General features: G+C 44.5%; 1 protein-coding gene across 1 annotated transcript; it reads right to left on the reverse strand.

Moving 5' to 3' along the window:
* Positions 1 to 22,558: 22,558 nt before the first annotated feature.
* On the reverse strand, positions 22,559 to 48,351 carry LOC130102373 (nuclear GTPase SLIP-GC-like). The gene is made up of 15 exons (XM_056268389.1): positions 48,002 to 48,351; positions 46,867 to 47,079; positions 46,561 to 46,755; positions 46,258 to 46,448; positions 46,080 to 46,116; positions 45,786 to 45,869; positions 44,269 to 44,362; positions 43,976 to 44,112; positions 43,721 to 43,894; positions 43,480 to 43,637; positions 26,189 to 26,312; positions 24,264 to 24,372; positions 23,317 to 23,450; positions 23,158 to 23,242; positions 22,559 to 23,009 (listed from the first exon to the last, which is right to left on the reverse strand). The coding sequence occupies exons 1-15, from the start codon at positions 48,299 to 48,301 to the stop codon at positions 22,951 to 22,953; spliced, it is 2,094 nt and encodes a 697-aa protein (XP_056124364.1). The 5' UTR covers positions 48,302 to 48,351; the 3' UTR covers positions 22,559 to 22,950.
* Between the last annotated feature and the right edge of the window lie 22,366 nt (positions 48,352 to 70,717).

The raw sequence follows: 70,717 nt of genomic DNA on the forward strand, positions 1-70,717 counted from the left end.
GTTAGTTTTGTAGCGCGGGTGCCCTTGCGTCGTGTATGCTTGTCCAGGCGGGGCGTCGCTAGTAGTGCAAATGATCCGGGGCAGGCTTTTTTAGCCCTGCATGTTGAATGTTTTATTTTAACGGGGGTCCGGGGGTTTCTCCCCCGGGAAATTTTGAAACTTGGGCTGTTTAAGATGCAGTTAGTTTGTTTGAGAAGAAAAGGAAGACCGCTTAGATACGTTTTTTCGTTGTTATTCTATGCGGATAATGCGGTCATTTTCAAGAGGTTCATAGGCCAAGGCCCAAGGGCGACATCTGTTGGTAAAACTGCAATTAGGAAAAAAAAAACCCACAATCTCAGTGTTTGTATATTTTCATATTCACAGAGTTGTCAAATTATTAGGGCTGGGAAAAGATTAATCGCATCCAAAATAAAAGTTTGTGTCTACATGTGTGTGTGTACTGTGTATAATTATTTTGTATATATAAATACACACACATATGCACGTATATATTTAAGAAATATTTGCATGTATATACTGTATATTTTTTATATAATTTATATTATATATAAATTTAAATATTTTATATATAAATAACAAATATTTCTTAAATACCACCAAGCATTTGTGCTTAGGGCACCCAAATGGCTAGCGCCGGCCCTGTAAGCACCCATGGGGAATGCAGAGCGGCGGCGCCAGGCTGCATGTACATGTATAGCAACCCATATTAGTGCAGCTCAACCAGGAGAGCTAACGTTGAGGTAGCCTGCGCAACAGTGATGTGGGCAGATCATACACACATTAGACTGATAGAAGTCTGGCCTGCAAGGCGGGAACCTCCAGATTGTAGAATCTCACAAATGTAGACGGGGAGGCCCAGCCCGCCGCCATACAGATGTCGTGAATGGAAATTCCACTGGACCATGCCCACGACGAGGCCATGCCTCTTGTGGAATGAGCCCTGATGCCCAGAGGGCATTGCAGACCTTTTGACGCGTAGGCAGCAGAAATCGCGTCCACTATCCATCTGGATAGGGACTGTTTCGAGGCGGCGAGACCTTTGGTGCGTCCGCCAAACGAAACGAAGAGCTGCTCGGAGCGTCTGAAGGGGGCGGAGCGCGTAACGTAAGCTCTCAGTGCCCTGACAGGGCAGAGGAGGCTGTCGCTGCTCACGCTGTCGGATGCTGGCAGAGCCGACAGAGAAATGACCTGCGCTCTGAAGGGAGTGCCAATCACCTTCGGGACATAGCCATGTCTCGGTTTGAGGATGACTTTAGAGTCATTCGGGCCAAACTCAAGGCACGCTGCGCTAACAGATAGCGCGTGTAAGTCCCCCACACGTTTAACTGATGACAGAGCCAAAAGAAAAACGGTTTTGAGCGAGAGGTATTTTAGATTCGTTGAATCTAATGGTTCGAAGGGATGCATCTTTAGGGCCTCTAGGACCATGGAGAGATCCCAAATAGGAACCGAAGGTGGGCGCGGAGGGTTCATCCTTCTGGCTCCTCTTAAGAAGCGGATGACCAGCTCCTTCCTTCCTAGCGACCGGCCTTGCTTAGACTCAGCGAAGGCTGCAACGGCCGCCACGTATACTTTGAGCGTGGATGGGGACCTACCCTTATCCAGCAGCTCTTGAAGGAAACCGAGCACCTGCGAAACCTCACCCGTTCTGGGATCCAGATTTTTGTCGGTGCACCATTTGGAGAACACAGACCATTTAGACGCATATAGCCGTCTCGTAGAGGGGGCTCTAGATTGTGTGATCGTGTTCATAACTCCTTCTGGCAGCATAACGGGTATCCGTTGATCAACCACACGTGCAGAGACCAGCGCTCTGGGTGGGGATGCCAGATCGAGGCGCAGGCTTGAGAGAGGAGGTCCCTCCTCACCGGAATCGGCCACGGGGCTGTGCGTGACAGCCGTGTTAGTTCCCAGGAACCAGGTTTGGTTCTCCCATCGCGGGGCTATGAGGAGCACCGGGCTGTGCGATTCCATGATTCTCTTGATTACCTGTGGTAACATAGAGATCGGAGGGAAGGCATATAGCGGGCGGCTGGGCCAGAGTTGGGCCAGCGCATCCTCGTTCTTTGAAAAGAACACTGGGCAATGAGCGTTGTCCTTTGACGCGAATAGGTCGACTTCCGCTCTGCCAAAGAGGCGCCATAACAGCTGGACTGTTTGGGGGTGTAAAGACCACTCCCCGGGGGGAATATTGTCCCTGGACAATCTGTCCGGTCCTTCGTTCAGGATCCCTGGCACGTGCGTCGCTCTTAGCGAGCGCAGGAAGCACTGGGTCCAAACGAGGAGGCGTTCTGCCAGATCGCAGAGGCTCCTGGATCTGACACCGCCCTGGCGGTTCACGTAGGACACAACCGACATGTTGTCCGAGCGGACTAGAACGTGTTGGTCCTGTATGAACGGGAGGAAGCGCTTCAGCGCATTCTCGACCGCCAGCATCTCCAGACAGTTTATGTGAAGGCGTTTCTCTCGGTCTGACCACAGGCCAAAGACCGGTCTGCCCTCGAAAAGGCCGCCCCAACCTGAGTTGGAGGCGTCTGTCGAGATGATTTTCCGATGGGAAATCGCTCCCATTGTCACCCCCTGCTGGTACCAATTGTCCGCTAACCAGGGCTGCAGAGCTGAAATGCAGCTCTGATATATCCTGATCCGCTTGTAGCCACGCGTCCACCCCTGACGGGGTACGCGGGCGTTCAACCAGCGTTGTAGCAGGCGTATGCGCAGTAAGCCCAGCTGAAGCACTGCTGCAGCTGAGGCCATACAGCCCAGCATCCTCTGAAATTTTTTCAGGGAGGCGGTTCTGCCCTTCTGGAAAGATGCGGCTAGGTGTCGAACACGGCGCGCGCACTCTGTTGACAGCTGAGCCTTCATAGCCACGGAGTCCAGTTCCATTCCTAAAAAGGAGATTGACTGGCTGGGCCGTAATGAGCTCTTGGTCCAGTTGACAGTGAGGCCCAATCTTTCCAAGTGACTGAGAAGCATAGTCTATCTATGACTGTGCTAGAATCAGCCAGTCGTCCAAGTAGTTCAGAATTCGCACACCCTGACATCTGAGGGGGGCGAGCGCCGCGTCCATGCACTTCGTAAATGTACGGGGTGCCAGGGACAGGCCGAACGGGAGGACGGTGTACTGATATACCTGGCCGTCGAAGGCGAATCTCAAGAATGGCCTGTGACGGGGTATAATCTGTATCTGAAAATACGCGTCTTTCGAATCGAGAGATATAAACCAGTCCTTCGGGCGAATTTGCGTGAGGATCTGCCTGGTTGTAATCATTTTGAACGGTCTCCTCATGAGAGCTTTGTTCAAAAATCTCAGATCTAATATAGGCCTCAGGCCTCCGTCCTTCTTCGGTACGAGAAAAAAACGGCTGTTAAAGCCTCACTCGCTCAGAGAAGGCGGCACCGGTTCTATAGCTCCTTTGCACAGCAGTTTGGCTATTTCTGCGCGAAGTAGATGTGCTACTTTCGCGCTCACTGTCGACTCGGTCCGAGCGTGAAAACGCAGGGGATTGCGAGCGAACTGTAGTGCATAGCCCTGTCTTATTGTGCTTAGCACCCACTCTGAAACCCCTGGAATGGCTTCCCATGCTTGTGCATGCGTGGCCAGGGGGAGAATGGCCTCCGGGTTCCGGTCGCCGCACACTGTGGGCTTCGGGAACTGAAACGGAGATGTGGGCGCGGCGCGCGCGCCCTCGGTGCTTGGATGAAGCGGCTCGCTGACAGCCGCTTTGGGCTGGTTCGCACGTAACGACCCGATTACATTGAATGGGGTGCGTCTTACAATGGCTTTCTGAAGCGCGAGCGGCGCTTGAGGCGGAGCGACTGATAGTACATGCGAGCGCTCGTGAGCGAGCTCGTCTGTCTGACCGGTATGAGTGCTTAAACACGGCGGCTCGCTGACAGCGATGGCACGCTGTTTCATATGTGACGTCCCGGTTACTTTGAACGGGGAACGTTTTCTGAGAGCTTTGTAGCGAGTGAGCGGCGCCGGAGGCGAGGCGTTTATTAGTAAGCGCGCTGGGGCGGGCACGTGACTTACAATCGCAGCCTGACTCATATGGGTGTCTATATGCGGCAGCTCGCTGACAGCAACAGCTGGCTGTTTTAAATGAGGCGACCCGGTTACTGTGAACGGGGAGCGTGCCATGAACATTCTATGATGCGCGAGCAGCGCCGGAGACAGTGTGTCTGTTAGTAAGAGTGAGCGCTTGTGAGCGGGCACGTGACTTACACTCATAACCTGACTTACTTGAGGTTGAAATGGCCGTGTGACAGAGCGGGCATGAGATGGACGCGAGCGCGAGTTCATGGGCGCGATGTCTACATCTAACACTCGAGCGGCATTTGCCAGCTTTATGAGAGTGGGCTCTGAGGGCCTGAGGGACACATGTTTTTGAGTGCTTGTGTGTTGGGGTGAACACTGGGACGTGGGCACATTTTCTACACGTAAAACACCATCGGCGTGAGCCGGATAAACAGAAAATACACTCTTTATGAGATTTTTGTAAAAACGGCGTATGTGTGCAGGTGAGAGGGCATTATAGCCGGCTCGTTGGCTGCTAAATAATCTCCTGCAGTAGCCCTCTGTGGGGGCACTGACAAGGCGTGGCGTTTCAACGGTGGTCCGGCCGCAGCGGGACTTAACCGTCTCTTCTCCCTTGGTGTTAGGAGGGCTTCGCTTGCTCGGGTTTCAACACAATCCTCGGCCGGGGTCCCCGCGGGGGAGGCGGCCTGTGGCGGCTGTCCGAGCGCGATCTAGGGCGGCCGCCCTGTCGACGCTGCGAAGCGGCAGGCTTGGCTGGACGCTGAGTGGAGCTTCTAGCAGGCGGCTTGTCACGTGAGCGGCCTGTGGCTGAGCTAGAGCGTCGTGGCAGAAACAAATTCATGGCCTGCGAGGTCTTCTGTACTTCGTAGAAAGCGATCCACGATGCCGTTGACCGCTGGGCCGAAGAGACCGGTGGGGGAGAGCGGCGCGTTGAGGAAAGTGGCACGCTCAGACTTCCTCATGTCTGCGAGCGTCAACCAGAGGTGCCTCTCTGTGACGGTTCGCGCAGCCATGGATCTGCCGATGGCCTGAGCTGCGGTCTTTGTAGCGCGGAGGGAAAGGTCCGTCGCGCTCCTTAGATCAGCGATCGCAGCTGGATCCGAGCCCTTCTCGTCCCATTCGCGGAGGAGGTCGGCTTGCAAGATCTGCAGAATGGCCATAGAGTGCAGGGCGGAAGCAACCTCTCCTGCGGCGGAGAAGGCGCGGCCGACGAGAGCTGACGTGGTCCTGCAGGCTTTAGAGGGGAGTGCAGACTTTGAGCGCCAGAGGAGGAGGGCAGGAAAAGGTGCGCTGCTACCGCTTCTTCCACTTGGGGGATGGAGACATCCCCCCTCTCGGCGGCGCCGTCCACGTGGGAGAGCTTCGCGGAGATACTGGTGTGGAGCCTCGCGGAGAAAGGTGCATTCCACGATTTAGAGAGTTCGGCGTGGAGCTCCGGCAGAAAAGGAGCAGGCCTTGAAGCCGGTGGCTGATGGCGGCGCTGAAGAAAACAGCCGTCCAGGCGGTTAAGCGCGGGCTCCTTGGGCAGTGACCACTCGAGGCCGAGGCGGTCGACGGCCTTCACCAGGAGACGCATCAGCTCGGCATCCACACCCGAACGTGTCCGTCCGGACTCCTGGATGGAAGCAGAGGAGGAGTGGAGAGATCCAGGCCATTCCTCGCTATCCGAGGCCAGGATAGAACAGCTGTCACCCGCGGTGCCCCTGTCCGCCTCGTCCTCTGAACCAACGGCAGTGAGGGCGGAAGCCGGCATCTGCGCGTCGGTGAGGGGGGGTGGGGAAGGCGAGAGAGACACTCGAGGGAGCCGGTCCGGCGAGTGTTTGTCCTCCACGTCGGGCTCCGGCATCCTCTGAGCACGGCGCTTCTTTTTGCGCGGTGAAATGGAGGGCGGAGTGACAGCTTCAGCACTGAAGAGCTCCAGACGAGCCCGCAGGGTTGCCATAGACAGCTCTTCGCAGTGGATGCAGCCTCCCGACGAAAGTGCGAGGGCTGCGTGGTCCTGGCCCAGGCAGAGAGCGCAAATCACGTGGCGGTCTCCGGCGCTGAGAGAGGCTCGGCACGAGCCACAGGACGTGCGAGGCATTCTTAAAAGAACGCTTGCGCTCTTTTAGTAAAAGTGTGTGTCGCAGCGGCGAGCACACACAGACACAGTAAAAACAGTGACAAGAGCAGAAAAGGATATATATCGCCGGATAGCGTTGCTGGCACGGAAGGCTGAAGGCGGCGAGAAGTCGACCGGCTTCCTCAGGCGCTTTCCTCTGCTGGCAGTCGCTGGTTTCAACGGCGGCGGCTTCTCTCGGATCCAGCAGAAGAGCTTCGCTGAAGAGATGAAAATCAGGGAAGCAGCCTCTGAGCCCCGCTTTTATACGCTAAGCCACACCCCTTTGCGCGGGCCGTGACGCGTAGTGGGCCACCATTGGGCGTGACGTCACGCCAGGCTCACTGGTAGGCTGCTGCAGTTGCCGCAAGGCAGCCAATGAGCACGCTAGACAGCCTGCTCTAGGTCTGCAGCTGCTGCACTGCGTTGACTAACCCTATATACAAAATTAAGGATAATTTTGGCTTCAATATCTCGAGCAAGGATGAACTTTACCCGTAGCGTAAGCTAAACTTACGCAATACGAGAGAACCTCTCACAAGAGAACTCGCAAAATCTCTCGTGACTTCAGAATAAATATGGCGGATGATAGGCAGGAAGAAATTGCTATGTGTTTGGAATGCTTTTGACAGAACATTAAGTGAAAGCAAATAATGCTCTTTGTAGGCCTGTTTTCCCTAAAGTTGAGATAATCAAACTTGTTGAATGGACATAAAAGAGTTTGCATATTGTTTACATTTCTCCTTTGCGTGTTGTGTTTGCCCTTAGGTGAGATTGAATGCATGGCAATCAACAAACTGCATTTCTGTTTGCCAGCACCCTTTGTTATTAAATCACATGAAAATTAAGTCCAAAGTCCAAAATATAAAGCTGTGATAATATTTAACTAATGAATCTAAATATTTGTGAGACATGGCAGGCAAAAACAGGTTGTTTTTTTTTCACTGGTCAATTTTGAGATTTTGGGATATTTCCTTCAATACACATTTAGGTCTTTATTTTACTACACTGTTTGTGTAACAGATTAGAAGTCTGTTAATTTTAAATAAATCTAAGTTTAGATTCCCAGCCACACCAACACAGCGAGAAAGACACAAGAAATATATCAAAATAGTATTTTATTATTTTTAAAAGTTAAAGTTTCTAATAACCATATTAAAATAACATCTTCTCAAAAAAACGCAGGGAGACAATAAAACGTACTCGGTTACTAACGTAACCTCGGTTCTCTCTAGAGAGGGAACGAGTACTGCGTAATAGCTTTACGCTAGGGGAAAAACTCTTTTCCGCGAGATATTGAAGCCAAAAATTATCCTTTAATTTTTTATTAATGCAAAACGCTTTGCAGCAGCAAGCAAACATAGGCGAAACAGCTCGCGCGCCTATTGGTTGCTCTGCAGCAAATGCAGCAGCCTATCGAGAGAGACTCTGCGTGACGTAATGACCAATGGGGGCAATTCGCGCCCATATCGTCACGTCCCGCCAGAAGGGGCGTGGTCTCGCCCTATAAATATGCTCGTTAGGCTGATACAAGCTGGTTTTTATCGCTGAAGCGAACCAGAGCGTATTCCAAGCACGGCAAGATACGCAGTACTCGTTCCCTCTCTAGAGAGAACCGAGGTTACGTTAGTAACCAAGTACGTTCTCTTACGAGAGTATCTCTCGTACTGCGTAATAGCTTACGCTAGGGGAACACAATGCAACACGCCGTGCGTAAAGGGATCCAACACCAAAGTCCCAGGGGCCGAAGCCCAGGGCTCATGTAGTGCATAATCACCATAAACTCACATAGAGTAAAGGAAGAGAGGCTGGAAGCGTCATTCCCTATAAAAAAGCACCCAGCGGGGCTATTATATGACAATCAAACGCGCAGCCAGGGTGAAAGCATTCAGCCTGATCTGGGCGGCCATACGTGAGTCAACACTCATGGGGCTGCAGTAAACTCAGCATCTGGGCCGCAGAGCGGGGCAGATAGCACTGAATTTAGACCGCCAAAAGCTTAGCTTGTAAGGCGGGTACCTCCAGGTTATAGTATTTTATAAATGTAGACGGCGAGGCCCAGCCCGCGGCCGTACAGATATCTTGCAGGGAAACCCCGCTAGACCATGCCCACGAAGAGGCCACGCCTCTCGTGGAATGCGCCCTGACACCCAAGGGGCACTGTAAGCCCTTCGCAGAGTAAGCGAGCGCGATGGCATCCACTATCCATCTGGATAGGCTCTGTTTTGAGGCGGCGAGTCCCTTGGAACGCCCGCCGAACAAAACAAAAAGCTGCTCCGTCTGTCTGAAAACAGACGAGCGTGCCACATAAGCTCTCAATGCCCTGACGGGGCAAAGGAGACTTGCATCCTCCTCCTCACTGAGAACCGGAAGGGCAGACAGGGAAATGACCTGGGCCCTGAACGGCGTGTTGAGGGATTTCGGGACATACCCGTGTTTCGGTTTGAGAATGACCTTTGAGTCATTAGGCCCAAACTCCATACACGACGCGCTTACTGAAAGCGCCTGTAGGTCCCCTATGCGCTTCACTGAAGCGAGAGCCATGAGAAACACTGTCTTGAACGACAGGTGTTTCATGTCCACCAGCTGGATTGGCTCGAACGGGGCGCCTTTCATGGCCTCCAAGACCGTGGAAAGGTCCCACGTCGGGACTGAAGGGGGCCTTGGAGGGTTCAGCCTCCGAGCTCCCCTAAGGAAACGCACGACTAAGTCGTTTTTCCCAAGCGACTGGCCAGACACCGGTTTTGCAAACGTTGCTATGGCCGCCACATATACTTTGAGCGTGGATGGGGTCCTGCCCTTATCCAGTAGCTCTTGAAGGAAGGAAAGCACTTCCGCAACCCCACACTCCACAGGTGAAAGGCTCTGGGCCTGACACCATGTAGAGAAAACAGACCATTTCGAGGAGTAGAGCCGCCTGGTAGACGGAGCTCTAGCCTGCGCGATCGTGTTTAACACTCCCTCTGGGAGGCTAGCGGGTACCCGTTGATGGCCCATGCGTGCAGGGACCATAACTCCGGGCGAGGGTGCCAGATCGAGGGTGGGTGTCTCTCCTCAATGGTACCCTCTCAGACAGAGGGTGTCTCTCCTCAATGGTACAGGCCATGGGGCAGTGCTGGTCAGCTGCATCAGGGCAGGGAACCACGTCTGGTTCGTCCAGAGCGGGGCTACAAGCAGCACTGGGCATCCGTTTTCCCTGATTCGTTCCAACACCTGAGGCAGGAGCGAGACAGGAGGAAAAGCATACAGGGGGCAGCGGGGCCAAACATGAGCCAGCGCGTCCTTGCTTTTCGAGAAAAACTCTGGGCAATGAGCGTTTTCTTGGGACGCGAATAGGTCCACCTGAGCTCTGCCGAACGTTTTCCACAGCAGCTGGACCGTCTGCGGGTGCAGCGACCATTCCCCTGCTGGAACGTTGTTCCTGGACAGTCTGTCTGGTCCCACGTTCAGGTGACCAGGCACGTGCGCCGCTCTCAGTGAGAGCAGGTTGTGCTGAGCCCAAACCAGGAGGCGTTCCGTCAACCTGTAAAGGTTTCGTGACCTGACGCCGCCCTGGCGATTTATGTATGCCACCACCGACATGTTGTCCGACCGGACCAAGACGTGGTGGCCTGTTATCTGGGGACAAAAACGCCGTAGCGCTTTGTCGACTGCTATCATATCCAAGCAGTTTATGTGAAGGAGCTTTTCCCGTTCTGACCACAGGCCAGCTAGCGGTCTGCCCTCGAGCAGCGCTCCCCACCCCGAGGTGGAGGCGTCCGTAGACACCACCTTCACGCTCGAAGCGGTCCCCAGACTTACACCTGACTGATACCAGTCGGTTTCTCTCCAAGGTTTCAGAGCTGAAACGCACTGAAGGTCGACCCTGAGGCGAAACAGACCCGCTGTCCATGCCCTGGGTGGAACCCGCGTCTTCAGCCACATCTGCAGTGGGCGCATGCGGAGCAGGCCCAACTGGAGTACAGAGGCTGCTGAGGCCATCAGCCCCAGCATTTTCTGAAACCTTTTGAGCGGGACTATCGCGCCGTGGCGGAAGGATTTCACGCCGCGCTGAATATTTAGCACGCGCTCTGGTGACGGGCGTGCTGTCATGGACAGCGAGTCCAACACGGTTCCCAGAAAGGAAATTTTCTGACTGGGAGACAGTGAGCTCTTCGCCCAATTGACTGTGAGGCCCAGCTTCTCGAGGTGCTCGAGCAATGCGGCCCTGTGTTCTATGAGCTCCGATCGTGATCGAGCTAGAATCAGCCAATCGTCCAAGTAGTTCAGAACTCGCATGCCCTGAAGTCTCAGGGGCGCGAGCGCCGCGTCCATGCACTTCGTAAATGTACGAGGCGCTAGGGACAGGCCGAACGGCAGGACTGTGTATTGATATGCCTGGCCCTCGAAGGCGAATCTCAAAAATCGCCTGTGATGGGACGCTATTTGTATTTGGAAATAGGCGTCTTTCAGATCTATCGACATAAACCAGTCCCCGAAGCGCACCTGCGCGAGGATTTTCCTGGTCGTAAGCATTCTGAACTGGCGCTTCACAAGCACTCTGTTCAGCTGCCGCAGATCTAAAATGGGTCTGAGACCCCCATCCTTTTTCGGTACCAGAAAATATCTGCTGTATAGGCCCCCTTCGCTCTGAGCCTGAGATAAAGGTTCTATAGCCCCTTTGCTCAGTAGTTTCGCTATTTCGGCACGAAGTAGATGAGATACTTCGTTTTTCACCGTAGTTTCGACGCGCGCCGTATAACGGCGCGGGCGTCGAGCGAATTGTAGCGAATAGCCTCTCTTTATAGTGTTCAGCACCCATTCTGAAACCCCGGGAAGCTTTGACCACGCATCTGCGTGAATAGCTAGAGGCAGAATGAAATCCGGGCTCTGGCCGCGACAAAACGGCAGCTCGAGAGCCTGGGCATACTGGGAACACAACACCGTGTTTACAGCGTTCGAGGCGGGGGGCGCGCTGATCACAGCGGGCGACCTGGCCGCGCTCAGCTTTTTTATGGCAGATTGTGCAGAAAAAGCGAGCGGGGGAGATCCCGTGGGAATCGGCGTGTCTGTGAGAAAATGTGGGCGCGGGGCTGCGGGCACATTTAATACACTGAAAACACTGTCGTTCATGGCCGACTGAATGTGTGTTGGTTTCGTTTTTACAGAAACCATGGGACACGCAGCATGTAGTGTGAGCGGGCATGATGACATGGGCACTTGCACTACATTGTTTGCACAATCGACCGGAGTCGATTTTATTTGTGCTAGCCCTGCACCGTGGCGGGCTGTGTTTGTGTGTGGGAATGGGCACTGGGTGGGCATTCTTACAACACTCATAACACCTTCGGCCGTGGCCGGAACACCAGAAAATGCACTCTTTATTGGATTTATCTGGGTAGCCGTAAAAACGGCTTTTGTGCGCAGGCAAACGGGCTGTGACACCGGCTGACTCTCTGCGAAATACACTGGGACAGTCGCGATGTTTGGAACTGACCGAGCGAGAAGTTTTGGTGAAAAACCGGCCGCAGCGGGATCTGAACACCGTCGTTTTCCTAGAATGGCTAGGAAGATTTTGAGGCCTCGGGCTTGATCTCAATCCTCGGCCGGGGCCCGCGCTGAGGGGGGTGGCGTCCAGCAGAGCGAGAGCGCGGTCTTTGGTCTCGGGCGTGGCGGCGCTGTGAAGCGGCGGCGGCGGGCGGTGCAGGCTGCGGCTGAGAGCTGCGAGCAGGCGGCGGTTTAGAGCGACCTGCAGCGGAGCTCGAGCGCTTCGGGAGGAAGTGCTTCATGGCCTGCGAAGTCTTTTGCACCTCCATGAATCTATCCGCAAAGTCTGTGACGGCAGATCCGAAAAGGCCCGCTTGAGAAATGGGCGCGTCGAGGAACACAGAGCGCTCGGCTTCCGTCATCTCGGACAGCGTCAACCACAAATGTCTCTCAGCCACGGTGAGAGAGGCCATGTTTCGTCCTATGGCCTGTGCAGCGGCTTTAGTAGCGCGAAGAGCGAGGTCTGTAGCGCTTCTCAGGTCCGCGACGCAGATCGCTCCGGGTCCTTCCTCGTCCAGTTTAAGGAGAAGGTCGGCCTGGAAAATCTGCAGGATGGCCATAGTGTGCAGCGCTGAAACTGCTTGCCCGGCGGCGGTATAAGCGCGACCGTGCATGGATGACGTCACCCGGCAGGCTTTAGATGGAAGCGTCGTGTGCGTGCGCCGTCCAGCGGAGGGCGGGCAGAGATGAGACGCTACAGCTGGTTCCACAGGAGGAACAGAAAGGTATCCTCTTTCCTTCGCGCCATCCACAGAGGAGAAAGCAGCAGAAGCAGAGGTACGAAGCCTGGCGGAGAAGGGGGCGTTCCACGATTTCGTAACTTCGTCGTGAAGTTCCGGGAGGAAGGGCGCGGGCCGCGATTTCGACATCCGCCGTCAGCGAGCGCGATAGCCGCGTGATCCTCACCCAGACAGGAAACACAGATGACGTGTCGATCTCCATCGCTGAGCGGGGCGCGGCACGAGCCACAGGAAGGCATCTTTAAAAAGACGCTGCTCTTTTTGTGAGAGAAGTGTAAGTCGCGTCAAGTAAGCGAACAAACACTTCTCAACAGAGAAATACACACAGAGTATTTGAAAGGATATATAACGCCGGAAAGCGCAGCAGGTACGGCAGATGAAGGCGGCGAGGCCAGCGACTCCAGAGCTCGTCCCGCTGAAAGGCTTGCTTCGACGGCGCGGCTTCTCACTCCGCATCCAGCGATGCGTGTGCTTCGCTGAAGAGGTAAAAATCAGCTTGTATCAGCCTAACGAGCATATTTATAGGGCGAGACCACGCCCCTTCTGGCGGGACGTGACGATATGGGCGCGAATTGCCCCCATTGGTCATTACGTCACGCAGAGTCTCTCTCAATAGGCTGCTGCATTTGCTGCAGAGCAACCAATAGGCGCGCGAGCTGTTTCGCCTATGTTTGCTTGCTGCTGCAAAGCGTTTTGCATTAATAAAAAATTAAAGGATAATTTTTGGCTTCAATATCTCGCGGAAAAGAGTTTTTCCCCTAGCGTAAAGCTATTACGCAGTACGAGAGATACTCTCGTAAGAGAACCATGGATTGTCTAATGTTCTGTCCCAGGGTGAAACAATACTCAAGTCCAGTCCAGCCTGGAGCCAGCTCTTTTCCCCCTGTCGCCGGCAAAGAATATCTTGCGTCAGCGGGGCTTCGAATAGCCTATTCCAATCCACAAATCCAGAACCAGGAATTCCGCGGTACCGCTCCGCTTCTGTCAGTGGAGAAATCGTAAAATCAACGGACAGCCTGCACGTAACGTTAGTCGGCAACCTCAAAACAGTCTCGGGTGACTAGAGTGACAACTTTCCTTTCCTGTACTTCATGTGGGCTCATCAACAATACTGCCGTATCCGCTGCTCGGCCGTCGGCCGCTGGATCTGGCACCTTCACAGAAATGAACAACAACTAAACGACTCCTTTAGCTCGAATACCAAATTAACACACATCAGTGTGGGGAAAAAAAGGACCACTTCCCTTTAGTCGAAGTTTTGTGAGCGTTGACACTGCAGAGTCCGAGAGTCGGCTCCACCAAGGCACCGGAGATACAGTCAGCAGCAACACCGAGAGAAAAGGAGATTCGCACGCCAGTTTACCACAGGACACGGCACGTCCATTCGCCCCGAGCGTTCCTCCTCTCAGTAAGAGATCTAACCTCCTTTTATTGGGAGTGATCTGATCAGCTGGCAAATTAGATCGCTGATGTGAACGGGGTTCTACAGGTGTGTCAATTAGTGTTTGTTGTTGCAGTTTGTGAAAGAGGGAAACAGTACTATCAAATGTCCAGCAACATCACCACAAACAATATAAATTAATCCACAGCAAACCATAAGGAAAAACTCACAGCAAACAAATATAAAAGTTAAGGAAAACAATCACTATATCAATCAATAACAATTCCCAAAATAAAATAAGGTTAACCATCAATCACACTGCTCCACTTGTTTTATATTATGACATTTGCGTCTGTAGATTTCTCATAAATACATCAAAAGTTGGTGTTCTAAATCAACATCTGCACCCTGTCATCACATACACCGTTAGAAAGCTCTCTCTCTCTCTCTCTCTCTCTCTCTCTCTCTCTCTCTCTCTCTCTCTCTCTCTCCTGTACAATGCTGTCGGATCCAAATATGGTCATTTCCTTGTTATCAGCAACCAATCGTGAAAGTTAAAGGGGGGATGTAACTCTAAATGCGCAATCTCATTGGCTGATGCTAAATCTTTAAAGCCGGTTTTCTGAGATGGTCCTCACTGCAGAACACGAAATCCAGGGGGAGGAGTTGGATCCAGATCCAACTCCACCCACCTTACATATACCTAAACCTACCCATCTCCGCCCACTGATCCCTAACCCCACCCCTAAACCTACCCATCTCCGCCCCCTGATCCCTAACCCCACCCCTAATCCTACCCATCTCCACCCCCTGATCCCTAACCCCACCCCTAATCCTACCCATCCCCACCCCTTAGATTTGGATCCAACTCCGCCCCCTGGATCTTGTGTACTGCAATGAGGTGCTACTGGGTTTTCTCAAAATGACTTTTTTCTCATACCCCAAGTCCGAAATCTCCTCTTCAGTAGCACCTATATACACCAAACTTTCCAGTCTTGTCGCGGACGAAGGCGAGTCTCGATCTCAACACTGCGACAGTCATATTCCCGCAATGGGAACATGAACCGTCCACAAAAGCTGCTTCAGCGTGCTGTAAGTCCAGACACGTGATGCAACAATTGTGACCGTCAGAGAGGAAAAGGGAACGACCGCATCCAGAAACGCACAGGTGGAATGACATCTTTAAAAAGACGCAAACACACCAGTGTTGCTCTTTCAGGAAATAGGACCCATCACCAGTGCCGGAGCACACAGGGGAATGACCGCGGCAACACTGAACAGTGAACTGAAACAGTGAAGCACTCACTTTTCCGCCCTCTAACCAGCCGTCAACACACACAAACCTTTAGAACTTTGTTGCTGTTAAAACAGTAGTTGCGAGTTCAAAGCTCGCGATCACCGCTGTACTCACGCTGTAGAAACCACCAGCACTGGGAGAGTCTTCCAGAAGAACACCGACACACTCGCTCGTCGTAAACAGCAGCACGCTTCAGAGACATCAAACGATCGACTCCGAAGCAAAAGGCAACTAGTGCGTGCATCCACTTCCGTATTTATACCCGCGCCGCAGGGGCGGGGTGTGTGAGGTCATCACGCATGCCAATTCCCATTGGCTCGTTCAATAGTACTCGAAGATGATTGGCTCCCTGGCATGATCCCCATTCAGTCGACGTCGACTACGTCTGACGTTCTCGACTGAAAGGGAACTAAAACGGAGAACGTAACGGTACTGCTTCACTGGCTAGCGGCACTGAAAAAGAAGAACCACTGACCTATATAGAATGACTGGATAGCTCATGACGTCATAAGCAGTGAAGCCACTGCGTCGCCATATTGGTATTCCCTAGTGAGCTCACGCGTTCTATTGAATCAATAGGAAATTGTATGAATTGACTGAGAAAACATAACGAGACACCGTTTTTAAATCTAAAGTCTCCCTGAACAGTCTTACAACGCAAACATCCCAAGCATTTAAATGGGTATTTGTCAGAAATTATTCCTGCTTATTAAAAATTAAGTATAGGCCTATGTGTGTATTGTGTACTTAAGATAGCTCTTTCTGATTGTGTTTTACACATAGATCAGTAGTCTGTTCAAGTGTTTGATTAGTTAGCAAGAACATGTTCAGGAAATGCATAATACAAATTGTATGGGTTAATGTAGCCTACGCCTGTTTCACCTCTTATTTACCCCTTATACCCCCTATACCCCTTATTTACACGGCTACCGGAGCTGATCGCACCCACTCTAGTCAATGCATGTGTGAACCAGCCGCGACGTGGCGCATTGCTAAAGATAGGCGCTGAGTCTATTTTCGACGGACGCTGCGTCCAAGCCGCACCGTAAATACAAAATAAGTAAAAAAAAAACACTGTCAATTTCAAAATAAACACCCTGTGCAGACTCAATTGTTTTGCACAATATCCTTAGAAACCATTGACTAAGATAGAAACCCAAAAATCAAGAAAAACCACGTCGGACAGGCAAATCACGTGGAAATGCTCCTGGTGTGAGTTGACACCTAGTGAAGGACGGAATAAAACATTGTCGGAGCCGTAATGTGCCGCAGATGTGTGCAGTGTAAATAAGGGGTTACACAAAGGCCTACTCCATTTCCAGTGCATATTTTTTCCCGTACCCATGTTAACAGGTTAGAGCTTTCACTGCACGCAGATGCCCGTCAATACGTTCCAAGTGCGGTGCATATTCAGCAGTGCAGAGAATCGTTCCCGCACCGTGCTGCAGGCGCTGAATTAAAGTGATAGTGCATGGTTCGTGGTCAAACTGAACACGGATTGACATGAAAATATAGTAAATACATGCATTTAATTAAATTAGTAAGAAGTAATGCATTGAATAATAAATTGTTTAAGTTTATTGGGTTTAAACGTGAATATGTCTGTGAAAGAGTGCATACCTATCGGTATACAAATAGAATAGCAATGTTGAAACTTTTTTTATGTTATTTTTTAAAAGACGCTGATAATAAAAATAGTGATTTGAAATAAAAAATAGAGAATAAATGTTGTGTTTGTGGTACAGACATAGATCAGTTGCGCACTGCAAACGCAGCATATGTGGAAGCACAATGGTGCGTGCTGCTCCTGTATGGCGTTATATGTGTGCCTCAATCCTGAGCGAGTAATTACGTTTTGAGCACAGAGAACTATATTTTGCAAGCACACTGCATTATATTTTGAACAGAAATTAACAATCGCAAAAAAAAAATTAGTTTGAGCAAAGAATAATGATTCCGTGCTCAATAAACGTATTTGCTATTATCCATATTAACGTGCAATAATAACCCCTCTCACGCAGTTTAGGGGTGCTCTCTCACAAACTTATTCTCTGCGCTCCTGTCAAGTCCCCCTCTCTCTCTCTCAACCTCTTAATTCTGTGCGCGCTCAACTCTTGACACACACGCTCGCTCAACTTGCAACAGCGTTACAAGTGTGCCACAAAATCAACCTATCGGAAAATTAAAGGTCAATTGTGATTGGCTGTTAATTTCTGTTCAAAATATAATGCAATGTGCTTGCAAAATATAGTTCGCTGTGCTCAAAACTTACAATTACTCGCTCAGGATTGAGGCACACATATAACGCCATACTCCTGCACCACATATGCACTGCAGTAACAGTAAATGGACTCTGCACGAAGCTCTTTTGAAGCTGTCAAATGTGGTCGCTATTGGACACTTAATTGTAATTATTGCTGCTCTTAGGTTTCTTATAGGCTACTGTTGAATGTTTTATCGTTTTTTTTGGGGGGGGGGGGGGGGAGGGAGATGAAGAAGAAGAAGCATTACTGTGCGTTCACACCGGACGCGAATAGCGCACCAAATTCGCGTCTACCGCGTCTAGTTTGACGCTTGACCACTTTGTGTTAATTCGCGCGTCAAGAGTGAAACTGACGCGCGTAAAAACAAAAGTTTGAAGCGAAATTTACGCGCGTCAGAAGCGAAATCCGGAGGCGGCCATCTTTTTTAGATGTTTATTCGAGCATTAGCATTAGCATTAATCAAGAGAGTCACCGCTCGTATTTGCTCTGGAGAGCAGAAACAGCTGCGTAGGGGACATCGTCGCTGTACTCGGATCCACCAGACCCTCCGGAGGGTTTCAGGCAGCGCAGTCTCATCCCAAGACGTCATATAACTGACGTCTTGGGACGTCTTTTGACCATACGTCAATATCCGCCTTTTTAGGGTACCCTTAAACGTCGGTTAGATGACGTTATTGGATCCTAACTCTACCCCAGACCTAAACCTACCCCTAAACCTACCCCGTCACCTAACTGACGTTAAAGGTAAAGCGTCAGTTGTATGACGTCCCAGGATCGTCATAAACCGACGTTTAAGGGTACCCTAAAAAGGCGGATATTGACGTATGGTCAAAAGACGTCCCAAGACGTCAGTTATATGACTTCTTGGGATGAGACTGTGTTATTTCAGGAGTTTCACCATTTGTTCCAGGAGCTAGGTTTGGTGGACCTAACGGTGAGGACGCTGACGAGGACAGCGTAGGCCGTGTAAAGCCTCGGCCTCGAGTGGTCTATGCCTGTCGAGCCCGCGCTCTACAGCCCGGCGCGAGGTTCACCCTCGCCCGCACATTTATTTGATAATAAATGGAGCCAGCCTCCAAAAGTGAAACCTGTCCTGTGATTTTTATTTATTTATTATACACTAAGTGTTTGTTGTTTTTACATTAAAATAATAATGTTTCATATAATCTAAAATAGATATGGAATAAATAGCATTCAATACAAAATGATACTATCTCTCATATATTAAAATCGAGATTTTATGTGAAAGATTTGGTTTGTTGTGCATTAGAACCACACCAGACATTTTAGTAATATTACAAAATAATTTATTAAAATAACATAAACTTTCACTTCACCACGTGACAGCAGCAAGCAGGCTCCTGATTGGTTAACGCGGCGCGAATTGACGCAGAAGTTCAAATTTTTCAACTCGGGCGGCAGACGCGAATTCGCGTCAAACGCGTGAATGCACAAATAGCACTAACTAAATCATTCGCGCGTAACGCGCTTCCGCGCCAGACGCTTCAATTCGGGCCATTCGCGCGAACTTGACGCACGAATGAGGCGTATTCGTGTCTACCGCGCCGCGCTCTACGCCTCATTCGCGCCGCAGGAATTTTTTACGCGCGTAACGCGTCTTTGCATTGACTTAACATTGAAATCACTCGCGCCTGACGCGCTATTCGCGTCCGGTGTGAACGCACCATTAGGCTACTCTTGCCTCGGAGAAAACAATACGGAAATAGTGACAATTGTGCATATAAATGACTACTTATGGGCTTAAATTTCAACCTGTGGGCAGTTTTTCAAGATCCTTTTGTGAACTTCGTTTTACACTTGTATGCTGCACAGCAGGTCATCTTAAAAGTGCCATCGGAGCTACCAATCTCTTTATAACGGCCATTGGAGCCCTCTGCTGGTAGGGAATCGTAAGATTGCCACTCGAACACTTCCGGTGGCTTCACTGCCTGGTGGCAGTTTAGAACGTCATGATGACCTATTACGGGCTCAACAGTCCTTTCAAGTTTGTGAACAAACCCTCCATTTGAGAACAATGTGTTCAAACAATAAAGAAATACTTATATTAAGCTGGGCGTACACAGTGCAATTTTTTTTCGCTCTGATAAACGTACTATATCTATTTACCTGCAGGCAAGAAATTGTAGACAACCAACCCCGTGACGTCACGCGCTGTGGTATTGCAAGATGGCGGCGCCCTTGCTCCAAAAGCTATAACAAAACATCCCTTTTTCTTTAAAATGGTTACCGTAAAACTTCAAATGGTAGCCCGGGCTTTTATTTACCCAAATCGTCGAACTGCACCGGCTTGTATTTGAGACAGGCATCTATATGAGACAGGCCTTTATAATTTAGTGTTGAGATGTCGTTCATTGAGTGTATAGGCCTATCTCTAATCTCTAAAAATCTCCAAATGCTCTACGTGAAACTGCGGTCTTCCGACCTTTTACTATCGCGTCAATTGATTTTGATTAATATGCGCGAGGGAGAGAGAGCAAGACAGCGCTCGTTGTTTGAAGACGGGAGAGTGCGCGCGCGCGGTCGGGGCGCTCTCTCTCTCTCTCTCTCTCCTCGTAACGCGCCCTGTCAAGCGCAGCAGTCATTCTATTCTACATCACTCATCGATCAAAAAAAGGCTTTGGAGGGACAAAAATGTGCTTTGGCGGCCGCCAAAAAGCGGGCGATCTGGCGGTTTTAGAGGATTAAATACAACCCGAAACTAAAAAACAGACCCGGCCTCTATTTGAGACCGGCCTTTATTTACCCAAACCTGCAGCCACACCAGGCGTGTAAAAGAGACAGGCGTCTATTTGGGACTCGGCTATTATTTGAAGTTTTACGGTACATTAATCGTGGTTGTTATATATATTTTTTTTATTAGAGTGAAAGTCAGTTTTCTAAATAATGTAAACTTGACTGACTGCTTCATTTCCATTTTAAAGTGCATTCACGTCATGTCGTAATTACCGCAATTACACGATTTTAACTTGTAAAAAGCATTCACGTCATCGTAGAGCTCGTAATTACAGCTTGTGAGATGCATATTGTCTGAGAGCTCCTACTTGAACATGACTAATGTAGCACCTGACCGCTGCAGATTCATAGGTGTTGATATTGGTGTCATAGAAACACATACTGTAGGTGTTCGACTTGAACTGCGCTGACCGATCGGTGTATGAAATCAAAGTAACGCAAGAGCGATTTAAAAAACAAGCGATCTGCCCTCTAATCGAATAACGTCATGTGTTGTCATCTTGAGACTACGGTAATTACAAGATAGCGAGAATGCAGCATTAATAATCTTGAAGACATTGATTAGCTTGTTCAGGTGTGTTTGGTTAAGGTTGGAGCTAAAATGATTAAGGGAATGATTACCCCTAGTCCAGAACGTGTGAGCCCCCCGCAGACGGAGAGTTACCACTTGCTGCGGCGTGTCAGCCAGTGCCCTAAGATAAGAAATCAAATTGGACCCTCGCCCTGGAAGAGGAGCCCCCCAGTGAGTTGACCAGGGGTGAGATCCTACGACATCAGTGGCCGAAGGTATTTTGGTGGATTTTGAGACTGAGGACTGGCTGATTGACTTCAGCGTGGAGGTATCGTCTCCCACACTATCCCACCCTAATTTTAGACTTTTTCATCACTGTTCCAGCACCATGGACTGTATGAGCATAAACCTTTTACCGCCACTCACAGGACATATCATTTTGCAGAAATGTTGCTACAGGTAGGCCTATGTTTTTCCATTGAGCCTGGGCTGAATTCCCTTAATCATTTATCACAACGGGTAAAGGAAAACAATATAGTTCTGCTGTGCAGCAAAAAGATGTTGAGCTTCACAAAATAGAAAAAGTGGCTGTAAGAAAATAGCTAAAGAATTGAAAATTCCCATTTCCACCATCAGGGAGATAATTAAAAAGTTCAAATCTACTAAAGATGATACACATCTGCCTGGAAGATATATTGTCTTAATGCACGGCAAGGAGGAATGTTTGACCAAAGACTCTGATTCAAGGATCAGAGTTGCATGAAGGATTGTTGAAATTAGTTGAGTCTTGGTGTCAGAAAGCCTAAAAAAAAATCAGATAGCCCCTACATCACCACATGTTGTTTGGGAGGGTTTCAAGAAAAATCCTCTGCTCTCATCCAAAAACAAACTCCAGCATATTCCGTTGTCAGACTCTACTGGAGCTTCAACTGGGACCGGCTTCTATGGTCAGATGAAACTACAAAAAGAGCTTTTTGGCAGCAAACTCACAAGTTGGTTTTGATGTAAACAGGGATAAAACGTACCCCATGTGTATGATTAAATATACTGCTGGATCTTTAATGTTGTGGGCCTAATTTTCTGCAGGAGGTCCTGGACATCTTGTTTAGATACAAGGCATTGTGGATTCTATCAAATAAAAACTTGACAGCCTCTGCTAGAAATCTTATAATGGGCCATGGTTGGATCTTCCATTAGGACAATGATCCAAAAACCCCACCAAAATCCACACAAAAATGGGTCGCTGAGCACAATATGAAGCTTCTGCCATCCCAGTCCCCTGACCTGAACCAAGTCACCAACATAGAACTGGGAATCTGAAGGATCTGGAGAGATTCTGTATGGAGGAATGGTCTCTGATCTCTAGTCAGGTGTTCTCCAAACTACACAGGGATTATAGGTGAAGACTCAAGAGCTGCTATCTTGGCAAAATGAGGTTGCAAAAAGTATTGAATAAAAGGGTGTCATCAATTGTGGCCAATGTGCATTAGAGAGAAACAGTTTTTTTCCCACATATTTTTTATTATTTTTCTTCAATGTAAGTTTAGCAATGCAGATTTATTTAGTGTTCATATTTACCAAGGGTGCCAACAATGACTGATATATACTACCGTTCAAAAGTTTGGGATTGGGAATTTGTTTTTTAATGATTTTAAAATAAGTATCTTATGCTCACCAATGCTGTATTTATTTGATCAAAAATATATTAAAACAGGAATATTGTGAAATATTATTACAATTGAAAATAAATATTTTAAATTTGAACATATTTTGAAATGTAATTTATTCCTGTGATGCAAAGCTGAATTTTCAGCATCATTACTCCAGACATCAGTGTCAAATGATCCTTCGGAAATCATTCTAATATGCAGATTTGCTGTCATTATCCCTCACCTCGTATCCTTCATTGATCATTCTCCTTACTGCTATTGGGGGTGTTCCTTACTTAAAAGCCAAATCTACCTTGGCAAATACAGCCACCAGCTTTGAATGTGTGTTTTCCAGCTTGCTGTCCTAAATCTAATGAACACTTTTTAGGGGGTATATCTAAGCTTGGGTTGAAGCTGCTTCCTCGAGCACCTCCACTGCGACAGCAAGCTAAATACTTTAGCCTAAAGATTCGATGGGCAAAGGAACATGTGAAATAACAACTTCTCGAAAAACACATCTTCCAAACAAACATTTAGAAAAATATAGCAACACAGACAAATAAATGCGAGTAAAAAATAAATAAAAGATAAAAAGATAACATTTGTTGTAAAAACATGTATTAAAAGCGTGTTGCATTTTAATGTGTTTGTTTCCTTTGTTGATTGTGCCATTTCTCTTGGGCTACAGTCTCTTCAGTTGTCCTGACAGTCTCTCTAGTTGTTCGTTCTCTCTGGAAACATCTAGAAAAGCCATGATACAGGATGTTGTTCATTTTGTTCATTCATGTCTGAGTGCTTGAGATGATTAAGATGAGGTAGCGATTGGGAATAACAAGTCTATATTTCTTTACTTGTTTCTGTGTTGTAGTTGGATGATATTTTCTCTTACCCATCAATTTGATATTGCTGGTTTGTGACCGTGAGAGTTCCATTGATCCCTTTAGTCCGGATTCAAGTTTATCTTTTATGTACAGCTTCACAAAGAAGATTCAGTTTAGTCATTGTGAAAATTAATACATGCTTGTCTCAATAAATGTAAGATCCATACCTTTAAGTTATTGAACCTTTTAAGCATTTCCATTTTTGCTTTGTTAAACATGTCGTGTTTTATCTTATCGACTGTGGTTATTAGCATGTCTTGCCTTTTCTTCATGGACCCGATTCCTGTCATTGCTGCAGCTTCTAAAATAAACAACCCGTATTAATTAATTGTCGTTCTCATGTAGACACATCAGAAAGAAAAATTTTTGCAGTAGAACTTGTGAACATAGTTGTGAAAATAGTAGTGAAAATGATGGCAAGTACAATAAAAGCTACTGACTGAATCAGAAAAAAACACTGTTGATGAAAAGCAACTGGCTTTCTCTGAACAAAATGCATTAAAGTAACTTCTTTTTGCCTTCAAATACTTTATTTTGTGTCATGTAATTGATTGCATTCACAAAATGAGTCAGGTTACACTTGCTGTCACATTCAGTAATAGCAGGTCACACTTGAGTTGAATCTACCAGCAGGTCTTTAACAACTTATTAAAAAAATAGATCTTGACCTTGTCACAGATGGTTGCTGTAAAGAACGCATAAAGGAGCATAGCAACAAAAATAGTCTTTAATAAATCCATTTAGAATACAGGAAAACACAGGAGATAAACGAGAACACAACCACTAAACACTACCGGACAAAGGATCAGAATGAAACTCAGGGCTTAAATACATACAGTAGGGAGACATGATGAAAGAAATTAGTAAACAAGAAAAACTAACTACGAACACAGATGGGCAGGCAAACAGGGAAAACCAAAACTCAATGTCAATAAAACAGAACATTCACGTTACAGGCCCAAGTCACTGTACTGGTCACACAGATTTTTTCTGGGTTTGTGTTTCTTGTAGTGATTATTTTTATTACTCCTTTTTACTTAACATAAAGTTGTTTTCAAGAATTTTTTTTAAATAAATAGTTTGTGATTAATTAAAACTTTAAATGCTAACTTACGTTCATAGCAAGAAGCCATTTCATTCTTAATAGTTTCTTGGATTGATAAGTAGATGTCCTTCTTTATATCAATAATCTCTCCGTTGAGCGATGCCTTCCGTTTAGTTTCCTTTCAAAAAGGGGAGAAAAGCCACAAATGAAACAAATACAAATATATATATATATATATACAGGTCCTTCTCAAAAAATTAGCATATTGTGATAAAGTTCATTATTTTCCATAATGTAATGATAAAAATGAAACTTTCATATATTTTAGATTCATTGCACACCAACTGAAATATTTCAGGTCTTTTATTGTTTTAATACTGATGATTTTGGCATACAGCTCATGAAAACCCAAAATTCCTGTCTCAAAAATTAGCATATTTCATCCGACCAATAAAAGAAGTGTTTTTAATACAAAAAAAAAGTCAACCTTCAAATAATTATGTTCAGTTATGCACTCAATAGTCAATACTTGGTTGGGAATCCTTTTGCAGAAATGACTGCTTCAATGCGGCGTGGCATGGAGGCAATCAGCCTGTGGCACTGCTGAGGTGTTATGGAGGCCCAGGATGCTTCGATAGCGGCCTTAAGCTCATCCAGAGTGTTGGCTCTTGCGTCTCTCAACTTTCTCTTCACAATATCCCACAGATTCTCTATGGGGTTCAGGTCAGGAGAGCTGGCAGGCCAATTGAGCACTGTAATAGCATGGTCAGTAAACCATTTACCAGTGGTTTTGGCACTGTGAGCAGGTGCCAGGTCGTGCTGAAAAATGAAATCTTCATCTCCATAAAGCTTTTCAGCAGATGGAAGCATGAAGTGCTCCAAAATCTCCTGATAGCTAGCTGCATTGACCCTGCCCTTGATAAAACACAGTGGACCAACACCAGCAGCTGACATGGCACCCCAGACCATCACTGACTGTGGGTACTTGACACTGGACTTCAGGCATTTTGGCATTTCCTTCTCCCCAGTCTTCCTCCAGACTCTGGCACCTTGATTTCCGAATGACATGCAAAACTGAGCAACAGTCCAGTGCTGCTTCTCTGTAGCCCAGGTCAGGCGCTTCTGCCACTGTTTCTGGTTCAAAAGTGGCTTGACCTGGGGAATGCGGCACCTGTAGCCCATTTCCAGCACACGCCTGTGCACGGTGGCTCTGGATGTTTCTACTCCAGACTCAGTCCACTGCTTCCGCAGGTCCCCTAAGGTCTGGAATCGGTCCTTCTCCACAATCTTCCTCAGGGTCCGGTCACCTCTTCTCGTTGTGCAGCGTTTTTTGCCACACTTTTTCCTTCCCACAGACTTCCCACTGAGGTGCCTTGATACAGCACTCTGGGAACAGCCTATTTGTTCAGAAATTTCTTTCTGTCTTACCCTCTTGCTTGAGGGTGTCAATGATGGCCTTCTGGACAGCAGTCAGGTCGGCAGTCTTACCCATGATTGCGGTTTTGAGTAATGAAACAGGCTGGGAGTTTTTAAAAGCCTCAGGAATCTTTTGCAGGTGCTTAGAGTTAATTAGTTGATTCAGATGATTAGATTAATAGCTCGTTTAGAGACCCTTTTCATGATATGCTAATTTTTTGAGACAGGAATTTTGGGTTTTCATGAGCTGTATGCCAAAATCATCAGTATTAAAACAATAAAAGACCTGAAATATTTCAGTTGGTGTGCAATGAATCTAAAATATATGAAAGTATCATTACATTATGGAAAATAATGAACTTTATCACAATATGCTAATTTTTTGAGAAGGACCTGTATATATATATACACACATACACACTGTATATCTCAAGGACTGTGCTCACTTCTGTACATTTCAACATCAACTGGTTTATAAAAACGGTCTGTTTAATTGAAAGAAACGGAATTTGAATATTCTTCAATTGAAGTAAAGACAGACAGAGGACAAGGGCCAGATTACGGACAACTGAACTCACCTCTGTTTTAATGAATTTCTGAATGTGGCGTAACATGGAAGATCTGGAATGAGCAGAGACACTGTGGCTGATACTGAACTTATCAATCTCCTCCTGCAGTGACTTCCCTGTTTTTCCACTCACACTGAAGCCAAGAGGAAACAAAAAAGCTGAATTTAATAAAAAGTTTACAGAACACTGTTGTAATCCTTGAGAAATAATCTGATGCAATAATTACAGGAAGGAAATCGAAGATTGGATCATTTTACTTGGATCTTTGAATATCGTTCAACAAAATTAACTCTAAGTCATTTCATTCATTTGAACAAAGTTCAATTAAAATGTTAAATTTTCAATAACCAAATTCCCAGAACATGCAAATTTACTCAAACTTTGATCATATCCCAAATTAGGAAATCATGACAATGCAGCCAAAGATAAATTATTGGAAATGTCTCGGGTTACTTGATGGTAACCATGTTCCCTGAAAAAGCGGGAGCGATTTGCTGCGCTTGATTGAAGCGCTATGGGAAAACATCTTTGTTTGTCCGTTTGTAAACGTGTGGCAAACATGGCAAAGAATTTGTCTGAAATAACCTCTAATGATGACGTTACCGGAATGCACACATCAGAGTAGGGATGTCCCGATCCGATCACGCGATCGGAAATCGGGCCCGATCACGTGGTTTCAGACTCGATCGGAATCGGACGTTACCTCCCGATCAGGACTCGGATATATGTAAATTAGGGGTGTAACGGTACATGTATTCGTAATTATTGAACCGTTTCGGTACAAGGCTTCCGGTTCGGTACGCATACAAACCGAACGATTCCTAGGACCATTTTTCCTGCAGACAAAATCCGTGCTGGCGCGATCACCACAACGTTGCGCAACATCAAATGGCAAACGTAATGAAAGCGGAACGAAACTGCGCTTCTCATTATATTGTGCTTAACGGACCATATCAGTTCGGACAAGCAACATCTGTGCAGCGCGAGATCAAGCGACACTGTGCTAAGAGATCCAGTGAAGAAAACATTTGAATTCGCCACTGAAGTAATAACATCGCTGTGAGATCTAGTGAGAAGCATTCAAGTTTCTCCGTTATTAACCGTAGATCTCTATTAGATCAAACAGCGCTGATGTGGGAACCAGGAGAAACATTGTGCCGTGAATGAGCATGGATTTAATGTTGCACTTCAAAACTCAAATATTATATAAATATATATTTAAATGTTATTTTTAATGTGATTACCAAAACATTATTTGTTCATCCTTCAAAGATTATTTATAAACCTGAAAGTTTCAAGATGTAGGAAAACTCAAACTTATTTAAAAATAGTTTTTCTTTTAATAAATAGGAAATTTCTCTGGCATTTCTTTCTTTTTGCTGTATCGTATCGAACCGAACCGCAAATTTTGTGAACTGTTACACCCCTAATGTATATATATATATATTCTCATTATTTTTTATACACTTTTAAAACATTTTTATTTTTTGTTTACATGCCTGCCGGGCATTTTAAGTTGAGGTGCTATTTGTTTTTATATTAGACTTTTTCTATATGTACTGTTGCACTAAAGTCCAAAAGTGAAGATTTTATGTTATTAGGCTACTTGATTGTTCAAGCTACCTCACAGAAGTGCTCTGTTTGTTAACAGAGTTGTTAAATGTTAAAATATGGTGAATTAAATAAAAAATAAGGAAAATCGGATCTGTTTTTTCTCTCTTCTTTATTCTTTTTTTATGTATTATATAAGTATCGGATCGGGACTCGGTATCGGTAGATACTCAAAATCAAATGACTCGGACTCGGACTCAGACTCGAGGGCAAAAAAACCTGATCGGGACATCCCTACATCAGAGGCTATAAATAGAACGAACTTGAATATTCTGAAATAACGGTTCAGACCACGAAGGTCTGAAAATGGACACAACCCTCCATCTTTTTTGGGAACTAGAAAATAGTGGCTGTAATAACCTGACAGTCTGTCTGGGAGGGGAACATGTTTTATGCAGAGTTGCAGCTTTTGTATCAGCAAGTGCACCTGTCCCGGATTCACAGTAGTGGAGACCACGCCGTTGAAACGCGGAGGATGGTGTACAAATTGTTTTCTGTTGCCTTTTCCTATGGTTCTTAAAGCCCAAGGAGATATGTTTTGGAGTAGTTTCCACACTGCAAACTTCTCAGGAAGGGGCACAAATTTGGACGCAATGTCTCGTAATGTATATGGGTGTATGTTAAATGTCCCGTGTCCTGGGGATCTACCGGAAGCTGTTATTTTAGTCGATAAAGTTTTAAATATGAATATTTCTTACACTTAGCACTTTTATGATGGATGGATGCACTTTTATGGACTTCAAAACATAAACGGCCATTCACTGCCAGTATAAAGCTTGAGCCAGCAGGACATTTTTTTTAATATATACTCTGATTGTATTTGTCTGAAAGAAGAACGTCATATACACTTAGGATGACTTGAGGGTGAGTAAATCATGGGGTAATTACATTTTTTGGGTGAACTAACCCTTTAACCTGCAAAAATTATATATATATATATATATATATATATATATTAAATAGTCCGCAGGGCATATATTTTATTTAATAGAATAGCAGCCTTTGTGAATTCACAACGGCACTATGTATGGTATAGGTTTTATTTTTTTTAATACATCGTTCAGCCTTAGAAAATGGTCTAATCATCTAGTTCCATGGAATGCGCCACTTCTAGTATTTTGTCACTTATACGACACAGATAAATTGCAGTCGAGGATTTTTAAAATCGAGTACTATGTAAGTAAAATAATAATGCCAAATATTATTGAAACAAAAAAGCCTGTTGAATTGCACTACTTGAAAAAAATGTGCATTGCATTAACCATGATTGCATTTTAATGCATTGTATTTTAGGGCTTGCCTTTTTATGGGCTGAAATTCAACATGGTTGAATATTTAAACTGTGAATATTTCAATTCAAAACATTTCAAACACATTTTAATCATTAAAATTTCAATAATCCATATTCACCTTTCATATTTCACTTCCAAAATATTCAAACTGTTTAATACAACCTATAATATTCAACTTCAGGAAAAGCAGTAGATTACCGAGCATAATCTCTATCTGCTGTTAGTCGACCTCACCAGCAGGGGGTGAAAGCGCGTGTTGTTGTTGACGAAGACGAGCAACAGTTAGAGCAAGCCATTCATTCATAAAAACTCATTACAGCAATTGAGCATGCATTAAGTTTTTGTTATTATTATCTGGGTCAGTATATATGCGGAAAAGATTATAAAGACACAAAAGCTGTGTTTATGTTTCATTCAATAACTTCATTGTTACGTTCCCTGTGTAGCCTATATGTTATCAGTTCTCTTACGAGAGTATCTCTCGTACTGCGTAATAGCTTTACGCTAGGGGAAAAACTCTTTTCCACGAGATATTGAAGCCAAAAATTATCCTTAATTTTTTATTAATGTAAAACGCTTTGCAGCAGCAAGCAGACATAGGCGAAACAGCTCGCGCGCCTATTGGTTGCTCTTGCGGCAAATGCAGCAGCCTATCGAGAGAGACTCTGCGTGACGTAATGACCAATGGGGGCAATTCGCGCCCATATCGTCACGTCCCGCCAGAAAGGGCGTGGTCTCACCCTATAAATATGCTCGTTAGGCTGGTACAAGCTGATTTTTATCTCTTCAGCGACGCACACGCATCGCTGGATCCGGAGTGAGAAGCCGCGCCGTCGAAGCAAGCCTTTCAGCGGGACGAGCTCTGGAGTCGCTGGCCTCGCCGCCTTCAACTGCCGTACCTGCTGCGCTTTCCGGCGTTCTATATCCTTTTTATACTCTGTGTATCTTTACTCTGTTGAGAGTGTTTGCTCGCTTACTTGACGCGACTCACACTTCTCTCACAAAAGAGCTGCGTCTTTTTAAAGATGCCTTCCTGTGGCTCGTGCCGCGCCCCGCTCAGCGATGGAGACCGGCACGTCATCTGTGTTTCCTGCCTGGGTGAGGATCACGCGGCTCTCGCGCTCGCTGACGGCGGATGCCCTCATTGCGAGCTTCTGCCTATGGTGACTCTGAGGACTCGCCTGGCATCATTCTCCGAGCCTTCACCGCAGCCCGCCGTGGTGCCGCACCGCAAGAAGCGCCGCGCCCAGCGCGCTCCCGAGCTTTCTCCAGCCCGCCAAAGCTCGCCGGTTCGCCCGCCAGCTTCGCCGGTTTTGCTCGAGTCGCTCACTGACGGACAACGGCCGCCGCCTGCCGCCGCGTCCGTCCACGAGTTCGACGAACCCACCGAGGCGTGTTCTCTTCTGGAATCCGATAGCGAGGATTGGGCGAGCTCCGTGGACCTCCCCTCCGCTAGCGTTTCCCGCCAGACCACTGGTAAGAGAACCGGCATTGAGACTGAGCTGATGCGTCTCCTCTCTCGGGCCGTGGAAAGCATCGGCCTCGATTGGGAGGCGCCCGCGCAACGGCCGCGCAACAGGCGAGCTCTGTGGACCTCCGCCTTCTGTCCGCGAGTCGTCAAGGAAACGGGCCAGCATCAAGACCGCGAGCTAAAACCGCGGCTAGCTTTATTTACGTTATAAGAAATCTACCCCGCCCCCCATGGGCGTGCGTCACCGGCAAATGAGAAAAGAGTGTGTTTTAGTCCCCGCCGAGGCCGGACTAATCTCCATTTCTCAAACATTTCTCAGCTCCTAGTTTGAGCGGCTGAAAATGTCATTATTGCAGCAATGAGCCTGTTGTATAACACGCACACCTGCATACAAACGCCGACACACACAAAACTGTGATGACGCTCTCTTATCTGCTTGTGCTAGTGTAGTTCTCCATGTGGCCCAGTGGCGGAACCCCAAGCTTTCACGCGAGAGACCCGTGTTCGATCCCGGCTCTCGCAGCAGATAAAAGTTTAGTCTCGCCGCGGCCAGACTTCCACCGAAACTTTTCGCTCGTTCAGTTCCAGAAAATGCGACTGTTCCAGTGTATTTTGCAGTAAACAAGCTGGTACCACGGCCCGCTTGCCTGCACATAAAGGCCGTTTCCACGGCGACCCAGAAAAATCATGTAATCATTGTATTTCTGGTTCCCCTTCGAGGGAACTCGAACTGCGTCATCGTTGTGACACTTTGGGGAACGCCCCCAGCGTAGCGCATCTGAAGCATGAATGAAATCTGTCCAATCCTGATTGGTGCTGCGTCATGACGTAGTAGATGACGGCATAACCGGAAGATACAAAGGTACGCTTGGCAAATACAAACACTAGCTTTTTTGCTCTTCAGCAAGCGCTCTGTGTCAAACTGTCTGTCTTATTTGGTGTTGTTTGTCCCATAAGAATTGCAATATAGAATCTATAGTGGCTCGGATCTCGCGTTTGCCGAGGCAGCGCGTTGATTACGGGCTACTCTGCAATAACGATTCTGTGAATGGGATCTTGCGTTGTCGAGGCAGCACGCAGATTAAAGGTCTGCATTGCAATACAGAATCTATAGTGGCTCGGATCTCGCGTTTGCCAAGGCAGCGCGTTGATTACGGGTCTACTCTGCAATAAAGATTCTGTGACTTGATCTCGCGTTGTCGAGGCAGCGCGCAGATTAAAGGTCTGCATTGCAATACAGAATATAGTGGCTCGGATCTCGCGTTTGCCGAGGCAGCGCGTAGATTACGGGTCTACTTTGCATTAAAGATTCTGTGTGTGTGCGAGGCATGAACAGTCAGCTCCTGAGGGTGCTGGCTGTGTTCATTGAGAAATATCTCGACGCGCACAGCCGTGCGTTTTCGGGTGTTTCAGCCTCGCGCCCGTTGATTTTCTTCTCGAGAGATGAAAACCAAATATTTTGTGAACGACTCGAATCTCGCGTTTGCCGAGGCAGCGCGTAGAGTACGGGTCTGCAATGAAGGGTACACACGCGATCTGTGAAATAATACTGTTTGGGTGCGAGGCATTCACAGTCAGCTCCTGAGGGTGCTGACAGCTGTTCATTGAGAAATATCTCGACGCGTATATCTGTGCGCTGTCGGCTGTTTCAGCCTCGCACCCATTGACTTTCTTCTTGAGGGATGAAAGCCAAATATATTGTAATGACTCGAATCTCGCGTTTGCCGAGGCAGCGTGTATGAGATCATATAACACAAAACAGTATTCTCTGGTAATGGCTGCATTTAATTTTAAGAAATTAAAATGATGAAATATTATCCGACTTTAAGGAAGTTAGATATTTTAATTCAGCCTACCACTCAGACCGTGTTTCACATGCAGTGTTCCTTCTGCACATCAAAAATCAACTTCCCTTGCGGCCAGGCAGCAATCGCGTCCGCCCATCGAGAATCGTTTTCGGTCGAACCCTGCCGGAGATCCGCTTCAGGGGGTCGAGAACGAATCCCGATTGATACCCGAAGCCAGGCTCGAGAGGCTGGTTCCCTTAGTAGATTATCTCGGCGCATGGTCATGCCTTCCGAATATATCTGCGTGGGCCCTGCGTACTGTAGACCTGGGTTACAGGCTGCAGTTCAGCTCCCCTCCCCCGAAGTTCAACGGGGTGGTCTGGACTGTGGTTGGCCCAGAGCAGGTTCGGGTTATGGAACAGGAAGTTCAATCCCTGTTGGTCAAGGAGGCCATAGAACGTGTTCCTCTGCCAGACAGGGAGTCCGGGTTCTACAGCCGGTACTTCATAGTTCCCAAGAAGGATGGGGGGTTGCGTCCAATAATAGATCTCAGGCACTTGAATCGGTCTCTGAGGAGATTCAGGTTCAAAATGCTCACAATTCCAGCCATCGTGAGTCAGATCCAGTTCGAGGACTGGTTCGTCACGATAGATCTGAAGGACGCATACTTCCATATTTCCATCCTTCCATGTCACAGGAAGTTCCTAAGGTTCGCTTTCGGGGGCGAAGCGTACCAATATCGGGTTCTTCCGTTCGGCCTAGCTCTCTCCCCTCGCACTTTTACAAAATGCATGGATGCAGCTCTAGCACCCCTGAGGCTCGAGGGCGTCAGGGTGCTCAACTACATCGACGACTGGCTGATACTGGCCCAGTCGCGAGAGCTGGCGATTCGGCATCGAGATGTCGTCCTCGCCCACATCCAGAGCCTGGGGTTGAGACTCAACACAAAGAAGAGTGTGTTGACGCCCTCCCAGAGGACTACGTTCCTGGGAGTTGTATGGGACTCCACGACGATGCGGGCACAAATGTCTCCCGCACGCATGGAGTCCATACGGGCGATGGTCTCCAGAGCGAAGCTAGGCCACAACCTCACTGTGAAGCAGTTTCAGAGACTGCTGGGGTTCATGGCAGCAGCGTCCAGTGTTATACCTTTTGGCCTGCTACACATGAGACCCCTACAGTGGTGGTTGAGAACCAAGGGATTTTCCCCGAGGGGAAATCCGTTCCGTATGATCAGGGTAACGCGCAGATGCCTTCGTTCCCTCATCATATGGAGGAAACCTTGGTTCCTGTCCCAGGGACCGGTGCTGGGAGCATCATGTTGCCGGAAAGCCGTTTCAACAGATGCCTCCCTCACTGGTTGGGGCGCGGTCATGGTCGGCCGCTTTGCGAGAGGTCTGTGGGAGACCCGGCATTCTTCCTGGCACATCAATTGCCTGGAAATGCTGGCGGTCTACAAGGCTCTGAGGAGTTTTTTCCCGGACCTCTGCGGCCACCATGTCCTGATACGCTCGGACAACATGTCCGTAGTCGCGTATCTGAATCACCAGGGAGGTCTGAGGTCGCGCCCTCTATGCAGACTGGCACACCAGATCCTTCTGTGGTCCCAGGGGAAACTGTCGTCTCTCAGAGCGATGTATATCCCCGGGGACCAAAATCAGGGAGCAGACGCAGGGGCTGAGGCCCGGGGAGTGGCGACTCCACCCCGAGGTGGTGGAGGCCATGTGCGTGAGATTCGGCCCAGTGGAAGTGGATCTGTTCGCGTCTCGAGAGACGTCCCACTGTCCACTGTGGTTCTCTCTCAGGTATCCAGCTCCGTTGGGGCTGGACGCTATGACACAGACGTGGCCGAGGCTGCGTCTGTACGCATTTCCCCCGATCGCTCTGCTCCCGGGAGTCTTGGAGCGGGTCCGCCGGGAAGGGATCAGCCTACTTTTAGTAGCACCCCGCTGGCCGACCCGGATATGGTTCTCGGACATTGTAGCACTGCTAGACGGCCTCCCGTGGCAGGTCCCTCTGAGGAGGGAACTGCTGTCTCAGGCAGGGGGCACAATATTTCACCCCCGGCCAGAGCTGTGGAACCTCTGGGTCTGGCCCCTGAGGGGGCTCGGTACTTAGAGGCTGGCCTGTCAGCAGGTGTTGTCGAGACCCTACTTAGCTCCAGGGCTCCTTCCACTAGGAGACTGTACAGCCTAAAGTGGAATGTGTTTTCCACTTGGTGTAGAGAGCGTGAGGTGGACCCAGTTAACTGCCCAGTGGCTTCAGTGCTGGAGTTCCTCCAAGATCGTTTCTCCGCCGGTCTTTCCCCATCCACACTTAAGGTGTATGTGGCTGCCATTGCGGCTTTCCACTCACCTATAGGTGCTGGGCCTTTGGGAAGGCACCATATGGTTGTACATTTCCTCCGTGGGGCTCGGAGGATTAGGCCTGCGGCTCGCTCCAGAATCCCAACTTGGGACCTGGCGGTGGTTCTTGAAGGGTTGGCTGAGGCCCCCTTTGAACCACTGGAGTCGGCTGAGGCAAAGAACCTGACCTTCAAGGTAGCCTTTCTCCTTGCCATCACTTCTCTGAGGAGAGTGGGGGATCTCCAGGCCTTGGCTATATCGCCAACTTGCCTGGAGTTTGCCCCTGGCGGAGTTAAGGCCATCTTACATCCTAGCTATGCTAGCTATGTGCCCAAGGTGCCGTCTAGTGCGGCACGGTCAGTGGTTCTTCAGGCCTTCCATCCTCCACCTCATGGGACGGCGGAAGAGGGGAGACTTCACCTGCTCTGCCCAGTCAGAGCCCTAAGGGTTTACTTGGAGAAGTCTTCTCAGTGGAGGAAGTCAGACCAGTTGTTGGTGTGCTTTGGTTCACCTAAGAAAGGGCTGCCTGCTTCTAAACAGACAATCAGTAATTGGATTGTCCAGGCTATAGCCACGGCTTATCAGGTGCGCAATTTGCCTTCACCTATGGCCGTGAGGGCACATTCCACCAGGAGCATGGCCTCCTCGGTGGCCCTCCTTTCTGGCGTCTCGCTTCAGGAGATCTGCGAGGCGGCCGGGTGGGCCACCCCGCACACCTTCATACATTTTTACAGTCTGCAACTCCCCGTGACGCCTGGCGCCAGAGTGCTCGCGTCCTAAGTGTGCCTGGTCTTCCAGCTTCACACTAGGGGCGGGCGTGATTACGGTGTGGCATAGTGGGTATTTCGTTCCCCAAAGTGTCACAACGATGACGCAGTTTGAGTTCCCTCGAAGGGGAACGTCTCGGGTTACGACTGTAACCCTTGTTCCCCGAGAAGGGAACGAGACACTGCGTCTCGTCGCCACACCTATCACAGGCAGAGCGCTAGCTTCATCGCAAAGAGCTAGTGTTTGTATTTGCCAAGCGTACCTTTGTATCTTCCGGTTATGCCGTCATCTACTACGTCATGACGCAGCACCAATCAGGATTGGACAGATTTCATTCATGCTTCAGATGCGCTACGCTGGGGGCGTTCCCCAAAGTGTCACAACGATGACGCAGTGTCTCGTTCCCTTCTCGGGGAACAAGGGTTACAGTCGTAACCCGAGACGTTTTCCGGCCACAGCCGATGGTGTTATAAGTGTAATAAAATGCTCACAGCCCAGTGTTCATTTCTACACACAAACACAGCCCGCCACGGTACAGGGCTCGCACAAATGAAATCGACGCATGTCAATTGTGCATTAAATGTAGTGAATGTGCCCACAACCCAGTGCCCACAAACACTACCACGGTTTCTGTAAAACGAAACCAACACAAGTCTTCCTAGCCTCCTAGGAAATCGACGGTGTTTCAGTCTCGCCGTGGCCAGACTTCCACTGAAATTTTCGCTCGTTCAGTTCCAGAAAATGTGACTGTTCCAGTGTATTTTGCAGTAAGCAAGCCAGTACCATGCCCGCTTGCCTGCACACAAATGCTGTTCCCACGGCGACCCAGATAAATCACATAAATGGTGTATTTTCTGGTATTCCGGCCACAGCCGATGGTGTTATGAGTGTATTGAAAATGCCTACAACCCAGGGCTCATTTCTACACACAAACACAGCCCGCAAAAATGCAGGGCTCGCACAAACAAAATCGCCACATGTCGATTGTGCACTAAATGTAGTGAATGTGCCTACGTCTCAGTGCCCACAAACACTACACACCACATGTCCCACGGGTTCTGTGAAAACGAAACCAACACGCATTCAGTCAGCTCAGGCCGACGGTGTTTTTCAGTGCAGTAAATGTGCCCGCTGTCCTGCGCCCACATTCACTCACAGACATGTTAAGCCCCACGGGGCTCCCTCAGCAAACTGCTATAAGGGTTTTGAGCGCGGCCAGGCTGCCCGCCGCGATCGGCGCGCCCCCCGCCTCACACACTGTAAACACAGTGTCTGCGTTACAGCACGCCGGAGCTCTCTTGCCGTCACTATGTCTCGGCCAGAGCCCAGATCTCATTCTACCCCTAGCTATTCACGCGAAAGTGTGGGCACAGCTTCCTGGGGTATCAGAATGGGTGCTGAACACTATAAAAAGAGGCTATTCGCTACAGTTCGCTCGACGTCCCCGCCGTTATACGGCACGTCGAGACGACGGTGGAAAACGAAGTATCTCATCTACTTCGAGCCGAGATAGCGAAACTACTGAGCAAAGGCGCTATAGAACCTTTATCTCAAGCTCAGAGCAAAGGGGGCCTACACAGCAGATATTTTCTGGTACCGAAAAAAGATGGAGGTCTCAGACCCATTTTAGATCTGCGACAGCTGAACAGAGCGCTTGTGAAGCGCCAGTTCAGAATGCTTACGACCAGGAAAATCCTCGCGCAAGTGCGCCACGGGGACTGGTTTATGTCAATAGATCTGAAAGACGCCTATTTCCAAATACAAATAGCGTCCCATCACAGGCGATTCTTGAGATTCGCTTTTGAGGGCCAGGCATATCAATAGACAGTCCTGCCGTTCGGCCTGTCCCTAGCACCTCGTACATTCACGAAGTGCATGGACGCGGCGCTCGCACCCCTGAGACTTCAGGGCATGCGAGTCCTGAACTACTTGGACGATTGGCTGATTCTAGCTCGATCACGATCGGAGCTCATAGAACACAGGGCCGCATTACTCGAGCACCTCGAGGAGCTGGGCCTCACAGTCAATTGGGTGAAGAGCTCACTGTCTCCCAGTCAGAAAATTTCCTTTCTGGGAACAGTGTTAGACGCGCTATCCATGACGGCACGCCTGTCACCAGAGCGCGGACTAAATATTCAGCGCGTCGCGAAATCCTTCCGCCACGGCTCGATAGTTCCGCTCAAAAGGTTTCAGAAAATGCTGGGGCTGATGGCCTCAGCGACCTCTGTACTCCAGTGGGGCTTGCTTCGCATGCGCCCACTGCAGATGTGGCTGAAAGCGCGGGTTCCACCCAGGGCATGGACAGCGGGTCTGTTTCGCCTCAGGGTCAACCTACAGTGTGTTTCAGCTCTGGAACCTTGGAAAATAACCGACTGGTATCAGTCAGGTGTGAGTCTGGGGACCGCTTCGAGTGTGAAGGTGGTGTCTACGGACGCCTCCACCTCGGGGTGGGGAGCGCTGCTCGAGGGCAGACCGCTAGCTGGCCTGTGGTCAGAACGGGAAAAGCTCCTTCACATAAACTGCTTGGAGATGATAGCAGTCGACAAAGCGCTACGCCATTTTTGTCCCCAGGTAACAGGCCACCACGTCTTGGTCCGGTTGGACAACATGTCAGTGGTGGCATACATAAATCGCCAGGGCGGCGTCAGGTCACGAAACCTTCACAGGCTGACGGAACGCCTCCTGGTCTGGGCTCAGCACGGCCTGCTCTCACTGAGAGCAGCGCACGTGCCTGGTCACCTGAATGTGGGACCAGACAGACTGTCCAGGAACAATGTTCCAGCAGGGGAATGGTCGCTGCACCCGCAGACGGTCCAGCTGCTGTGGAAAACGTTCGGCAGAGCACAGGTGGACCTATTCGCGTCCCACGAAAACGCTCATTGCCCGGAGTTTTTCTCGAAAAGCAAGGACGCGCTGGCTCATGTTTGGCCCCGCTGCCCCCTATATGCTTTTCCTCCTGTCTCGCTCCTGCCTCAGGTGTTGGAACGAATCAGGGAGAACGGTTGCCCAGTGCTGCTCGTAGCTCCGCTCTCGACAAACCAGACGTGGTTCCCTACCCTGATGCAGCTGACCAGCACTGCCCCATGGCCTGTACCATTGAGGAGAGACCTCCTCTCTCAGGCGGAGGGCTCGATTTGGCACCCTCGCCCGGAGTTGTGGTCCCTGCACGCATGGGCCATCAACGGGTACCCGCTAGCCTCCCAGAGGGAGTGTTAAACACGATCGCGCAGGCTAGAGCTCCGTCTACCAGGCGGCTCTACTCCTCGAAATGGTCTGTTTTCTCTGCATGGTGTCAAGCCCAGAGCTTTTCACCTGTGGAATGCGGGGTTTCGGAAGTGCTTCCTTCCTTCAAGAGCTACTGGATAAGGGCAGGACTCCATCCACGCTCAAAGTATATGTGGCGGCCATAGCAACGTTTGCAAAACCGGTGTCTGGCCAGTCGCTGGGGAAAAACGACTTAGTCGTGCGTTTCCTTAGGGGAGCTCGGAGGCTGAACCCTCCCAGGCCCCCTTCAGTCCCGACGTGGGACCTTTCCACGGTCCTGGAGGCCATGAAAGGCGCCCCGTTCGAGCCAATCCAGCTGGTGGACATGAAACACCTGTCGTTCAAAACAGTGTTTCTCATGGCTCTCGCTTCAGTGAAGCGCATACGGGACTTGCAGGCGCTTTCAGTAAGCGCGTCGTGTATGGAGTTTGGGCCTAATGACTCGAAGGTCATTCTCAAACCTAAGCACGGGTATGTCCCGAAATCCCTCAATACACCGTTTAGGGCCCAGGTAATTTCCCTGTCCGCCCTTCCGGTTCTCAGTGAGGAGGAGGACGCGAGTCTCCTTTCCCCCGTCAGGGCATTGAGAGCTTATGTGTCACGCTCGTCTGTTTTCAGACAGACGGAGCAGCTTTTCGTTTTGTTTGGCGGGCGTTCCAAGGGACTCGCCGCCTCAAAACAGAGCCTATCCAGATGGATAGTGGATGCCATTGCGCTCGCTTACTCTGCAAAGGGCCTACAGTGCCCCTTGGGTGTCAGAGCGTACTCCACAAGAGGCGTGGCCTCTTCGTGGGCTTGGTCGAGCGGGGTTTCCCTGCAAGATATCTGTACGGCCGCGGGCTGGGCCTCGCCGTCTACATTTATAAAATACTATAACCTGGAGGTACCCGCCTTACAAGCTAAGCTTTTGGCGGTCTAAAATTCAGTGCTATCTGCCCCGCTGTGCGGCCCAGATGCTGAGTTTACTGCAGCCCCATGAGTGTTGACACACGTATGGCCACCCAGATCAGGCTGAAAGCTTTCACCCTGGCTGCGCGTTTTATTGTCATATGATAGCCCCGCTGGGTGCTTTTTTATAGGGAATGACGCTTCCAGCCTCTCTTCCTCCACTCTATGTGAGTTTATGGTGATTATGCACTACATGAGCCCTGGGCTTCGGCCCTTGGGACTTTGGTGTTGGATCCCTGTACGCACGGCGTGTTGCATTGTGTTCCCCTAGCGTAAAGCTATTACGCAGTACGAGAGATACTCTCGTAATAGAACGTACTCGGTTACTAACGTAACCTCGGTTCTCTCTAGAGAGGGAACGAGTACTGCGTATCTTGCCGTGCTTGGAATACGCTCTGGTTCGCTTCAGCGATAAAAACCAGCTTGTACCAGCCTAACGAGCATATTTATAGGGTGAGACCACGCCCTTTCTGGCGGGACGTGACGATATGGGTGCGAATTGCCCCCATTGGTCATTACGTCACGCAGAGTCTCTCTCGATAGGCTGCTGCATTTGCCGCAAGAGCAACCAATAGGCGCGCGAGCTGTTTCGCCTATGTCTGCTTGCTGCTGCAAAGCGTTTTACATTAATAAAAAATTAAGGATAATTTTTGGCTTCAATATCTCGTGGAAAAGAGTTTTTCCCCTAGCGTAAAGCTATTACGCAGTACTCGTTCCCTCTCTAGAGAGAACCGAGGTTACGTTAGTAACCGAGTACGCTTTCTCTACCATTAATGGGATTATAATCGGTTTCCCTCAATACCTCATCATACTCAAGGATTCCCCTTCCATCGGGACAAAATGCTTAACGTAGCTTAATGGACTAATACAGTAATATAAAAGACCAAACTCGCACCTTATTGGGGATGGCTGTACTATATAGGCAAGCAGATGGACTCAGAATAGTGATATCCTGGCATAAAATCAACACTTGATCAATTAATACTAACACTTTCTCTTCTATATGACTACATGTACTGCATTAGATTAAACTGGGAACGCTCACACCACTTGCATATTGTTGTCCTATTGTTAGTTTAAGTCGCTTTGGATAAAAGCGTCTGCTAAATGACTAAATGTAAATGTAAAATTGTCTTGACATTGGACATTCGCACATTTAGGGACCGTCTCTAAAGTTGCATACAACATTGGTATACACGTTTCTAACTTCAAAAGCAAACTTCAATTTATTTGAATAAATATAAAAAATATAAAAGGTGTGCATTATGCCTGACACCTACATGAACACTTTACAGTTGGTTTTATGACCAAGTCATTCTCTTCAAATGCTATTGAAGTTTGAAACGTTAATACCAATGTCGTATGTAACTTTAGAGACGGTCCCTAAATGTGCGAATGTCCAATGTCAAGCCAACTTTATGCCAGTTAGTGATGGGCGATACTGCAAATTTCTGTATCGATCCGATACTAAGTAAATACAAATCGATACCGATACCGATACTTTTTCATTTGAAAAGCATGCATTTGAACTTGTATGCACTTTCCTGTGCTAGAGCAGTGTGTCATGATTTATGAGGTGAATGCATCATTAATATGCTAAATCTGAACACGTTTTCATGACTACTAGGCCTAAATATTTTGTGATTTGTGCTCTCAACTCCCCTTTAATTAGTCAGTGACTTTTACAAAACTACCCTAATTATAGGACTAGCCTACTAGTATTATCCCACTGTTCAAAAGTTTGGGGTCTGTAAGATTTTTATTTCTCTTAGTAAAAACTGTAATATTAAAATTTAAAAATTGAACATAGGCTATCTGTTTTCTATGCCATAGTAAACTAATTTATTCATGTGATCAAAGCTGAATTTTCGGCATCATTACTCCAGTCATGATGATAATTCATTTTAATATGCTGATTTGCTGCTCAGGAAACATTTCTTATTATTATCAATGTTGAAAACAGTTTCATATTTTGTTGGAAACCATGATACATTTTATGCAGAATTATTTGATGAACAAAGTTGAAAGAACAGCATTTATATGAAGTAGATTTTTTTTTACAGTGTAAAACCCTTGACTGTCACTTTTGATAAATTTAATGCATCTATCCTTGTTGAATAAAAATATTAATTTCATAAAAAAGATCTTACTGACGCCAACATTTTAAACCGTTATGTACAGTTTTGGTTTGTTTATTGCGAAATAACTCCCGATTGTTTCTCTGTCATCTAAGCAAGGCTTCGTTTCCCAAACGCACTGGGCCTGTGAGCTAGGGTTGCCAACTTCCGAAAAGAAAAATGCGGGACATATTACGATTTCGGGTTTGTTGACGGGGGGGGGGGGGGATCTCGCAGGCAAGGTCTCTCGCTCTCTCCCTCTCTCTCTCTCTCTCTCTCTCTCTCTCTCTCTCTCTCTCTCTCTCTCTCTCTCTCTCTCTCACAGTTTGGCGCTGACGCACATACAGTAGGCTATGTTCTGTCTCGCATGCGCAGCTCTAGATTCTAGGAGATTTGAACTAATTTACGTGTCGTGTTGGTGTTGTATCAGTCAGATCGGCGCAGCACTCAATAATCGGGACAAGAGAGGTCCCGATCGGGACAAAAAATTAGGCCCAAAAATCGGGACGTCCCGGCTAAATCGGGACAGTTGGCAACCCTACTGTGAGCTCAGCGAAGCACCAGCATCAAACGCTCTCTGTGATTGATTGGTTTCGTCTTGTATACAGATGACTAGGAGAAAAGGTTCTATCCTACACAATTACCCGCTAACATTCGCTTATTTTTCCACTTAGAAGCTTATTTTACGCACTGAATTGCGTGCTAAATTAATAAAAAATTACTGTTAAAAAAAATACACATTTGGATCGATATTTTTATGTGAGGATCGATCTTTTTCGATGCCACGTCAGTATCGAAGTATCGATACTTCAGGATCGATCCACCCATCACTAATGCTCGGTAATCTACTGCTTTTCCTGCAGTTCCTGGATGTCAACGTTGAATTTACCGTCGAATTTGAACCACTGAATTTGTGGAAGCGAATTTACAAAGCGAAATAAATTGTACCGAAAATTGCCTGTTGAATATTATAGGTTGTATTTTTAAACAGTTTGAATATTTTGAAAGTGAAATATGAAAGGTGAATATGGATTATTGAATTTTTAATAAATGAAAATGTATTTGAAATGTTTTGAATTTAAAATATTCACAGCTTAAATATTCAACCAAACCCATAAAAATGCAATCCCTAAAAATACAATGCATTAAAATGCAAGTATGGTTAATGCAATGCATTTTTTTCTTTTCAAGTAGGCCTAGTGCAATTCAACAGGCTTTTTTGTTTCAAAAACATTTGGAATTATTATTTTACTTGGAGTACTCAAATTTAATTGAGGAACCGTGACAGCCCTATGTCATTTTCTTTTGAACCTATGCAGCTGTCAGGCGATGAATGAAAGATTTGAACCAGAAAACACATTAGGGATGCATGTATGTGGCTGCCATGAATGACTTGTTGCTAAAAGGAAAACTGTACAAGCCCAATCATATTGTTAATCCTGCTCAGACTTCATACGACACAAACATGGGGATGTTGTTCACTTTATAAAACATATGGCCTCAAATTAAGCTGGCATGATCATCCGTTTCTTTCTGGGCATTTGCTAGTTTAGTGCTCTAGCTACATGCAGTCTACAGTTGGTTCACATTTACAATCTTGTTAGTCACTGACCAAGCATTGTGGGTTGTTTTAGTCTCATTTTATTCTAAACGAAAGAAAGGGGGACCTAGAAATAGAATGATAAATAAGCTCGTACGGAAAAATCTTCTTGAAATCTTCTTGAAGACACTCATGAAGGTTTTTGGCCAATGCCTTGTTTAGGTCTATGTATACATCCCTATTTCTCGACAAATAGTCCCCTCTATTCTTGCACAAAGCTTGAAGGATTTTATGGAAACGTCTTCCATCCTTATTCTGAGTGACAACACAAAAAATACCAGTGTTAAAATGTCAAGAAATTTGCGATTCATTTTGTAGAACATTTAAATCACACTTACGAGTACTATCTCGGCCTTTGTGGTAGCAACACACGATTGCTTTGAATTTTCCACTCCCTTTGAGAGAAGTTGTTCCAGAACCCTATAAATGTTGTCAAAACTATTGTCCAATTCATTCAGTGCCTTCTTTAGGTTATTCTTTAATTCCTTGTGAATGCTGTCTCTTGTTTCATTCTAAAATACAACAGGAGAGAATTACAGAATAATACATAGTGGCATGCATTCTGAAAAAAATCTGCATGTGAAATATCATACCGTTTTCTTTTCTGTATCCTGTTGAACACTTTGGATCAAGGACAAAACTCCCTTTGCTTCATTGACATAATCTCTGGTCAGTTCTCTCTTTATGTTCTTGTTAAGAATCATCAGATCATCCTGCAGCTTTGGGATATCTACAGATATACACGGTTTTCAAAACACAATGGTATGATTTAGATTAATTTGAAAAGAGCTTTGTCTGGTTCATAAATAATTAAATCTTCAGATTAGTCAAAAATATATTTTTTGTCATGAATAATGATAAAATAAAGTCAATGGGACTAGTTTACCTGTTTCACTAGGTTCAAGATTTAATTCGGGGTCAAAGAATGCAGTGGAACTTACAGTAAAAACTTGAAAATCATTGTCAGTGCTGAATATTTTCTAAGAAAGAAAGAAAAAAAGAAAGAAAAGAATAATAGACAGTGTTAAAGAAAACTTATTTGGGTCATATGTAACCCCGGTTCCCTGAGAAGGGAATGAGATGCTGTGTCAGTTGCTGATGCTATGGGGACTTGTCCCATGGAACCGGGTGTCTGAAGCACATGTGAAATCACACAATATTTTTTGTCTGACAGCAGTGTGACGTCACATGGACCATAACGTACGTAACTCCCAGACATTCCCTTTTCGAGGGAACTCGGTTAATGATGGAATGGGGATGTTAATACCCACTACGCCATGCTGACCAATTCCGGCCTGTGCGATGTGAAGGTGTCTAAGCACAAACTTGCCGGACTAAGCACTGAAGGACTTGAGTGTGAGGACACATCCTGTGACACCACAGTCTTGTTCCCTAGAAAGTTCAGTGTTATTGGCACTAGGAAATGATCATCCCTCGAAAGAAAATCAGAAAAGAAAGAGGCTTCCCACAGCAAACTAATTATACTGATGCTTCAGACACCAGGGGCACGTTTAAGTTCAAAACGGTGCGCAACGCTTTGCTACGGTTCCCGGGTTGAACGTCATGTTTCCTGGAAACGGCGTGCACCGGTGTGCAACGGGGTTTGAGATATGTTTTCTCTTGTTTGGTGGGTGTGTCAGAACTGCAGTCCAATCAGCAGCAACATGTATATAAAGCACGTGGTATTAAAGTGAACTCGCACAATGGGTTCAAGGAAAGTAATTTACAAATGTTTTCGATGCAGCTCGGTATACGCAACAACTGAGGATATTAGAAGACATGTTTGTCGTAAATTTTATTGTAAAAATATAGGATATAAACATAATGATGTAGTTGTTTATATTTTTAGCTTCATTGCAAGTGTATGGCATTTGGTATAGAAATAAACAATGGTAATTAAGTGCTTTTCCTAAAAATGAGAAAGAAAATACAGGGTATTAAAACAGTATGAACTACAAATAAAGTCAGTATGTGAGGCTAAATAGATGTGTTTGAGTCTGAATTAGGTAGGATGTGTGCTTCCATTTCAGCTTCCACAAATCCCTTCTCTCGATTGGGATGTTCTCTTGTGTTCTGGCCTGGGCGGCAAGTGCAGTAACTGTAACATCGGAATATTTTGTAGTATTAAACACATATTTATACCGACTTCATCAGGCTTTGAAAATTCTTCACAAAGAACAGCCTTCTCAGCTGCCAGTTGCAACTCTTGCGTCATCAGAACAGTGTGTTCAACGCATCAACGTTGCAGTTTAAAAAAACGTTGTGGAACGTTTTGTCGGGGCTGAACGCAGCCCAGGTTCTGAGGGACGCATCACCTTAGCATCAGCAACTTGCAAAGTGTGGAGTTCCAAGTAGAAATCATTGAAAATATTGATGAAAATAAGGAAAATGAAATATAAAAACCTTAATATCAGATTGTTCTAGCCTTTTTTTGACATCCGTCTTGGCATGGTTATTTCTATGAAGAATGCACATTTTTTTCTGATCCTGAAGAATGATTAAAAACACCAATGTATGAATGTAAATAGTCTAAATCTGATTCAATTATTGATTATGTACTATACTGTACATAGTAGATTTTTCTTTTCCTCAGTAAATTGTTACATTCGTTAAATTGCAGTTACAATGATATGAAAAATCTCATTGACCAGCAAATTTACTCAAGGAGCAGTGAATGCTATCTTAAATTTTCCAAACCTTTTTTCCTTTGAGTTGTCTTGGAAGCTTTGCAGATCTAAAAAAAAAAATAATAATAATAATTCAGAAGTCACAAAGGGTTGTTGTTTTTAAAATGCTGATCTATATGCTGTATATAGGTACCATGTACCTCATGTCAGACTTAGAATTAGACCATCACAGCCCTGTATTTATGCACATCACAAAATACCTCATATAGCCTGGTGCATTGATCTCATCAGTCTTTGTACAGATGAAATTAATGTGCTTGCACTTTCCACCTGGTCCCAATTCTTCAATACAGTGCTTTAAAATCCCCCAGGGTTCTTTGTCTTTGATTGCTCGATTGATAGCACTTACAATCCAAACAAAAGAGCATTCTCTCAGGTTCTACAGCATTTGAAATAGTGATTTAGATGACATGGTTAGTAGCATAATTGATTGTGTTTCTATGATGATTAATTAGTACAATGTTTGTTTCAAAAGAGTATTATATACTTACAGATTTCCACAGATCATCTCTAACCGTATTGCAGTCTCCCGTCCCAGGAATATCAACAAGCGCAATGTGTTCCAGGAGTTCGTGACAATCTGGAGTTTTGATTGTCACACTCTTCACAAGCGGCCAGTACCAGCCACCATGACTGGCCTCACTGTGTTGTATGTAACATGCAACTTTATTGGTAAATTCAGAGACCTGTGGAGACAATAAAGTTTTTTAATTCACAAGCAAGACTGAATATACATTTAACATTGTTATGAAACATCTGGTGTTAAAAATGAAACATTTAGTCTCCTAAAAACTTACATCAGAGTGTGAGATTATTTTCTTGCTGAAAGAAAAGGTTTCAATGTCAAAAAATGTGTGATCTTTCTGGAGCTCTTCTAATGTTTTCCTGTCTGCATCAGCTCCATACACCGCAGTGATCTTTTCTACAGCAATTTCAAACAAGTCATCATTCCTGTCCTCACTTTCATCAGACAAAACTCTGAAAAGATCTTTGAGCTCTTTCTCCCACTCCTGCAGAGGGACAATATAGAACATGAAGCTTTATTTCCCTCTGTCTATCTGATTTACTTACAGTTATACAACAATAAAAGTAAATAAATTAGTAAAGTTTGATGACAAACTTTGATGTTGGCTTGACAAAGCCAGGTCCGAAAGTTTAAAATAACCTTGAACAGCTTAATGTTTGAAGATCTTATTCAGAGAAAGTAATTTTTTTTAGCATTTTGCTAGCATGTTACCAGCATGAATTAGCATGTTTTGCTGACATGTTTTAACATTTTTGTTTTCATTGATTAGCATGTTGCTAACATTTTTGAACACACTGTTAGCATGATAGCATGTTGATAACATTTTTTTTAAAGAGTTGCTAACATGTTTTAACATGCTAGCAACATGCTAAATCATGATAACAGCATGTTTTAACATTCTGGTAACATGCTGTTAACATGTTGCGATCACGTTTTAACATGAATTAGCATGCTGCTAACATGATTTAGTATTTTACTAGCATCCCTTTAACACATTTTAGCATGTTGTTAGCATGATTTAACATGAATTGGCATGTTGCTTACATGATTTAACATGTTGCTAGCATTAAAATGTTGTCCTAGGATAGTCATTAAGATTTGCTAGTGATAGACACCTTTAATATTCTATGCGTCTTATTGTTCAAAAGTTTAGGCCCCCTCATTGAAAGTCTGAAACTTTTCGGAGTTTTGATTTTATATTGGATCAGTTAAAAAAGATATAGCTCACCGAGTCAGATCAAGTCTGAGGTCTGACCCGAGTTTGGTGATTGTAGCTTGAAAGCACTAGGACGATATAATGTTTAAATATTTGCAAATAATAATAGTAATAAGCTTTAATATTAGATCAGTATATTGGCTTTGTCAAGCCAATGTAATTAAAAGCATGGTAAGATAAATGAGTAAACCTCTTTAGAGAAGAGTTCAATCTCCGCTATGTAGTTGGCATCATCCAGATTGGCTTCCACCCGAGTAACAATGGCTGTACAGGCACCATAGCTATCAGATGGCAGAAGATCCTTTTTCCCCAGGACTGCATTCAATAAGGAACTCTTTCCATCTCCTGATTTTCCAAAAATCCCAATGGTTACCTTCTTCCTTCTGATTTTATCCATTTGATTTATCTTTGAAATGATGTCTCTGTGCATCATGAAAGCTTGATCTAAGTTATGAGTGACTGTTTTCATGATTTTCTTTGCATTCTCCATGATCTCCACAACTGTGTGCAATGAAGAAGAGAATCACAATGCATTATTTAAATTACATTAACTTTATAAAACTTCACAATGTGCAGACGAATATGTAACAGATCATCATAATCCAGTTAGCCCCTGCTGATAGGTGCCATAACTACACCAGTATATGGGCAAACCTCATCTTTCTCCATTGGCAGCTATGAAAGACCAGTCATATTTCAAATGAAAAAAAAAATTAATCACAGACATTTAATTGTAGGGTACAAGCAACGGGGCTAAAGGTTCTACGGGGTAAAAGGCTCCTTTGATTTTATTTTCTTCTAAACCAGTGGTTCTCAAACTGGGGAAAGCTTACAGTCGTTTAATTAATCATTTAAGCCTTTGTATCATATTAGTGTTTCGTCCACAGATGCAGCATTTTGGGAGCATGAAACCGATTTTTTTTTTTTTTTACTGAGTCCCAGAGTGGTTAAATCTGAAAATGACACCCTTGCATTTTTGTGTCCAATCCGTAGATTTTGTGAAAAGATGATGCCAACACCCCACGTGTCGTCCCTAGTCAGACACAGCTACGTCACATAACAGCAACAACAACTGCGGACTACATGCTTGTGTTCGTGCTGCAGAAGCTACTTGTAACGGTGTGGTGGAAGTTGAAGGCACAAGACGAAGATCCGGGTTAAACAAACTTTTCTTGAGGAGTTAAGGCAGGACATACACAACCACATCTAACATTAACGAGAACCGACAAGGGACTGAACAGAACATGGAGTATAAATACACAGGAGGAAATGAGGAAATTAACTAGACACAGGTGTAGAAAGGAAAAGTAATCAATCAGGGACTAACTAGAACAGGTGCAGACTAGACAGAACATAATTGTGACACTACTGAGCCTATTATTTCTTTACTCATTTACATTTTATTTTATTTCTTTATGTTACTTCTTTATTTATATTTTCTTTCTTATGCAATGATGCTTGTCTGTTGTCTGATTAAAGCTAGTGATGTGTCCTCCCGTATCGAGGCTTCGAAGCGTGTGTCGAGTAATCCGGGATGATTTCTGTGAAGCGCGTATCGAGGCTTGTGTCGGTGACGTATGTGGTGACGTTTGAAGCCTCGCGAGCCGCGTGTGCCACGTGACTGCTTCAGGAAGTGGTTCGCGGTTTGGCGGTCTATTTGAAATATAAGGGCCAGCTAAATGCAATGGATGCCCCCTCACATTTTGTGGACTTGGGACTTTGCGAGTTTGTTAGCGATCTATTCAAGCTTCTTTTTCTTCATTCAATGCTTCAGACACCAAAGCCATAGTGTCATTATAATCACACTGCACGTTTTACATTTATTGTCCACTTGATGGCACAATAGAGCAAATGAAGCACCATGAAGCTTCGGCACATGAGTGAACCAATTGGATGAAACGCTTCAATGCTTTATGAAGCTTCATCTCGCCATCACTAATTAAAGCTACACTGTGTAATTTAAGTTGATTATTAGCAACAAAAAAAAAAAAAAACCACTTTCTTTCAAAATCATATGTGCTCATTCATGTGTAATTACTTCCACCAACTAATCCAGTATTCTCTTAAGCGTAAAATCTGCCATTCAGAATATATATGAGCGAGTAACACTTGAAGGAACACTCATGGACGAAGTCAAACTGGAAGCCATGTTAATCTTGGAATAATACGGCCACGGTAAACGCCCTTGGAATGGGAGGGGCTAGAAAGTAACATTCAATTGGTAGTCATATAGACAATTTCAGGCTAGATGGGAGAAAATCTCACACAGTGTAGCTTTTAGACATTTCATATTTTGTACCAGGCCATTTATGGTTTAGATTGTTCAATAAAGTTCTTGGTATACATTTTTTTTAAAATAAGTAAAAAGTAGAAGCTACTGAGCCTGTACTTATTGTGTACAGTGTGCAAGGTTTATGCGCATGCTCCAAGTCTTCTCCGTTTGAGTATCTCTGTAGCAGAATTACAGCACCACATATTGGTCTGGCATGTCAAAACTACATTGTTTTGAGTCGGCTTCAGTGGTTTCGTGTGTACACAGATTCTTTTGACGCCGTGTTTACAGAAATTTTTTTAGAACAAGGGGGAAAAAAGATCAGATAAGGAAAGTGTGGCTTCGTGTGGACGTGGCCTCAATTCTCTGGAAACTCTGCTGCCAGAAAATTACCGTTTTTTTGTTGTTGTTTTTTTAATTACCTTCGCTACTTCGGACCAATTTACATTTTACTTGCCTGTTGTCAGCGGTGACTCTCTGCTCGAGTTAGACTCATGATCACGCTTTCTTTTAGTACCTGTGAGAAAATTAATTCCACTCATTATATTTCCTCAATCACTGACTGAAAACCAAACACAAAATGATCTTTAATTTATTTGAAAAAAACGTTTATACCTTGGCTATCCATTGTGAGATCGATGGAAAGTCCTGTAGAGGAAATAAACATACACAGATCAAAGACATGGTCTAGAATTTTTTTATGAAATTCCAGGTTTTGGGAGGATCCTAATCATTCAGTCCTAAATGTCAATCATGATTACAATCATGATTACAAAATATATCAATAATAATTAATTTAGTAGTAATTTCATCCAATTATCCTGCAAGGATATTATTTCTGAGAAACACTGTTGGTATTTTTTGGTATTTGAATTACACACCCAAAGAAACTCACCCCTCAACATAATAAACACCAACTTACCACTGGCATGTCATAACAGAGACAGCTTGCGCAAGTGTGGACGAATCAACTGTGATTCACCAACGGCATATTTTGGTTCTGTAAAAACCAATAGCAAAACCAATGTTACTCCCATATTAAATAGAAATGAAGCAACCTCTGTGTCCATTCTCAGGGCTTCTTGGTTTCTAATATCTCTCCAGTGCTAGAAAGCTTTTCTAATATGAACATGCATCAATGTTTGTTTTCGTGGTTGGTTGCAACAACAACTACCAAACATAATCCTTACTTTTTTTTTTTTATAGCACACACAAAACAGGCACGTTTTTTTTTAGAAATCGCTTACTCCACCTTTAAAATCAAAGAGGATTCTTCATCGTATGTGGGGGAGACCTGGAATTATTTATATATGTACTTTATTACAGACAGAGCCGTTGCCAAATACGTAACACTAACTAAAAGCAAATTGAAATTGTATGTTTTAAAATTCAGATCACTGCACAGACCAGCAGCAGGAATGAGATCTCGCTGGAACACGCCGTCTCAAACAGCACCGCTGAAAAGTCGCTAGTCTCGTATATAGAACTCGTTGACAACTTACAGTAGAGAGGTGTGAAGAATACCTTGACTCCGAAGCAAAACCATGAGGGCCGTTACATAGTCAACGCGAGCAAGCAACGCGAGTGACGCGAGCTACACGCTCCTTTTCATAGTATGCAAGCAGACGCAAGCGTCACCGGCGATGCGTGAAATGCAATACACCGATCGCGCGGGGTAGTAGAGTCTAGAGTCGGGTCACGTGATATTCAGATCAAAATGGCAACTGAAGAGGAGTGCATATTGCTGATTTTACATCGGCGGCAACAAAGGATGTATACGAACAAGCTCGCATAACTTTTCCTCTTCGCCCGCCATTGTATTCAAATCTTCTTCTTCTGTAAACATAATAATATACCTTTTTATGTACATTACTTGCAATGTCACCCCCACCGACAACGCATAGTATTGCGTGCATCGGCGCGTCGCGTATCAAAAACTAGGATGACACATTTGGCTACGCATCGACGTATAATGGCGGCCGAAGCGTAGCAATGTGTAGACTTGCGTATGCGTACCGATGCGTTGACTATGTAAGGGCCCTAACGCGAGACTGTGCAGATTTGCCGCGCTGCTCGTTACACGCGGTGGGGCGGAGTTGCGCAATGCAAATTCCGCAGACCCATGGCCTTGATTTGCCATTGGCTCGTTTTGTATGAACTCGAAGGTGATAGGCTTCTAAGCGAAACCCCCATTCGTCAGTTACTGATGTAATTCGGAGTGACTGATCGAAAGTGAACTCTACTTGCAAAAAAAACAACACTCTACATGCTAACACTGAAGAGAGAGCTGAAAGAATCATCTCCAGGGTTTTTATACTTGCACACAGCCTACAGTGGAATCCTCATAGGACCAGTAGGGGGAGACCGGGTATGGCGGCATTATAATGTCAATAATCGCGAGAAGATTTAAGATCCTCGCGAGAGGAAATGAGATCCGCGCGTTTTTATTCGCTTTAAAGCCGTTTAATGGAAACACACTTTCACCAGCTTTATTTGCATGAGGTTTTTTACCGAACTATTTTAAATTTACAGTGTGATATTACTTTTACTAAATTAATTATTAAATTATCTGAATAGTTCTGCCAATGATTACAGCTCATGGAAATCAAAACTCTATATCTCAGAATATTAGAATAAAGAATAATACAGAAATGTCAACCAGGGAAGAGCCTTTAATCTCTCTACTACTTGAACTTAAGAAGTGAAATAAATTCATGTTTTATTACTGGAAATTATAAAGTCACAGTTGAACAGTAATATAAAGTTTTTCCATGTTTGAATAATTTGGCACACAGAGAAATGGTACAGCCAGTCACAGAAGACAGGAACTGTAACCAATCATGTGTAGTGAAATGATGCCGACTGGATCCGCCCACCTACTGCCAAAAATATTAACCGCGAGCGAGCGAGCAGGTTAAAGTTTCGCGAGCAGCAGAGCAAGGACTTGGACATGGGATTCTGCGCGCGCTCAAAGCACAGTTTTCTCCTCGCGGGTTACAATCCTGCTCGCGCGAGCAGAGAAATTCTGCGCGCAAAAGTAATATGCGCGCGTGCGGCTTTCGCTTGTGCGCGCACGGATCTCATTTCCTCTCGCGAGGATCTTAAATTTTCTCGCAATTATTGACATTATATGCCGCCATAACCGGGGAAGGTTGTAACACGGGGCTAGTTGTAACACTACCATTTCCACCAATCAGGGATAAGATAGGAGTCATGTGACAGTTTCAGTTTCCTCAGGCTTCCTTTACGATCTCACATGGAGGTTTTTGAGGTTTTCAAGTCTTTGTTGCAATCTCTCCTGAAGCTACAGCAGAAAATCAAATTCTGAGATAAGAAAGTAAAAAAACATAACAAGATAATATTTTGTTTAGTACTTCTACCGTTGTAGATAATGTTGTATGAGTTATATCAGGTCAAACTGTAGTTTCTATAGTAAAGAATGGTGTATCAATATCCTGCTAATTTCAAAGCGCCATGCTAATACAGCTAGTTAAACAATTGTGACAGTGGCGGGGTAGGTTGTAACACGTGTTTTGAAAGTGTTATTGTGTTAGTGTATAAGTCCATTGTGACTTAAAAAGCATTTAATTTGTTTGTTCTTGTCACCATTGTGACTTAAAATGCATTTCATTTCTTTGTTCTTTTTCACCATTGTGACTTAAAAATGCATTTCATTTGTTTGTTCTTGTCACCATTGTTTACACATGCACAAGCACAAAATATGCACATACACCCCCCATATTCACACATATTTTATTGTTGCAGCCATTCATTTAAAATAAAAATGTTGTTGTGGCATATCACTTGGAATACCCTTAGTTTTTGTGCATTTTGTCTACCTGTTACAACTTACCCCAGTATGTGTTACAACCTACCCCAGTAGTGGGGTAGGTTGTAACAAAGGACCACCTTGTATTCATGATCATCTCACAAAGTCTGTGATATATTTTGAAGAAATTTAAATTGTTGCCATTTGTAGTAGACAAATATGGGTACTTTGCCTAAAAGTTTCAGACGTGTAGCTAAAAACAAAAGGTCGTTCTCTTACGAGAGTATCTCTCGTACTGCGTAATAGCTTACGCCAGGGGAAAAACTCTTTTCCGCGAGATATTGAAGCCAAAAATTATCCTTAATTTTTTATTAATGTAAAACGCTTTGCAGCAGCAAGCAGATATAGGCGAAACAGCTCACGCGCCTATTGGTTGCTCTGCAGCAAATGCAGCAGCCTATCGAGAGAGACTCTGCGTGACGTAATGACCAATGGGGGCAATTCGCGCCCATATCGTCACGTCCCGCCAGAAGGGGCGTGGTCTCACCCTATAAATATGCTCGTTAGGCTGATACAAGCTGATTTTTACCTCTTCAGCGAAGCACTCGCATCGCTGGATCCGGAGTGAGAAGCCGCGCCGTCGAAGCAAGCCTTTCAGCGGGACGAGCTCTGGAGTCGCTGGCCTCGCCGCCTTCAACTGCCGTACCTGCTGCGCTTTCCGGCGTTCTATATCCTTTCATACTCTGTGTGTATTTACTCTGTTGAGAGTGTTTGCTCGCTTACTTGACGCGACTCACACTTCTCTCACAAAAAGAGCTGCGTCTTTTTAAAGATGCCTTCCTGTGGCTCGTGCCGCGCCCCGCTCAGCGATGGAGACCGGCACGTCATCTGTGTTTCCTGCCTGGGTGAGGATCACGCGGCTCTCGCGCTCGCTGACGGCGGATGCCCTCATTGCGAGCTTTTGCCCATGGTGACTCTGAGGACTCGCCTGGCATCATTCTCCGAGCCTTCACCGCAGCCCGCCGTGGTGCTGCGCCGCAAGAAGCGCTGCGCCCAGCGCGCTCCCGAGCTTTCTCCAGCCCGCCAAAGCTCGCCGGTTCGCCCGCCAGCTTCGCCGGCTTCGCTCGAGTCGCTCACTGACGGACAACGGCCGCCGCCTGCCGCCGCGTCCATCCACGAGTTTGACGAACCCACCGAGGCGTGTTCTCTTCTGGCATCCGATAGTGAGGATTGGGCGAGCTCCGTGGATCTCCCCTCCGCTAGCGTTTCCCGCCAGACCACTGGTAAGAGAGCCGGCATTGAGACTGAGCTGATGCGTCTGCTCTCTCAGGCCGTGGAAAGCATCGGCCTCGATTGGGAGGCGCCCGCGCAACCGCCGCGCAACAGGCGAGCTCTGTGGACCTCCGCCTTCTGTCCGCGAGTCGTCAAGGAAACGGGCCAGCATCAAGACCGCGAGCCCTAAAAACCGCGGCTAGCTTTCTTTACATTATAAGAAATCTACCCCGCCCCCCATGGGCGTGCGTCACCGGCAAATGAGAAAAGAGTGTGTTTTTAGTCCCCGTCGAGGCCGGACTAATCTCCATTTCTCAAACATTTCTCAGCTCCTAGTTTGAGCGGCTGAAAATGTCATTATTGCAGCAATGAGCCTGTTGTATAACACGCACACCTGCATACAAACGCCGACACACACAAAACTGTGATGACGCTCTCTTATCTGCTTGCAGTGTAGTTCTCCCTGTGGCCCAGTGGCGGAACCTAAAGCTTTCACGCGAGAGAACCGTGTTCGATCCCGGCTCTCGCAGCAGATAAAAAATTTAGTCTCGCCGCGGCCAGACTTCCACCGAAACTTTTCGCTCGTTCAGTTCCAGAAAATGCGACTGTTCCAGTGTATTTTGCAGTAAACAAGCTGGTACCACGGCCCGCTTGCCTGCACATAAAGGCCGTTTCCATGGCGACCCAGAAAAATCATGTAAACATTGTATTTCTGGTTTTCCGGCCACAGCCGATGGTGTTATAAGTGTAATAAAATGCTTACAGCCCAGTGTTCATTTCTACACACAAACACAGCCCGCCACGGTACAGGGCTCGCACAAATGAAATCAACGCATGTCAATTGTGCATTAAATGTAGTGAATGTGCCCACAACCCAGTGCCCACAAACACTACCACGGTTTCTGTAAAACGAAACCAACACAAGTCTTCCTAGCCTCCTAGGAAATCGACGGTGTTTCAGTCTCGCCGTGGCCAGACTTCCACTGAAATTTTCGCTCGTTCAGTTCCAGAAAATGTGACTGTTCCAGTGTATTTTGCAGTAAGCAAGCCAGTACCATGCCCGCTTGCCTGCACACAAATGCTGTTCCCACGGCGACCCAGATAAATCACATACATGGTGTATTTTCTGGTATTCCGGCCACAGCCGATGGTGTTATGAGTGTATTGAAAATGCCTACAACCCAGGGCTCATTTCTACACACAAACACAGCCCGCAAAAATGCAGGGCTCGCACAAACAATCCGGCCACGGCCGATGGTGTTATGAGTGTATTGAAAATGCCTACAACCCAGGGCTCATTTCTACACACAAACACAGCCCGCAAAAATGCAGGGCTCGCACAAACAATCCGGCCACGGCCGATGGTGTTATGAGTGTTGTAAGAATGCCCACCCAGTGCCCATTCCCACACCCAGACACAGCCCGCCACGGTGCAGGGCTAGCACAAATAAAATCGACTCAGGTCGATTGTGCAAACAATGTAGTAAACGCGCCCATGTCACCATGCCCGCTCACACTACATGCTGCGTGTCCCTTGGTTTCTGTAAAGACGAAACCAACACACATTCAGTCGGCCATGACCGACAATGTTTTCAGTGTAATAAATGTGCCCGCAGCACCGCGCCCACATTTTCTCACAGACACGCCGATTCCTACGGGATCTCCCCCGCTCGCTTTTTCTGCACAATCTGCCATAAAAAAGCTGAGCGCGGCCAGGCCGCCCGCTGTGATCAGCGCGCCCCCAGCCTCGAACGCTGTAAACACGGTGTTGTGTTCCCAGTATGCCCGGGCTCTCGAGCTGCCGTTTTGTCGCGGCCGGAGCCCGGATTTCATTCTACCTCTAGCTATTCACGCAGATGCGTGGTCAAAGCTTCCCGGGGTATCAGAATGGGTGCTGAACACTATAAAGAGAGGCTATTCGCTACAATTCGCTCGACACCCGCGCCGTTATATCGTACCCATCAACGGGTACCCGCTAGCCTCCCAGAAGGAGTGTTACACACGATCGCGCAGGCTAGAGCTCCGTCTACCAGGCGGCTCTACTCCTCGAAATGGTCTGTTTTCTCTGCATGGTGTCAAGCCCAGAGCTTTTCACCTGTGGAATGCGGGGTTTCGGAAGTGCTTTCCTTCCTTCAAGAGCTACTGGAAAAGGGCAGGACCCCATCCACGCTCAAAGTATATGTGGCGGCCATAGCAACGTTTGCAAAACCGGGTTCTGGCCAGTCGCTGGGGAAAAACGACTTTGTCGTGCGTTTCCTTAGGGGAGCTCGGAGGCTGAACCCTCCCAGGCCCCCTTCAGTCCCGACGTGGGACCTTTCCACGGTCCTGGAGGCCATGAAAGGCGCCCCGTTCGAGCCAATCCAGCTGGTGGACATGAAACACCTGTCGTTCAAAACAGTGTTTCTCATGGCTCTCGCTTCAGTGAAGCGCATAGGGGACTTACAGGCGCTTTCAGTAAGCGCGTCGTGTATGGAGTTTGGGCCTAATGACTCGAAGGTCATTCTCAAACCAAAGCACGGGTATGTCCCGAAATCCCTCAATACACCGTTCAGGGCCCAGGTAATTTCCCTGTCCGCCCTTCCGGTTCTCAGTGAGGAGGAGGATGCGAGTCTCCTTTGCCCCGTCAGGGCATTGAGAGCTTATGTGTCACGCTCGTCTGTTTTCAGACAGACGGAGCAGCTTTTTGTTTTGTTTGGCGGGCGTTCCAAGGGACTCGCCGCCTCAAAACAGAGCCTATCCAGATGGATAGTGGATGCCATTGCGCTCGCTTACTCTGCGAAGGCCCTACAGTGCCCCTTGGGTGTCAGGGCGCACTCCACGAGAGGCGTGGCCTCTTCGTGGGCATGGTCGAGCGGGGTTTCCCTGCAAGATATCTGTACGGCCGCGGGCTGGGCCTCGCCATCTACATTTATAAAATACTATAACCTGGAGGTACCCGCCTTACAAGCTAAGCTTTTGGCGGTCTAAAATTCAGTGCTATCTGCCCCGCTGTGCGGCCCAGATGCTGAGTTTACTGCAGCCCCATGAGTGTTGACACACGTATGGCCACCCAGATCAGGCTGAAAGCTTTCACCCTGGCTGCGCGTTTTATTGTCATATAATAGCCCCGCTGGGTGCTTTTTTATAGGGAATGATGCTTCCAGCCTCTCTTCCTCCACTCTATATGAGTTTATGGTGATTATGCACTACATGAGCCCTGGGCTTCGGCCCCCGGGACTTTGGTGTTGGATCCCTGTACGCACGGCGTGTTGCATTGTGTTCCCCTAGCGTAAGCTATTACGCAGTACGAGAGATACTCTCGTAAGAGAACGTACTCGGTTACTAACGTAACCTCGGTTCTCTCTAGAGAGGGAACGAGTACTGCGTATCTTGCCGTGCTTGGAATACGCTCTGGTTCGCTTCAGTGATAAAAACCAGCTTGTATCAGCCTAACGAGCATATTTATAGGGTGAGACCACGCCCCTTCTGGCGGGACGTGACGATATGGGCGCGAATTGCCCCCATTGGTCATTACGTCACGCAGAGTCTCTCTCGATAGGCTGCTGCATTTGCTGCAGAGCAACCAATAGGCGCGCGAGCTGTTTCGCCTATGTCTGCTTGCTGCTGCAAAGCGTTTTACATTAATAAAAAATTAAGGATAATTTTTGGCTTCAATATCTCGCGGAAAAGAGTTTTTCCCCTAGCGTAAGCTATTACGCAGTACTCGTTCCCTCTCTAGAGAGAACCGAGGTTACGTTAGTAACCGAGTACGTTTTAGGTGCTGAAGAAAAAAGTTCACTGGGCAGTGGAGTAGTCTGTGTATTTAAGTTTTCTGTGTCATCTGAGGCCAAAGTTTGATTTTGACAGAAGAGAATGTTTTTGACTAGTTGGTGTATCGTTTTGAGATTATGCTTATACAGTAGTTGTGAGAAAACTGTGAATTGTTTCATGAGCAATCAGGAAAAACTGTAATATCTAGATTGAAAAGTTTGAAAGACAAATTTATACTGGCTTTTCTTGAAACAAACCTAAAATCTTGTTTCAAAGACGTAAATAGTTTGGTCCGTTAGGACAGAATAGATAAATGTTCTGGGTGTTTGCTAAAGTGTTGTTTGATGGATATTTGGGCTGGTTGCTATAGGCTCTTGCTTTGCAGTTGATGTGATGGGTTGTTATAGTGTGTTTTGGGTAACCACACACAGACATTCCCACCTCTGTCAGTAACAGAAACTCAAACACTGTTTTCAAAACTGATCCAGCTCAGTGCTTTGATATAATAGTATTTCTTTCTAATGTTAGAAAATTCAAAAAGTTTAGCTGCTCTCTAAAGCTGTTGATGTTTTTCATATAAAGTACAGTATATTGAAATGGTGCCATGATGGATGTTGAATATTTTTATTTTTAAACAGTATCACTTTGTGGTAATGCAATATTTGTGAACACAATTGTGTATGTCAGGCCATAAATCCCCCAAAACTATGCATGGATGCTTGCTTTGGTGTTGCCACCCCTCATAGACCTCATGCCATGGAAATAATTTTCTAGATCTGCCCCTACAGTAAAGAATGTGTGTATTGCTAATGTCATTGATGCAAATGCAAAGAAGTGTACTGACGCAAGTAAATAGAGCAAATAATGTAACAGTTAACGCAAGTAGAAGCAACACGTGCATAAATGTAGAGATAATGTGTTTCAATAGTGATTAGAAAAGGGCGCCTTTAGAGCTCTCAGGAGTGGAAGATCTTTTGAAGAGAGAGAGAGAAAACAAGCAAGCGGAAGCCAGCTACAAGACCACATCCTCTGATTACAGCTCACAAATAACATACATATTTATGATCATTTTATGTTGTGTTTTTAGTGTATTTTATGGTCATTGTCCCACAGCAAACACAATAAATATTACATGAAGTAATTAAACAATTAAACAAATGTTATTCAATTTTAGACATTAAAGTGTAGGGGAGAGCGGGGCACAACCTAACACTGTTTGACTTTCTCAGTATGTATAAATTCACTTGGGGTTCAGAGAATTGATTTTTTTCCCCACATTGATTCCACATACATATGTGGTTTTGTTTCATTAATACAGTGTATACTTTTGCCCCATTTGGGGTATGTTGTAACATTTGAGGGTCACATTGTAACATGACCATATGACAGCTTACATGTGATCTGATCTAATAAAAAAAACATACAATACAAACTAAAATATGTTGTCAATAAAATTATTATTTTTTTAAATAATGGAATTCTTTAGTTTAACAAACACACCACGAAACACTGATATACAGCATACTTCAAAACATAATACTAAATAATTTCTGAACATTGACTCGCAGTCTTTATTCGCCCTTTTCTCGTGGTTTCTCAATAGATTTCATATAGAATAAAATAGTTGTAGCATTGTGTTACAACATGCCCCACCTGCGCAACTAAACCCGGTTAGTGTCTTCTGCTGGTTGGATCAGCAGTAAAGAACTATCAAAATAATATCAGTTTTGTATATTTTAAATAAACACAAAAAACTGAGATGAAAAATGTACTTAAGAAATGTTTTCCTCTGTATTGTGTTGATATGGCAACTAGTAAATGCACTAAGTTTTTGCCATGCTGGCATGTGTGGAAAGTTTCGAAACGTTTGTTACAACTGGCGTTAGCTTGTGCCCTGCTCACCCCTATTTTTGTTTAACATTATATAGTCAGTATATATATGTATATATAACCTATAATATTTTTTGTAAAAAATGTAAGCATCATCATGATTTAAAGGAAAAGTTACCATACAGTATATCTCCAGATAGATTCTGTGGGACAGGAGACTGTCGTTGATTCAGCTGTTAAGTTGAGCAGATTTGATGCACTTATCCTGTTTGAAATTGTTTCCTTGTATATCGACATTTCCTGAGCCAGCCACACTTTTACTTTCATTTCTACATACGTGCGAAGAGGAAAATCATTTCTGAAGAAGAAAAAAAAAACTGCAGAAAGGAAATGTCACGTTGTTGTCAGTTTACATTGTCTGTGTTTCCATCAGAGCTCCTTGCGATGTTGTTCTGCAATTGGTGATGAAACAATGAACATTCAGAGCATGAATTCTGACGATTTAGATCACAGCACACAAATAAAATGATCAATATTTATGATCATTATATGCTGTGTTTTTTTTTAGTGTATTTGATGGTCATTGTCCCACAGCAAAAAAAAAAAAAATATTAAATGATGTAGGGAACAGCCGAGCACAACATAACTCTTTTTTACTTTCTCAGATTGTGTAAATCCACATGGGGTTTAGAGTATTCATTTTGTTCCACATTTTGTATTTCACATCACATAATTTCACAAGTCTAGTACAATAATGTGGTTTTGTTTCATTATTACAGTGTTTACTTTTTCTTTATTTACCTCGAAAGAATGGAAGTGAAATTTGACCTCTGATTCCTCTGAGCCTGCCCGCAAGAGTGTGAACTTAAACACATTGGGGCTCCCCTCATGAATTGTTGCCACTATCCAGAATTCTAGGGTGTTTTCTACATCAGCCTTTATGACTGTAAGTGGTGTGTGTTTAAGGAATGGTGTGAAGGACACTAGTTGATGTATCAATGCTCAGTTTCTGTTTTTTTTTTTTTTTCATATTTTTGGTGGAAAACCTTTTTATACTAATAAAGTTTATTTAGCGGCTATCGCTGCATGTCATGTTAGGTTTGACGGCACTATGGTGGGCTATACTATTCCTAGATTTATGAAGGGCGCATGCCGTTCTCTTTCAGTCACTAAAAGAGCGGTTCCAGAGTGGGACCTCTCCATGGGACTGGAGGCTTTGAGCCCCTGGGAAATATTGAATTTCAAGACAGCTTTGCTCCTGGCATTTATTTTTTTTTATTCCTGGCCTGGTTATTTTTAAGCCCAACCTGGCCTTAAAGCCCAAATACTTCCCAGCGTTTACGTGAGGTGATTGAGCTTTCCCTTGTTCACCCATCTCCATTCACCTCCATGGAGGAGCAGAGGACGTTCTGCATCTTGTATGTGCCTTGTGGGTTTACTTGGACAGGACCAGCTCTTTCAAAAGGAGCGATCTGCTCTTCATCTCTTGGGGCTCCTCACACACAGGGAACCCCATTTCTAAGCAAAGCCTCTCTCATTGGCTTATGGAAGCTACTCCTGGTTTGATGTTCCCATGCAGGACCCTGGTAGCTTATTCTTAATCCAAATAGAATTAGTTACTTATGAAAATGTTAATGATTACAAATGTTGTTACATCTGAATATTTTCTGTATTAATTTGTTGCTTTGCCTGTTTTTGATGTGCACAGTGTCTCCTGTCATTTGAAGGCAGTTTAGTAAAGTAATGCTTTTCTGATGCTTTTGATTGGTTCTTTAGGCGACAATTAATCAAACAAGAGTTGCCACGTTAGGGCGAGGGATAAAAATGCGTATCAGTGCTGGAAATTAGAAAAGTAATCAAATGTTTTCAAATGTAATCAGTTACATTACTGTAAACAAGAAATTGAAATACCTGTTATTAACTTATTACATTTTACGTAATGTAACTTGTAATATGTAACCAATTACATTTCCAAGGTAACCTTCCCAACACTGCTTATACACTCAGCTAAAGGATTATTAGGAACACCTGTTCAATTACTCATTAATGCAATTATCTAATCAACCAATCACATGGCAGTTGCTTCAATGCATTTAGGGGTGTGTTCCTGGTCAAGACAATCTCCTGAACTCCAAACTGAATGTCAGAATGGGAAAGAAAGGTGATTTAAGCAATTTTGAGCGTGGCATGGTTGTTGGTGCCAGACGGGCCGGTCTGAGTATTTCACAATCTGCTCAGTTACTGGGATTTTCACGCACAACCATTTCTAGGGTTTACAAAGAATGGTGTGAAAAGGGAAAAACATCCAGTATGCGGCAGTCCTGTGGGCGAAAATGCCTTGTTGATGCTAGAGGTCAGAGGAGAATGGGCCTAAGGCTTCAAATAAAATAAAAAATGTACAATGCCATACATCTGCATTGAAAATAAAATACAACATACAAATAATGAAATGTCATTGGCTTCAGAAACCCCAAATTACACAAACTTGTAATTATAAAACATAGTTATATACCAGGGGTCTCCAACCTTTCTGTGTGCGAGGGGGCTAACTCAAGGGATAAAATAATCTAGAAGGGCTGTACTCAAAAATAGTTTTTATACATATAACATGGTGGTGCTTTTTTACCTTACCTTTACTTTTAACTTTAAATAAAATCAATGCACCTTTTGCCACCCGGAGCCATTAGCCCCATTGTACCCATGCTACCCCTAGACAAAAAGGGGATGTAACATTACAACATTGTTTTGTGAACCTAGTCAATGCACACCAAATTTGATGATATTCAAACTATTTGTTGATTTGTGTTTTATTATGACTACTGCCACTTTCCTATCTTGCTTGTAAACTCTTTTCAGTTCGCAGTTTATTCGTTGTGGTTTCAAGCTACTGTGACACTTTCCACTGCATAGCTTTAAAATAGATCTTCATTCTTGGACTCCCCATCTGCATCCTCCTCATCTTCATCCCTTTTCCTCCTCTTCATTCTCTAATTCCTCTTCCTCCCTCATCTCTATTCTTAGTATCCTTCTCTTCTCCATCCTCCTCACCTTATTATCTGACTCCCTTTCTTCCTCATAATTTTCATTCTTCTTTCATTCTCATCCTCTGACTCCCTCTCTTTCATGTCCTTTCCATCTTCAATCTGTACTTCATTTTTTTTTTATTCATTATTTATACTTTTATTACAGCCCGGAAAGTACTGTGTAATTAAGAGGAATTTACAGTGTAACTTTCTGTAATTATAGTGTACCTATAAAGTACTTACATGTAAGTATAAGAGAACAATATGTAAAGTTTGGGGAATAAAGGGGTAACAACCAGGAGAATTAAAAACAATATTTATACTGTATTATAGAACTAAGGGGTACTTATTCTACTATTATGATACAACAATCTTACATTTGGGAGCAATTTAGCGAGAACATACACTGTGTACCTTTTTTGTAATAATTGTGTACCAATACATACTATAGGCTTTTTTTAAATGACAGGGTACATATCTATGCATTTATAAAAAAAAAATATATATTTTTATTTTTTATTTGTTTGATAGCAAAAGTGCAGATGTTTAAGTTTGGGCTAACATGTTTCAAGGCAAGAAAAGCTAAGACTATTTTTATATATATATATATATATATACTGGGAAATATATTCATGTGGTTACAGGGTAAGTGGTGCTTAATAATTTATTTATTTTATAATAAATAAAGGTTTCCGAGTCAGTGATATTAGATTGTGTGTATGCATTTTTATTGTACTTACCCTGTAACTACATGGAACAAGAGGGTAACAAGCACCACTTTAATTTACAGCCCGCAATGTCACACTTACCCTGTAACTACATGAAAAATTAGGGTAACAAGCACCACTACATGAAACAAGAGTATCTTTCCCCAATATTTAAGCAAAAGTTGCAATAGTTTTCATTTTCAGTGCACTTTTGTTAAAAAGATGACTTTATAAATGCATAGATATGTACCCTGTAATTTTTAATAAGCCTATACAGTATGTACTGGTTCACCATTATTTCAAAAAGGTATGTTCTTCACTGTAAAAAAAAATCCTAATTTTACAGAAAATGACTCTAAAAAGTTTAGAGTATTTTTCTGTTATTTAAAATTATATTCAAAACTCTGTAAAATTACAAACAATATCTGTAAATTAATTAATTGACTGTTAATTTAAGAATTTTATCATTAATGGCAAATTACAGTAATGCTTATTTTTAATACTGGACATTTACTGTATTATTTATACAGTATGTTTCTGTTTTCTTAAATTACATACAAAGTTGTGTAAAATTACAATAATAATGTGTAATTAAATATAAAGCTCATTATATAAAAGGTTTATATCCATAATTACAATCTAACATATTTCCTTGTCATTTTAAAGTAAATATTATTAGTTTTACATTTAATTGTATTTTTACATATAAACTCTGTAATTAATTGACTGTTAATTTAAGAATTTTTAACATTAATGGCAAATTACAGTAATGCTTATTTTTAATACTGGACATTTACTGTATTATTTATACAGTATGTTTCTGTTTTCTTAAATTACATACAAAGTTGTGTAAAATTACAATAATAATGTGTAATTAAATATGAAGCTCATTATATAAAAGGTTTATATCCATAATTACAATCTAACATATTTCCTTATCATTTTAAAGTAAATATTATTAGTTTTACATTTAATTGTATTTTTACATATAAACTCTGTAATTGTCAATATATAATTTTAGCAAACTTTTATCATTGCATTAAAGTAAACAATTCGTAGTCTCTTGCATCTTTGCTCTCCAGATTGAAACTTTCCGTCATGTTGTGCTTCTGGCCACACACACAACCAGTGATGTCACATTTACATTCCAAGAAAGCTGACTAAAATAAATGTAAAAGCCAGAAAAGCTTTGCAATAGTCCAGACATGATTTAGTCAAACAAGAATGAAAAGAGCAGCAACATGCTTGAAAGTTTTAACCTTGCAGCAGAAACTTTTTGCCAAAGTGGTTTAGTGTGGACTTAAGTGTTCACAATAATGAGACGATGCATCAGAAAACAGATTAACACAAATGAAAGTGAAATAACAATTTATTGTTAAACATTTTTGTCAAAGCCTTGACAGCAAAGGCACATTAGAAAATACAGCCTTTTATATTAATTTCGTCCTCTCATTTCTTCAGGATATAAATGCTTAGTTCACCCAAAAAATTAAAATGCTGTCATCATTTACACACCCTCAAGTTGTTCCAAAACCGTACGAGTTTCTTTCTTCTGCTGAACACAATAGATGATTTTATGAATAAAAGAAAGAAACTCATATGGTTTTGGAATGACTTGAGGGTGAGAAAATTATGACAGCATTTTACATTTTTGGGTGAAAAAACAGAAAACAGGTCGATCATATGACCATATGTCGTTAACACTCCTGGTCAAACTAGGGAACATCAAGGAGCATCAAGAAACATTGCATCCATACTGTGCACATCTCAGAACATCAGGTATCTGTAAGAAGAGAGAAAAACTGTGAGATTACTTGTGCAACAATTTTAGAAATGTGGCAAAATTATAATTCATTCTCTAAAATGTAAAGCAAATTATGTCACTTATAAAAAATAAAAAATGTGTGCCCTCAAAACTAACAAAAGATCTGATTTGGAAATGACTTATGCAGTAATTGAATCGCTTCACTAATGATTGTGTTTGTTTTGTGAGGGAGTGATACCATTTACTCTGTCCACTCAAAACTGGCAATGTTAGAAATGAGGCTCAGCACTCTTGGGTTGACAGCGTACTGGCGTCCCTTTTCCTTCCGTGTGACTTTGGTCCCTTGATCTGGGTTAATTTTGAATATGCATCTGTTGGAAAAAAATAATTGTTCCATTAAGTGCAAAATTGATAACTAATACTAACATAAGAAGTCAGTGAAACAGCCCATTTGAACACAAAGGGTACAATTTAAGTTTTTTTAAAGCTGCATTAAGTGACCTCTGTCTTATTTTTTGCGGCAATACTCAATTTAGTATTATAACAACTGCCTGCAGAGGACACCAATATCCTTTGATTTTTGTTGTTACAATCCACAGAATGAACAAATCCTTTTTAAATATTAGCCAAACATTTAATTCCAATGTCCACTTAATCTTTAACATTTTCTTTATGATAGAAATGCTACAGCCACTTTAACTTCTTTAAAAAATATATGTGGACATCAACATCCAATTTTGAAATTGTAATGAACTTATATTACATATTTTGTAAGATATTGATGTATTCTCCTGGGTTGGCGTAGGTTTATCAATGATTTACTTTACAAATCTGATTAAATGGCACAAAATTCCAAAATGTTATAAAAAAAGTTCTCATCTGGTTCTCATGAGAGCACCTGGAGATTCGGGTAGGTGCTCACATTGCACATAGTAGGCTATGAACCATTAAATATAACTATACAAATTTAAAAAATAATAATAGTACTGCATTTAATTTAATGTTTTTTTAATAAAATAAACAAAATAATAAAGTGTGATAGTAATTCTTTTACAAATATATATATAATAGTATTAAATAAAAATACAATAATTTCATAGTACACATAAAAAATACAATGCTAATATTTACATCTTCTTTCTTTACTTTTTTATAAGAATTGCCACAATTTTCAAACCCAGGAAGTAAGTAATTTAGTGCTGGTTTTAGCACTGCCGAGTGAAGCGAGTCAGTGAATGTCACAGTTTCGCGTTTTTCTCTGAAATCGGCAAATTTATGCATTCAGTTCAAATGGAAATCGCATTCAGTATTACTTGCTCTCTGCTTACACATTTAATCTTAAAGGGTTAGTTCACCCAAAAAATTAAAATTCTGTCATTAAGTACTCACCCACATGTCGTTCCAAACCCGTAAGCCTTTCGTTCATCTTCTAAACACAAATGAAGATCTTTTTTCTGTTCATCCATTGACACCTGCAACTACCACTTTGGCGCTTCAAAAAGTTCATAAAGAGATCGTAAAACGAATCGATATGAATAGAGCGGTTTAGTCCACATTTCTGATGAGACTTCATGGCTTCATATGATGAACAGATGGAATTTAGGCTTTAACCCTTTGACACGTACGATCACACCGGTGTGATCAGTCTTGGCTGGTCCCTGGAGCGTACGATCACACCGGTGTGATTAGAACGGTCAGTGCATCACGTGATCAACTGCTAAATTCAAACTGCTTTCGCGCGTTGGCTGGCGCTGAGCCAGAGACGGACGCACTCAGTGCTGTCATATATCACAACTATTGAGTATTTTAAACCACATAATGTTTATTTTAGGTTTCAGACATTTAAATACACATAAGTACTAGCAAAACAGTGATTTTGAATTAGTAAAATAGACACTGATGTCTATGGAAACGGCAACAATAATCATTTCCATTATAATAAGGAGAAACGTTTTATTCATATCAGATACACATTGTGTAAGTAGCTTTACATGTTACCCTATTCTTCTCCTAGTTCACCGGCCACTTACTTTCATGTATTTCGTGAGAAACAACAGATCCGATTCTCTGAACTGTGAAACAAACTAACATGGCGCCGCCCATCGCCCATACAGCTCAACTAACGCGATCGTTATAAAGATGTTTAAACAACAATACACATCCACTTGCACATATTTGACAATCGGAATATCAGTGTTTCATAGTATAGCTAATACATTTGTGAATATTTTGAATACAAAAGGAAAAAAGACATAAAAGCAGATCATCACTCATTCAGCTCTGTGTTGTGATTGCGCTGTGTCACGTGACAAGAAATGACGCGTCACCATGGAAACATTAAAGTGACAGGTTCTAAATAACGGTCGTCTTGAAAAACTCACGCTGGGGGGTCAGTTAGAATATTTTAAACTTACGTGTGAAAGGGTTAATTCACATATAAACATTGATAAGCGAACAAACCTTAACACGTCAGAACAAACCTCTTGTGGAAGCTCAAACGTGCTGCGTAACATAAGAATAAACCTCATTGGTTCTTGTACGTCAAGCAAACATACTTGAGCTTCCATTTACCACAACTTATGTGTGCATTGGTTAATGTTAATGTTTATATGTGAATATAACCATTAATTCAACCTGTTCATCATAAACCGACCGCGTCTCTTTAGAAAATTTGGACTAAACCACTCAATACATATGGATTTTGAAGCGTCAAAGTGGTAGTTGCATAGCTATCAATGGAAGGATGGAAAGCTCTTAGATTTCATCAAAATCTTAATTTGTGTTGCAGAGATGATTGGATAGGGTTGGAAAGACATGAGGGGGGAGTAAATGATGACAGAATCTTCATTTGTGGGTGAAATAACCCTTTAAAGGGTTAATTCCCCCAAAAATAAAATTCTGTCAGTAATTACTCACCCTCATGTTGTTCCAACCCTGTAAGACTTTCGTTCATCTTCAGAACACAAATTAAGATTTTTTTTTAAAATCTGAGAGCTGTCTCACTTCTTCACAGGCTGCTAGGCAATCTATATTTGCCATCCAAGAAAAGTTGGTAAAGACATCGTTTAAATAGTCCAAGTGATTACAGTGGCTCAACCTGAAGTTTATCAAGCAGCAAGAATACTTTTTGTACGCAAAAAAATAACAAAAATAATGAATAAAAATAATTTTATTCAAATTTTAATTTTCTTCTGTATTTTTTGCGCACAAAAAGTATTCTTGCTGCTTGATAAACTTAAGATTGAGCCACTGTAATCACTTGGACTATTTTAACGATGTCTTTACCAACTTTTCTTGGATGGCAAATATAGATTACCTAGCAGCCTGTGAAGAAGTGAGACAGCTCTCAGATTTAAAAAAAATCTTAATTTGTGTTCTGAAGATGAACGAAAGTCTTACAGGGTTGGAACAACATGAGGGCGAGTAATTACGGACAGCATTTTCATTTTTGGGTGAACTAACCCTTTAAGATGACAATTATACAAATATAAAAACAAGATCAAGTTTAACTACAATATAAATTAGATATTCTTAATGTGTAATGCATAATGAATACATACCTCTGTAAGAACTCCAGCGTAGCTGCAATTTCCACTGGATAGTCAATGTTGTGCAGGTAATATGAACAGAACAGCATCTGGAATGCTTGGTTGAAGCTGGGAAGCTGATCATTTACTATGAACTGATCCACTGCAACCATGAACATCTTGGCAGTGAGTGGGCTGTTTCCTGTAAATGGTGCAATCAGAGTTTGATTAAAATGGCCAGTAAATATCTTGCTTCAGGTATATGGATTCAATGACATTATGCAAGCCAGAAGCTGTTCTGCATACTACTTAGTTAGCTTCATTCTTGAACAGCCCCATATTGTGTATATATACACTGCAAAAAAAAAAAAAAACTGTGCAATGTACACAATTAAAATTGAATTTAAAATAATTATATTACATGGTTTCTTTCGCTCAAGACATTTGTTTAGCATTGTACAATACACTCTTTTTGACCGGTTACTTGTGTAAACTATTTTTTTTAAATAAGTCAATGAACCACCAACAAATGAAAGTTATTTGCACAACCTACCACAAACCACAATGCAGGGGTTCCATGGAAGCTTAGTGGTGTCAACATCAGTTGCAATGGCAGTGTCATCGACAATTAGAAACATCTTGTCTTGTTGCTCTTTGAAATGGGCTAGAAGCATCAGAATAGCTGCACAAGTTTCATCACCTCCTTCCAGAGTTTGGTTAAGAACAGTGCCTACTCTGCTTGATGGATCAGTTTGGCCAAACTGAAAGTACCGCAGGATTCTCCTGATCTTGGAAGCTGTGGACTCTTCAAAGGTGTCATCAATCTGGATGCCTGTTAGTTCTCTGAAATGAAGCCTCATTCCAAATTCCTGGAACAGGAAAGGCCACACTTTAAATATCTCTTCAGTCTCCTTCAGTCCTGATAATATGTCTCTTCTCTGTGAGGGAAATGTCTCCAACATCAATTTTTCCATTTTCTTTTCATCTTTAT

This window comes from Rhinichthys klamathensis, unplaced genomic scaffold (genome assembly GCF_029890125.1).
Source record: "Rhinichthys klamathensis goyatoka isolate OS25496 unplaced genomic scaffold, OSU_Roscu_1.1 h1tg000271l_1, whole genome shotgun sequence".
In the NCBI taxonomy this organism is placed as follows: Eukaryota; Metazoa; Chordata; class Actinopteri; order Cypriniformes; family Leuciscidae; genus Rhinichthys; species Rhinichthys klamathensis.

What these genes read in the sequence shown, in the direction of transcription:
- LOC130102373 (XM_056268389.1), bottom strand. Translation starts at nt 48,301, where the DNA reads ATGGAGAATGCAAAGAAAATCATGAAAACAGTCACTCATAACTTAGAT. An exon ending in GACAACTCAAAGGAAAAAAG is followed by an intron (nt 45,870 to 46,079) that starts GTTTGGAAAATT and finishes ATCATTCTTCAG; the next exon opens with GATCAGAAAAAAATGTGCAT. An exon ending in AGGATACAGAAAAGAAAACG is followed by an intron (nt 43,895 to 43,975) that starts GTATGATATTTC and finishes GTTGTATTTTAG; the next exon opens with AATGAAACAAGAGACAGCAT.